The sequence below is a fragment of the Abrus precatorius genome, unplaced genomic scaffold (assembly GCF_003935025.1).
Source record: "Abrus precatorius isolate BTA unplaced genomic scaffold, Abrus_2018 Scaffold6, whole genome shotgun sequence".
NCBI lineage: Eukaryota > Viridiplantae > Streptophyta > Magnoliopsida > Fabales > Fabaceae > Abrus > Abrus precatorius.
The window spans coordinates 1443026-1515114 of NW_020874406.1; the positions used below are offsets into that span (position 1 = coordinate 1443026).

Sequence of the window (72089 nt, forward strand, 5' to 3'; positions counted from 1 at the left end):
GTTACCTTTCCCTGTAAAGAATGGGATATATGCGGGTAATTCCAGCCAAAGTTTGTGGGATTAAACCGCCATTGCTTTTTATGCATCTAAAAGCCAAAGGTGGACCAGGAATTTTACCTGCAGTATTAGCTCAAGAAGATAAGCTCAAAGAACAAGATGCCACTTTTCTGTAAAATATGACAGCTTAAACATCCACAATCCACTTAGTGAAAGATGCTTACAAAATCCTAACCGTTCAGCCCAGTGAGCTCTATATGTTCCATTCAAGTGCAACAATAAACTAACCGTCGACGATACCTGAAATTGGAACAGAATCAGAGGAAGACATCTGAGAGGATATATATGCAAGCGCACGCACACACACTCATAATTGAGCTATAGAAAACCTCAAGGGGTGAAACTGGCTCATTCCAACCAGATAATCCTGCTCCCCAGATCTGAAAGAGGCATATATACAAACAGAATCCAACATTACTGAAGTGTTATAATCAAGGAAAGATAAACTGATAAACAACAAAGTGCAGACAACACACTACCCGAAGCTTTTGTCCTACAAACAATCTTCCAGCAGCTTGTTGCTTTGACAATGGAACATCTAAAATGGCATTGATCGAATACCTGAAAGGGAAAATCATTCTGTATGTCATGTAACCTCATATATATATCTTGCAATCAGACAGCAAGTAAGTCAAAATTCTTACCACCCATCTGTTAGTTCAACTTTTACTGCTTCAGTTTTATGAGCCACTCTCTGTGTCTCCATAAAATTCCCATTTTCCGGGACATAATTGGAGTGAATGCTAGAAATGCAGAGAATCATCATCGAAGAAGGTAATGCATCCCCTTCTAGAATTTTCTTGACGGTAGACCGGTGGCCATGATTCACTTCTCTTTCATATCTAAGCACCAAATGTCGACATAAGTTTTATCACTTTTCTAGACCCAAAATATGTTACTTGAGCAGTTGCATACCTGTACTTCAGTTCCTCAAGCACATTTGATACAGTCAAAAATTTTCCTGCAGACCTAGTTGAATAGTATCTCTCATAGCATGCCAATTTCCAGACAATCCACTTGTAATGATTCATGACCCACCTAGAGAGATGTGCAATAGAAAAGTAAAACTAAGCTAAAAGCAATGTTAAAGTGCACTGAATAATACAATATGAAAAACACCAAAGAGCACTGTAAGTATCAAATTCCCCTACAAGTATTAAATTGAACCATAAAGCAGCTTAAACTCAACAATTTATTCCATGTCATCCAGATAACAATTGAATGTAACAGGTTGCAATGACTTCTGGACATACTTCAACTAGCTAACTGACCTAGCTTAGTACAAATCAACAAATCACATAGCAAAGTTACTCCTCAGCAGGTTCCATGGATACTGGAAGCAAAAGTTCAGGGTAGAGACAATTTACTCTTTAGTCGCAAAATGCATGGAAGCTCCATGGTGAACCAATAGATGAACAAAAGCTTCTGCTCCCATACCATTATCACCAGACCCTTCATGAAACACATACTTTTCTGCATTAAGTGATGTGACCTGACTGTTCAGGTTGGGAAAATGCTGAAACAAAATTCATTTTAGTGCACAAAGTGTTGTCAGCCCCAAGAGAATCAGCTCCTAGCCGAAATATACAGATTGCACTCACCACTATCTTCTCCAACGGAGGCACAGCTAAAAATTCCTTGATGTAAATCCTTGGATACTGAAACGGATATCGGGTAGAAACCTTTCCTTCGGACCCAGAGACATCAGAGGGAAATTGAGACATATCTTAAGATAAAATACCTCAATTAGGTATTGAAAATAACGAAAATGGAAGGAATGTACTAAAGACTCTTAACCTATGCTTACCATTGGCAGAATTTTCAGCAACGTTGTCAGAAGTGACTGAATTTTTGGAACTACGAGGCTTTTTAAAGGGAGAAACAGTTACACGCAATCCTAGTCTCCTTTTTCCACTAGGATGCTGTCTATTGTTAGATTGAACAGTGTTAATGACATTGGAAATATCAACCAATGACCTGCGTAACGACACACTGCATGAATCGACTTTTGAAGAAAAACCATTCAACGAAGAACGACCCACAACTGAATCCGAAGCTTGGTTCCTGTAACACAAGGGTTTCCTTCCACAAGTATTGATACTTTTCCAGCTATAACCGCTCTCATCCCCAACAGCATCAAATTTTGCGATTAAGTTATTCCCATTACCCTCATCAAGAAACTTGCTTGACAAGTCTTTTTGTCTAGAAGACTGCAACGGGTACGTGAAACTCTTGGTCACATAATTGCTCTCAGATGCTACCTGACGACCCAAAGGAGTATTACAACCACTTCTTTCGTTACTACACGAAGCAGAAGCAGAAGCAGCAGTGCTTCCTCTTTTTGATGGAAATGAAAAACTCAAATCGCCAAAACCCCCTCCTTCGAAGAAATCTCCCACGTCCGGGTCACCAAGAAGGCTCCGAGCACGCTGCAGCGCATCATTAGAAATGGATATAGACCTTCCACCTGCAGTGTGGAATTTAATCGGAGCCTGCTTAATCCCAGCATGATATGCATCTTGCTGCAGAACTCTTTCTTCAAAACCATTCTTCAATAGATGACTACCACCAATTGAAGGACTATTGATAACATTATGCTGTTGTTGTTGAGGCTTGCCGTATGTCTCAGCCTCACCAATCACGTGCACTTTATTCGCACACTTAGAACTTTGGATACTGCTATCAACACTGTCTAGTAATGTCTTTGCTCTAATTATACCGTTAGGAGATATAATAACTCTTTTTCCAGAGCCCGTCTTAAAAAGAGATTTCGAGAAGCTGAAACTATCTTCTATTGCGAGCTCTTCACCTGCAATGTAGGGATCACATACATTTAAAAAAAGAATAATATTAATAATAATAACGAGGTTTTTGGATTATTAAATTTGCTATTTTGAATTATTTTAGCAATACCGCGAGCAACAGCGTCGTGGCTAGGAAGAGTTGGAGTACCTGTTCGAAACAAGCTACTTAGAAGAAGGAAATAATCATGTTATTGAAAATAGAAATTGAGATGAAAATATGGAACCTTGGAGAAGGAGATCGAGCATGGAAGGGAGGGGAATGGAAGGAGGCAAAGGTGAAACATTTGAAGCGTCTTGGGTGGCTTCCCAGTGGCCAGTATTTGGGGCGAGGGAGGGAATCTGCCATGAACTCATTGTTTTCTTTTTCTTGGTTTGCATTTGGGGTTTAACATTAGGGGTTTTTATTTTTATTTTGGGGAAGGCGGGAAAGGTTCGTTCGAAACTGAACGGAGGGAAGTAAAATCTCTCGCAGCTGTTTCTCAAATAAATAAAATAAAATATTAAAATATAGAAATATCATTTATTTATAAGTATACGTAGAATAAGTGAAAGATAATTATAATAAAATTTGATTAACGTCCTACAATATTTTGAGGTTGTCATTTGAATTAAAAGTTAAATTGTTATATAAACTAATTACACTTTTTAATTTAAACTAAACATGATTATTTTCCATTCCACACATATTCAATTTAAGATATAATTGCAATATACGATGTTATCATTTCTTTTGCACACGATGTCATCATTTTTTTGCTTTTATCATGTAATCCTGATAAATTCTATCGATTCATGACATATTATTATTATTATTATTATTATAAAAGCTTTGATTTCAATAAAATTTCTATTTTAAATAAAATTATGATTATATTAATTTTAGCTTTATAAATTATTTAATTAAGTTAACTAAATTTTTTATATTTAAAAAAATGACTAAATCTTCACTTTATTTTTTTAAAGAGTTTGAGTCTAATATTTTAGTCACAAAAATATTTAAAATGTCACGTTAGTACTCAACTTTTTTCTCTATCATTCACTTTAGTCCTTAAACTTAAACTCCATTAAGAAACAACAACAGAAAGTTGAGTTGTTACGTTAAATGTTATGTTAGAAGTTCAATTGACAAGAACGATGTTGTTTTTGGAAGTTAACGTGGCACCTTGAATGATTAAACAATGTCATTTTGATTGAAGCTTTTTTTTGCCCTTTCAATATCACCTTGATCTATGGCAACACTTTGCTTAGTCGTTGGCTGAGATTCAACTAGAGGCTCTCCTTCCTCCCTTACAATCTCAAAAGAATCAATCAACTGTTGAACAGTTTCTTGATCCAAAATATGGAATGGCTCACCAACTCCAACCACAACAATAGTGCATATAGAACTACCAGGTTTTTTACCTTACACGTACTCCTTAGTAGCAATAAGTGCATCTTTGATAAAATCTTCTTGTCAGGAGCTCGTGAAGTTCTCAAACTTGTGTTCCAAATATGTCTTTGCAGTTTGGGAGCGAGAGCCAATTACAAAAGCCTGATAGTCAAAATAATTTCTACTCAGACAATTATAATAGAGTTGAGCTCTATATTCATCTAATCCAGCTACCAGAGACCAACCCCATAAGGACGTTTCCATGATCGTTGGGTGCAATCCTGCTATTCAAAATTGCATCACAAATACTAATGAGAAAGAGATATTTTAAGTTCTAATAAATTTTGCAAACACTTTTTTTCTTTATTATGTAATTATGTAAATATAAACACAAGATTTGTCTACCATACCCCACCGATCTAACTTTGGACAACTAAATCACAAGCATGATTCTATACCATAAACATAAGCCCAGGATTCGTTATTTCCAAAATATTGAACACTTATGATTCATCGTCCTTAGAATCCAAAATGACTCACAGTGAATTAAAAAAAAATTATCGAATTCTCCATCGGTTGGCCCTTCTTCCATTATAACAAACTTAAATCCTTAAAAAATTAGTAACTAAATCTCTAAATTTTAAATATTTTTGATTGGGTCTCTTTGTTAAGTTAAGATTCTATTAAGTATAAAGACTTAATTAAAAATATTTAACTAGTTATGTACTAAGTCACAGAATAATTATTCAATAAGTCCATGTTATTAATTAGATCCATGTACTTAACAAAGCATTACCAAAAATGCAATTGAGACCTAATTAGAAATAATTTAAAAGTTCACAAACTTATAAGCTTTTAAAGCATAAGTACTTTTTTAAATTTTTTAAACAATTCAAGGTCCTACAAATTAATATAACTTAAATAATAAATGATGTTATGAGTTAAAAAATTGAAAAATAAAAGATAAACCTTAAGAAAATATTTTCAAAAGTAAGAAGCATGTATTATTTTATGAAAAAAAATTCTTATATTTTATTATAAATGCATTTATATATAATTGTGTATGTTTATATGTAGGAATATGAATGTAGAATATCCATTTTAAATAAATATTATATTTATATTTATATTGCTACTACATATTTATAAAAATGACATTTGAACTTATTTAAAAATGGCATGGCTCCATGTTTACAAACATACTATTTTACATCATTAGAAAAGTATTATTAAATATAAGACAAGATAAATTTAAAATGATCAAAATAGACTAATATACATTGTAACATTCCAAACTTTATAATAATATTTTGATTATTAAAAAGTGTGTATATGTGTATATTATAGTTGAAATGTGAATGTGAACTTGCGATTGTATTTGGAATTGATTGAGAAATAGGCTAAGTGTGTGTTGCAAGTACATTTTCGCTATAGTGAGAGGATTCTCGCAGTAGTGAGAAGGTTCTGGGCAAGTGTCGTGTATCTGTTGCGTTCTTGCTGTAGTGAGAGGACAACAGAGAGAGGGTATTTTCTGGGTGCAATCTCATTGTAGCGAAAGGGGCTCGCTGTAGCGAGATTATGCAAAAATCATGTTGTAGTTTAGCCTGATATTTTTTCTATAGTGAGAATGTCACGACTCTTTGGGTATTTAAGGAATCTAGGATTAGGGAAGACGCATTTTCCACCTTCCCTTTCATTTCTCTCTCGATTCTCTCAATTCCTAGCCCTTTTTCACTAATCAAATTGCCTCTTAAGTTATTTGTGCCCTAAATCGAAGGTTGGAATTGTGTTTGGAGGTAAGTATTGTGAGCTAGTGTTTTCGATTTTCGCCTCTTTCCTTATCCTTTTGATTTCTCATGGAATTTTTCATATATTTAGGGCAAAACTCCGTGTATGGAACATTTCTACCCTTGATTTTGTGGTGGGTCTTCATTCCAAGGTAAGGGGAGTTGATCCCAAACCCTAACTTCTCTTGGGTAGTTTGAATTGAAAAATCCTTACTTACTTTCATAACTATCTAAATGTAACTTGTAGTAAAGGCTCTAAATAAAACTATCTTAGAAGAATATTATGATTTTACTAAGTAAACATTGTTTAGGAATAGTTAAGATTTATTATTTGATGTTTTTGGAATCTTGGACATATTATTAATAATGAATTATGCCAAACTTTAAGATAAACGACCTTATTATTATTGAGAAAATGTGTATGTTAAGTTGTACGATTGGGCTGAGTCCAAAGGTATTTGACTTCTGACATATTGTATTGATCTGTGTGATGTATGGACTTGTTTGAAGATTTTTTGTGTTAAATGTATATTTGTTGATAATTGAAATATGTGAAAATTGATTGAATAAGGTTATTAATGAAGAGTGTTATATTATTCTTGAATGAAGATATAGTTTGATGTATGAAATGAAATGATGTGACATGATGGTGGAATTGTGAGAAAAGTGATTATAATACGGGAGTTAAAATGATTTATGGATGTGATTATAATATAGGTATTGTGGTACACCTAGAGGTTGTATTCATAATACATGTATTGTAATACACCTAGTTATGTGGTCATGACTCACATATTATGACATGTTAAGCTGTGAGAAGGATATGAAAAAGAATGAGAAATGTTGGTGGTGAGTTTAGATAGTACAAAGATACACTAAGGGTATAGAGTCCAGAGAAAATTTAGAAAATTTAGAGAAAATGAGGGTGGTGAATGCTAAGTGTGAATGAGTGTTGTTACTTTTACACCTGCTGTTGCACTGAAAGTAAACTAACTAGCAAGTGTACTAGTGTTGTTGTAGCAAGTTGTAAAAAATCTTAGAATCAAATTGAGTTCCAAGTATCGTCCTCAGGGAATAAAGTTCTCAATTACCACTTCACAAGATCACAATTAGTTGAGCTTTACAAATTTCAGATGGATTTGGTATGAATGTATCAAAAACAAAATTAGAAAGTAAAATAGAACAGTTAGCATAAAAGTATATAGTAAACAGATGTAGAAAGAGTAGTTAGGAAATTGTTTCACCAAAACTTCAACATTGAATCAATAAAGTTCTGAACTTTCAAGCATTTAGATGGAATGACAATCAGTTTCACGTTATATTAATCAAAGGACAATCCCTTGCCTCAATGAATTTAGCATCTAATCAAATCATTCTAATCCCTTAGATCTAATCCAATCAAATGCTGCATTAAGTTTGAGAAACCAAAAGATTGCAAGATTAAGATATTTTATCCCTAAGAAACCAATAACCTTGGCAATTAATTTAGATCTGAGAAACAAATTCAATTCCTATTGATAAGAGTTCCTCTATGATTAGTTGATCAAATTTTCATTCAATCACTACTTTAACAGTAGAATCAATCACTCAATCCAATTCAAAACTCAAAGTTTAGATCCAAAATCAATTCAACATTTCTATTTCAGATTCACAGTTCCTAACCACAAAGAGTTTAAACAAACATTACAAAAAGAGAAGAGAAGAGAAGAAGAGAATGAACAAAGAAGAAACATCTTCAAGCCAATCTCCAATCTAATCCCTCAAGAAATGAAGCTTGGTGTTCGTCCTAAATCTCCCTCTTTGACTCTCTCAACAACAAAAACAAATGGAAAATGAAAAATGAAAAATGAACAAAAAAACTCTTAAATTCCTGAGCTAACTGTCTTTTATAGAATTCCCGCTCTGCTGGCGTGATCACTTTTGCCAGCAATAATAATCACGCAGAGGCTAATTCTTCATTTCCACTTGCGCGTGTTCACTTTTGCTGGTGATAGTAGCCACGCGCACTTTAAACTGTTCACTTTTGTTGAAAATAGTAGCCACGCAGAAGCTTCCCTTACTAATGTCATGCGCGTGTTCACTTCTGCTAGAAATAGTGAACACGCAGAGGCTACCTTCTTGCGCGTGTTCACTTTTGTGGATAATAGTGAACATGCACAACAACTCTTTTTGGAGGACTCTCTGTAACGCTCACTTTTTTCCAAAAAAAGTGATTATGCAGAAGCTCTTCTTCATTTTATGGTTCTGGAGTGATAACTTTCACCAGCGAAAGTGATCACTCAGAGGCTGTTCTTCAATTATCAATTTCTTTCCTCCAATTTTTGCTACATTTCTTCTATTTTTCCTTTAATCATCCAATCCTCATGAACTTAGCTCAGAATTCCCTACAAAAGTATACTTGAATTGTCACTTTTTACATAGAAAATCAATGAATTTTAAAATAACTATGTTTAAAAGTGACATACAACATTTTATTTTTTTTTAAGGATTTTCTACTATTTCTAGCATGTTTTCTTTATTAATTACACTAAAAACTATTGTAAAATACTAGTAAAATATGAATTCATCAAGTGCACAATCATTTGTTGAAATTGAAAGCATTCACATACCATACACTCATTTCCTGACAAGACTCCTAACTATACCTTTGCTAAAAGAGGCTGGGTCAGCACACGTATATCCGTGTTGCTGTGGCTAACCAGCAGCTATCTATACTGTGAAGTCCTTAAGGGATCCTAGGGGCATTGAACATGAAAGGAAAATAAATGTGAAAGTGTGATGTATATGAAGTAGTATAAAAGTTGTATGATTATAATATATGCATTGTAACATATCGGTTGATGTTGTTATGATATATGTGGTGTAATATATCTACAGATGCGATTAGGACACATGTATTGTGACATATTGATTAACATGGTATAATAAATGTATTATGACATACAGATTAGTAGAAAGATGCATGTTATGAAAATTTGAAAAGATGATTGATTGTTTGTTTTGTATATACTCCGTTGTGATAATGAATTATATGATTTGAGTGTCATTGTTAATTTAATCTATGTTAGAAATTAATTTCAATATCATATATACATATATATATATATATATATATATATATTGTTTCTGTCAAACAAGAGATTTAGTGAGACAAAAGATACTCACCCTTACTAATATTTTTCAGGTAACGAAAGTGAAAGAATAAAGGTGGTTGGTCAGTTCTAGTACCATAATCAAGTGATAATAAGAGGAAGGCTGCTATGTAGGAATTAGAATAGTTTGACAAATTGTAATATTTTATCTAATTACATCTCATATTGCCCAAAATTTGTAAATGATTTTAAATGTCAAATCTTAGAATTTATAATGTTTTAGGAAATTTGGTTGTAACAAATAATTTGTCAAATGTAAATTTAAATTTTATTTATTACTTTAAAGTTTTAAAATATTCTTTGAAAATTTTAATTAATTCAAAGTCCTTACAAATTTTAACATTAGGGAAATGTAAGCTTTATTTTTATCCAATTCTTAAATCCATGAAAAATGATTTACTTTTATGAAAATAAGGATGTAACACCTTAAATTTAATTTCAATAAATAAGAATTTTGTAAATTTTTAAAATAATAAAACTTTCATTTTTAATCCAAGTTCATTTAAGCATTTCAAATAAAGAAAGAGTTCACAAATTATATAGAACAGTTGCTACAGAACTTATTCCAAATACAATAGTTTTCAAAGTAATATTTTAAGCCTTATAGCAGTTCCATCCACCCCTTCACTGAGTCTGGTGCTGATTATCTTGATTACCTGAAAAATGAATGTAAGGGTGAGTACTCTACACTACCGAAACATACAATTAAGCATATAGTCTCACCTCTAGCACATTTTCAATACATTAAACAAGAACAGGCACAAGCAACATTATCACGTCCACAAGCATAAATCATGAACTCATGCATACGCACATCAGCCACATTCACATTGACACTGTGATCACAGATTTACACCATGAATGGTCGCCGGTTACCCTAGCCTCACGGATACCATGTGGACAGTCACGGGTTGCTCAGTAAAGGTAATGGTCAGAGGTCTAGTTAGAAAGAGAGTGTGTGGCCTGTGGTGCACCCGTTCCACAGTCAGTGTCACCACCACTCCCTCTTCTCCAAGGTATTTCTATCGTCCTCATCTCTCACACCCCCAGTGTATCGCTGAACCATTCATAGCACATTACAACGGTGTTGTACGTCCTAGTCACGCACATTTCAATATACGACACATAGCCCACATTTAGCAGTTACGGCACCAGGCCTACATTTTATTTTTACAGCACAACAGCACATAGCTCACAATTCATTCAAGATATACGGCCCCTAGCCTATTTTTATTCATATTACGCGGCTCTCGGGCCCACATTTCACACAATATTCATTCAATCATACAACACAAGTGCCTAAGCCCATTCACAACATCCAATACATAATTCACATCATTTCCTTGCATCCAATGGTAACCAACACAAACTCATCACTCAATTTCACACAATATGCCGGAGGTCGGATACCTCCAAACTCAACCCAATTCGTACAATTCATCAATACACATAACCTGATCTCCTATTTCTATCACATTACTATATTCATTCAAATAAACTCCTTCCTAACAAAGATAACTAAAGTAAAGTACTCCTCTTACCTAAAAAACGAAGACCCGACACGAAACGTTGATGGAATCGCTTTCCCACACGGATTTCATCCCTAAAGCACACGGAAATTCCGAGGGAACTTAAGGAAAACCTCAAAAAATGAAAGTAAGGGACAAAAACCAAAACCCTAGCCATAGAACTTACCTCTAAGAGCTCCAAACACTTCTCCAATCCTCAATCTAGCTTCCAATCAGTCTTGGAGGGCTTTTAATCAGTAGGAATGGGTTTGGGTAGAGAGAATCGTGAAGGAGAGAGAGGGAAATCGTGAAAATAACCCTCTTCTCAAACCCTAACCCTTTAAATACCCCTCTGGTCGCGACACTCTCGTTACAACGAGATATTTTCACTGCAGCGAGGTCCCCTCATTGCAGTGACACGCCCCCTCGCTACAGCGAAAAAAACTAGAGAAAACTGCACTCTGGTTTCTATAGGATCTCGCTACAGTTGAGTTCTGGTCCTTCCTCCCAGGGCCTTCTCACTGCAGCGAGAACAGCTCAGTATCTTGCCTTGCACTCAGCCTAACCAGTCCAATCTAATTAATCATACATATATATACATACATACACACATGAATATACATTCATTTTATATAATTATCAATAATTAAGATTACAAAACTCGGGACGTTACAAAGGATGTTACAAATTGAACCACCTAACAATTAAAGTTGAAAAGTTTTTAATATACAAAAAAAGTTCAATAAATTAAACAAAAATTATCTATCCTTAGGTATCTCAGCACCGACAATTCTTCATCCATCTCCACCCCCTTCTGATCACTTCTTCAGTTTAGATGATGAAGACTTAAGCGATACTAGTGCTGCAGTTTAGTTTAGCTTAAATTTAGGATAGAAACAGTTTTTGAGTTTTCTTTTACTTATGTTATTTTTAGGATTTATATTGCCTTTGTCTCTTTACTAATTCTGTTCTTTATTGCATTATTTTGATAATTCTTTCCTTTTGTCATTCTGAACTGAGTAAAATTTTCCTATAAATCAATTTTGATCAGGTTTCCTTTCCAAGTCAAACTCAGATTAGTTTTGCTTCCCAAGATTCTTTGCTTATTTACTTACTTTTTAGGGAAGTTTCAGTTGCACTTTAATTTTTATATTTGATTAAGGACAATGCAAATCTTACAATGTGGGGTGGATAATTATAGATGTTTGAACTGAATTGTTGTTTTATTCTTGAACAATACTGAGTCAATTTTACTGTTGCATAGAAGATGATATTCCTGAAAATAAAAATAAAAACAAAAATAAAGATTCATATGCAATTATTCTAGATATTGGATTTGTGTTTTTGATTGTTTCTCGATTGAAATATCGATAGATTTTTCTGATTTGAGGACCTTGAATCTATGCAAATTTTTTTTTTAAGAATCATTAATATCTGAAAAATTGGGGCTCTGCTCAAAAATAAAAGAGCATGCCATAGAAGCATAACTAGTTGAATGTGGATTGCAAGCAATGTCCGGATACCACATCCTAGAACCCCGAAATTGTTTGAGGTACCGATGTGGAAAGCAAGGGGTGGAATTTTCCATTAATACATTGTGCTAATTGGGATGGAGCATAAAATGCACCCTATTAGCCAATCATGGCTCAAAGTAAAGAAAATTAAATAACACCTTGTGGAAGAATTCAAAGTTTTGAATTAAAATTTTAAGAGCTAATGGTAGAGAGGTCCTTATTTCAGTTCTGTCTGAAGTTACAGAGGTCAAGAGCAAAAGAAAGCACAATTTGATGTTTAAGAATTACTTTCCCTCTAAAAATAAAATAAAATAAAAATAACAATAAGAAAAATTCAGGAATTTGATTCTTTGTTGTCAAAGGTAAAATTGATCCATTATTTTGCTTGGGGACAAGCAAAAGTTCAAGTTCGGGAGAATTTGATAAATGCTCTAAAGACTTAATCCTATATTATGATAATTGAGAGTTTTTAAGCTATTCATTAATAGATATTATAATTAATCTCATTTTATTTATGTTTCAGGAAAAAAGATCAAGGATATGAAAACCTCAAAGATATCGAGAATTGAAGAAAGAATAACCCAGAGATATACACGGGCAGATACACTCCCGTGTATATGGTCGTGTATCTCACTGGAATGCAAAGAACAAGGAAATATTCAGCCAGAGATATACACGGGCAGATACACGCCCGTGTATATGAGCGTGTACATCACTGGTGTTGTCAAGGAATGCATCATTTGGGCCAGAGATATACACGGTCAAGGTGCATGACCATGTATATAAGCGTGTACTTCATATAAAGATTTTGAAGGCCAAGTATCACAGACCAGAAATGTACACGGCCAGATACACGGCCGTGTACATGAGCGTGTACTTGTCAGGAAAGATTTGAAGGACACCTATTAGAAAACAGAGAAGTACACGGCCAAAGTACATGGCCGTATACTTGGGCGTGTACTTTTACGCGCGTCAGAAATTTTACTTTTGCGAGAACCCTAGGACAATTCCTATAAAAGGAGAACTGGTCTTGAATCTGAGGAGGCAGTTTTTGGAGATGAAAGACTCAGAGATGGCAGGAAGATAGGATCAAGCGTTTTAATTCATCTCTTTTATAATTTTAATTTCTAGATGTTTAGGTTCTAACTTTCTTTTGAGTATCTAGATGTAATGAATCTTAATTGACTAAATTTTCTAGAATTCTTCTAATGCTATTTTATTTTCTTTTCTCTTAGGTTTAATTGAGTAGTATCAATTTGCTTCTATCTTATTTTCTTGTTTGAATTTGAGTAAAATTCTTGCATGAAATTAACATTGCTCAATTAAAAAGACTTGAATGTATTTCTAGAGATAGAAAGACATGAGTTTTCTGTATTAGGATTAACCCTAATTATGGAATTCATAATGAACTTAATGCAACCTAGGGGTATTAATTAAAGAAGATATTCTGATTAATCAACTGAGGGTTAGGAATCATTATCCTTGAGAAAGGTATTGATTTAAATTAGAATTTCCTGCAGTGATAAGGTTTTGGAACTAAGTAGTTGAAGAAGAATTTCAGTTATTTGGACACTTAGGGGGATTTACAGTATAAATACTTGCCTTTTTCCTTTGAATATCTTTAGTTATAATTTTCTATAATTTATTTTCATAAGGATATCTGTTTCTTTTAAATTATTATTCTTTTACTTTTAGCAATTTTATTAACAAATTTTATTTTTCATATTTATTAACAATTACGCAATTAAGGAAAATTTTTTTAATAACAGTCCCTGTATATACGACACTTGGTACTTTAATTTTAATAATATTACTCCGACAACGGGTACACTTGCCCAGTAATTCAATTTTTACACATCAGTTGGCCTTGGTCATATTGGTTACTAAGTCTTTTAGAGTTTTATTTTTTATTATAAGCACTCGTGTAAGACTCCTTTTAAAAAACAACTCTAGTTTTGAATAAGAATTGAAGATTTACCTCTTTGATAATTAGTGTACCTCTTATTGTTCTTGGAAAGAATTATTACTTGGATCTTATTAAGAGTTTCTCATATTCTTATGATTGTTATACACCAAGCTCATTATTTTTCATTTTCAATGGAATTGAGTTTTTGACTCTTTCTTCTCTTATTCTCTTTTCCATCTTTTCTTTTGAAAAATAAAAACTTATTTGTGAATTGAAATAATTAGGGTGAAGAATCTATTTATGAATAAAATTGAGGTGAAGAAAACTTATTTGTTATCAGTCTTTATTTTTTCTTTTGTGTAAAGATTCTTGTTTAGATTCTAATATTAAATTTTGATTAATGATGTTTCTATTTTGCAAAAATATAAGGATTTTTTTTTTAAGAAGGTGCCTCATAGTTTACCACCAATGAAGAGGATAGAAAATCAAATAATTTTATTTCTCAGTGCTTCTCTATCCAATAGACCAACATAGAGAAGCAATCCTTAACAGAAAAAAAAAGAGATTAAAAAGTAGAGGAATTGTTACAAAGAAATATGGGTTAAAGAGAGCTTAAGTCCTTGTGTAATACCTATAATTTTGGTGCCAAATGGCAAATGTGCATTGATTGTTGGATCATCAACAATGTCATAGTTAAATATAAACACCCTATCCCTAGACTTGTGGCTTTCTTGATGAATTGTATGCTAACTTGGATGTATTTTGTTTTTCTTAGTTTTGTGGTAAGTTCAAAAGAATTACAAATTTATGGAGAAAAAATTAAGGTCATTAGAGATTGATCAACCCTTAACTTTATGAGTGATAGTAGATATTTTCATTGATTGATAAGTTTTTATAGAAGATTTGTAAATGATGGCTTACCATGCATTGAATTTGCTTAAAATAGGGCACTACATGCTACTATACAATATTTTTCTTTTGAAATTGTTTATAAATTTAACCTTTTAACTTCTTTTTATTTATGGTCATTCCTTAACATTTCTTTTATAAGGCATAAGAATAGAAGCGCTAAGGTTAAATATGCGAAAAAACTCTATAAATAGGTTAAGACTCAAATTAAAAAGAAAATAAAATATTATATCTAACAAACTAATAAGGGGCAAAAGAAATTTGTATTTGAACACAGAGATTGAGTGTAGTTTCACATAAGAAAATAACGATTCTCCATGCAAAGAAAATCAAAATTACAACTATTAGGCAATGGACCATTCCAAGTAGTAGAAATGATTAACGACAATTATTGTAAAATTGACCGTCCCCAATGAATATAGGGTTAGTGCAACCTTTAATATTTTTAACTTGAACTTTGTTTATATAGGTGATGAAAATCCCAATGCAAGAACAAATTTACTTAAACAGGAGGGGATGATGAGAACAAATAACAAACAAAGAAAATGAAACAAAGACAATAATGATGACTATATTTAAGCACTAATGATGTAGAAGAAAAAAAATCTAAAGTTGGTTTCATGTGTTATAATTAAAAATTATAAAGATTATAGTAATCTCAATTTATGTTAACTAAATCATTATTTTTACTTGAATTTTATGTTTTAATAAAATAGTTTTATATGTCTGAAGTTAGTAGGTTAGACCATATTAGTTATTAGGCCTTTTTTAGGGTTTTATATTTTATTATGTTTAGTTGGTTTTGATATATTAATTATTAAAGTCTTTTAAGATTTTTACTTAAATTATTATTATTGAACTTAGTCACATTGGTTACTAAACCTTTTATGGTTTCATTTTTTATCATAAATACTTGTATAAGACTCTTTTAAGAGGTAACTTTAGTTTTAAATAAGAAATAAAGGTTTACCTCTTTGAGAAAACCTGTGTGTCTCTTAGGTTATTGGAATGAACTATTACTTGAATCTTATCAAATGTTTCTCATACTCTTTCTTGTTGCAATTCTACATCAAATTTATCATTCTCTATTTTTCATTGAATTTATCTTGTGGCTCTTTCTTCTCTTTTTCATATTTTCTTTTAGTTTTTTTGTGTTTGGAATTTTAATTTTTGTTCAAATTATCTTATGATCTTAACTTGTATTTTATGAATCATTAATTTATGTTTTGTTCAATGTTAAGTAGTATTAGAGTGCATTTAGAAGTAAGTATAGAAGATTTTTGGAAGGATTCTGGTGCAGGGGGTCTCGTTTAGGCGAGGTAAATCTCACTCAAGCGAGACTGAGCGCCTAGGAATATAATGTTGCAAGACTATCTCGCTCAAGCGAGATGCTTCTAGCTCAAGCGAGATAGGATAAATTCAGCTCAACTGTCATATCGTCCAAGCGAAAGTGGTCTCGCTTAGACGGACTGAGATCTCGCTCAGGCAAGAACTCATAAAAGAAATGTTATGCTCTCTAGACACCATCTCACTCAAGCAAACATATCAGAAAATAGTATACAAGACCACTGTCTCAAGCGAGAGCCAGTGGGACTGAGGGGTATTTAAGAAATTTCAAGCATGAAAATTTCATTTTATTCTATACTCATGTCCCTCTCTCAGTTTTCTCTGAATTCTCTCCTTATTTTTCCTAGATAAAAGCCTCAGAAACTTTAGTTTCTCTTCAAATCCAAGCTTGGATGTTGAGTCTAAACGACTCCAAGTAAGTTTCTTTGAATAAAACATTATTTTTTCCTATCATTTTTCATGTTTTTGTTTCTTATGGATATCTCTTGGTATTCAAGAGAACTTCCATAGTTGATCCTTGATCCTTTTCAATATTTCTTTGTGAAATTGTCCTTCAGGTAAGGAAAGCTTTATTTTACTGTTATTTTATAGTATTTATTTTGTGCTCATAATAGCACTATTACATGAACATTCTATGAGAATATATGATTGAGATATTTATTGCATGAATAATGAATGAAAATAATATTTGTTTGATTGTTTGGATTGATTGGTTGTTTGGACTAAATAGTTGGTATATGCATTATATCAATGAGAAATATTATCAAACTTGCTGAATGATTATGATGTGATTTTATAAAATATGTTTGAATGAAATGATATGATAAAGTATGATATTAATCTTAATGATTTAATAGTTGTAACTACATCAATCAGAATATGAGTGGAATGCATTGGAGTAGAATTAATTTGGAAGTACTTTACTAAGCACAATCTTGTGAATGGGAAAAAGGATAACTCTGAAAATAACTTTAAAAGTTGAATATGAATTGTATCTAGTATGAATAGTTACAGAGATACACTGGGGGGTATAGAGTGGAGACGATGAAAATATGGGGAAAATGTAGGATGGTGTGTACATACTCTTTCTGAGAGCGAATGCGTCTCATGGTCTCACATTCATTTCCTGACTAGACTCTTAACTATGTCTTTGCTAAGGAGCCTGATTATTGTACATGTTGTATCTGTGTACATGGGCTAACCGGCGACTATTTACCTAGTTGAGTAAGACCTCAAGAAATGCTGAAGGCATGGATATTTGTGATCACAGTGCATTGGGATTGCGTATTAGAATGAGAGAACGGATAATAGATAATAAATTATGAATGATGTGTCTGTGAATATGTTTGCAATGCAAATTTAGTGTAAAAATAGATATATTGCATTTATATTATAAACTATGATTTTATGATATAATGTTTGAAAAAGGATAAAATAAATATTTATCCTTACTTATATTTTTAGAAAAACAGGATGACGAAGCCTCAGGGAAGAGTTAGATTAATAGATAGTTCAGTACATAATAGGCTAAATTATGTATTTAATGAATATCAAAGAGTATGTTATTTTAAATTTGTTGTTCTTTTGGAAGATGAACCTAGAACTTTTATTATGATAGAAATAGATTTCTTTTGTAGTATCTCGTTTGATTTTCTTAGAAGTAAGATAGATCAGACTCTATGTATTTATATGTATAGTGGTACGGTTAGGACTCCGGTAACCCTCACCTATCTATTTTCCTACCACAATCATGACCCTCTTAGAAGACCGACCAAATAGACTTTTAAGCAAGTGACTGACACAGAGGTTATAGTTGATTTAGACGATTGTTATCTGGGATCAAATGATGATCTAAATTTAGAAGATTTGACCGAGATAGAGAGTTAGTATGTAGGTTAGGAATAGGACTGATCTTTAGTACCTGGTTATCTGAGAGACTGCTTGTGACTTGAATTTGCATATATGATATAATTATTTTGGTTATGTAAATATTGTTTTAAGTCCTATATATTTTGACAAATAGTTTGTAAATTTTTATATCTGATATAAGTAATGTATATTCAGGTTTCCTACTGCAAATACTAAATTTTAGTTGTGATATTTATTTATTCTCTCTGTAATTTATTATTGTTGTTCTATTAGCATTGTAAAGTTCAAAATTCTCATCTACATATGTATTTAAAAGAAAACTTCACTAATTTGCTATACTAAATTCATTACATCCAAGATGTTTTATTTCAAATGATTAAGAATAAGATGTACATTATATGAAATTAAAAGTTTAAAGTATTACATAACCTAATTGAGCTAACTCAAAAAAAGATCATATTATTTCAATTATATTTAATATTTTTTATATTTTTTTATATAACCATTTTGTGTTTCTATGTGTTGATTGTAGGAAAAACAAGACTTTTTTTTTTATTTTTTATATTAAATTCATCATCCATTTTTTGGAATTTGAGTTAACAAGGTAAACCCTAAATTTCTATTATTTTCAATCTTATTTTTATGAATCCAAAATATTAAATTTGGGGTGAATTATTGTATTGAAATAAAAAAATTTATATGAAATAAACACTATTAAAATTTGAAAAATAAAATCATTTGAACTATATATTTATTAATTCTTATATTTACATAGTTATTAATATCTAAAACTAGTTATCTATAACATATCAGTTAAAATTATAAAACAAGTTAAATAAATTTTAAAATAAACTTATGCATATATTATTAAATTTTAAATAATTTATGAGTATTACATTATAAAATTTAATCATGTACGATCAATAAGAAAAATTAATTTTAATAGTTGCATTTAATGTGTGTTTAGGATATAAAATTGAAACAATTTTATCTATGATATAAGTAAAAGTTTCCTAAATTTTATCTATAACAAAACAAAAATTATAGATTGTGTTATTAATTTTTAGGTTAAAACTTAAAAGATGAGATAAAATATTGATTCTAAAGTAATTATAAATTTTTACTTAATTAAATTTTTTGTTTTTATACTTAAATGAATGTGCAATTTTAGTTCTCTTAATTTTAATTACTTACATTTAATCTATAGATTTTTAAATGTTTAAATTAAGTTCATAACTCTAAAATTAAGAAATTTATTATATTTTATTTTATATTTTGATTTAAATTTTTATATACTTTTCTTTATTTATTGGTATAAATTAACATAAATTCACACCTTCATTATGTTTTTATTAATTATTGAATAAAATTTAAAAATAAAAATTTAATTTAAATATTTAAAAATTAAAATAATAAAATGTAAACAATTAAAATTGAAAAAATAAAAATCACACATATATTAAAGCATACTAACAAAAAGTGTAATTAAATATAATTTTTTTATTAATTGTATTATTATAAATAAGACTTTTATATTGTATCTTAATAGTTATTTTTTTAATAGATAAATATTTCCTCATTATAAATGCATTTTTATCTTATTTTTTATTAGATTTTTTATGATAATATATTTTTAATTAACTTTTAAAGTGTAATTTAATATATTTTATATTTTAATATTTTTTAACATGTGTTACATAACATAAGAATATATATATATATATATATATATATATATATAAAATTTTATTAAAAATTGCCATATTTATTAGCATTAATGCATTTAGTTAAATTGAATTTTGTAATCTTTATTAAAAAAATTACTATATATAATTTTTTTATCATATACAATGTTGTACATATTAAAAAATATTTTTAATTTAGTTTTATTATACAATTCATGAATAATGCATTAGTATTCATAAAATTGATATATGATTTGAATTTTTTAAAAAAGATAAATATTCATTTAAAGGAAAAAAAATCAATGAACATAAAAATGATTAGAGTATTCTCAAGTAAAATAAAACATTAAGAGAATGTTCCTTAACCTTGCAACAATACTTAAATAAAAAAGATACATTAACCAAGGTATCCATCAAGATATTCTTAGATTTTTTAATATGAGTTATTGAATAAAAGTGAAAAGCGTTAACCAAAAAAAATATGAAATTACTTTTGATACTTTGTATTTTATTGAAATTTTTTGTATTCTTTTTTCTACTTTGCCAAAACAAAAAAAATTGTAGTGTTTTTTTTTTTTATTAATGAATATTACATATATGTTTTGCAGATTTGGAATGTAGAAAAACATTGATTTCTTTCTAGGTCACAATGATTCATTATCCATGATATGTTCATTCTACATTCTAGTGTTGAAGTTCCAAGAGGATAAGTATTTTGCATCATTTAATTCTTAGTATATAACATATATAACTTACTCATAAGTTTGGAAGTGTTTAGTTGTGTTCTAGTTTTGACGCTCATGTCTTGCACTTAGCATTTTCTTTAAAATAATGGGCCCTATTATCATTTTCTTTTTGCCATTTTTCTTTTAATTTTATACACTTTATGCTTGATCTGTCACTCAAATTTAAGATTGCATTTTTTCTGGAAAGTTGATTATGAATTTTATGGCCACAATAATCCAGTGTGCTCTTGTTGCCATTGTGATCTATGCTGTGATAAGTCTGGTAAGAATTCTCCTTTATGTTGAGGGAGTGTATCCCAATATGGATAAGTGGCAGATCCTGGTGCAAGTGCTGATCTAGTTGTCGTGCATGGCTTAATATTTTAAAAAAATATATGACTACTGGTAGGATCAACCATGTAACATCTATTCATGACTCTTGCACGTGATGAAAGCTTTACTTTAACTAACTAACAAGTAAATTAAGCACTAAGTCATGTGTCAATTGATTCAACTGAAAGGTTAAGGGAGACAACAGTACACTAGCCCACGTTCATTACATGCACTACATCTAAGAGAATAATATATACATGTGCATCACAAACTCACAATAAATGTAGCAATACAAACCTAATATAACACATGCATTGTTTTGATATTTTTCAACAAGAGGAACATTGTCTTGCCTTTGATTCATATAATAAGTAAAATAACATTAAAAGTAGTGATATTTCACTTCACTATTTTCAGCTTCTACTTATCAACCTTTGAAGTCATTTTATAATGTCGAGGTCAAAAAAATCTTCTCTTTCAATTGATTCTGCCAAACATGTTCCTTGATTTTGCTTGATCGTTGATAGCACCTTTTTAATCATTAGCTATTATTGTTGCAGTAAAGAAGCAACCAAAGTACATTCTTCACTAACGCAATTGTTTAGAGCAATAACCCTAACATTCAATAATTTAATAGAGAAAACACACCCACACATGCTCATAGAATCTTTTCTCCTTGAGATATCAAGAAAATAAGAGAGAGAGAGTAATAATATATATATTATTTATTTATTAATAAAAATATATATTTTTTATTTTTTTTCATATTTCTCCCATAGTAAATAATTTTAAAATATATTTATTTTTTACCAATTTTTTTCCGCTCATTCTTTCTTACTCAAATAAAAGAAAATATAAGACTATTTCTTTTACAAATATTAATGTTTTTTTAGTAAGAGAGTAAAAGACACACGTTTAAACATAAATTATAATTAACATATTCTGTAATTATCATAAATAATTTAAAATTAAATTTATTAAAATTAATTTCACTAAACTTTATAACAAATGATGCTTTATGTTTTAGTAATAAAACATACTTGATTCGGTGATTGGGCTTTTTTGTCTTTAAGAAAAGGAAAAAATAATTAATGGGGCAGGCTATATTATTTGGATACTTTTGCTCAACTTACTTTGGGAGGTGTGAAAAGAAGAAATGCAGAAGGCGCTGAGAGCCTACGCGGAGGTTCTGAGACTTGTGAGACTTTTACCGAAGGACAGCAGGCCTTATTATGCTAAGTACGTCCGCGAAAACTTCGTCAATTATCGTGAGATCGACGCTTCTGATTCCCACGACCTCTTTCAACACACCTATAATCATTCTCTATGGGTTCTTCATAAGGTTTGTTTCCCTTTTCCCTCCTCTTTTCTCTTTTGGCTTACCAAACAGCATTGTTACTATTCTTAAATTTGCTTCCAAAATTATGCCATTGCAGTATTCGGTTGATAAATCTGCCGCTGATAAGCTCAAGGACATATGCCGTGGTTGATGCGATGCCTACCAAATGTTTGTTCTTATTTCTCACTCGAGCCTTTTGCTTTAAGCGCACATAATAACTTTTATTTCCCAGTTATTAGTAGTTTTGTAAAAGCTTCTTGACGATTTATTTTCAAGATGAGCTCTTTATAAATAAGACTCTCGATCAGTAACATACATTCAAGTGTGAATCATTTAGAATGAGAACTGCACATCGAGCAATCGCGCTAGGATTAAATCGACCACACGCTGACGGGAGTTTAATTGAAAATTGCCGTATAGCAAACTTCTCAGAAATAACCAAATCTTCACCGATTAAATTTATCAAAATGTTATTCAATTCTTTTCCTTTGTTTTCATCCTATAAACTTTATGTATAACATAACAGCATGTGTCCTTAATTGCATCAATCTCCTAATTTTTTATCCAGTTATATGAATTAGAAGAATTAAAGTAATGTAAAACATGGATATCAAGTAAATTTTGTTAAATCTAAAGAAGTATAAATATTTGTTTTTTTTTTTATGTGCATGGAGATATAAAATAATTTTAGATATATTTCATTAAATGTTTCAAAATATTTAAATATTGTTAATATATAAATTTTTTTTTATCATACTCCGTGCTAGTATATAAATAAGTAAAACTGATTGCTTGAAATTTAGTATTTGGTAATAAAAAAGGTTATTTAGATTTAGTTCATTTGAATGAGTTAGATTTAAAATCAAATTTGATTTGGCTAGAATTTTGATGAATAGATTTGACTTCTTAATTTGTTTATGACTTGATTATACCTTTTCTTTATATCAATTTTTTCAAATAAAATGTTATTTATTATTTTAATATTTATAAAATACTTTCAAGTTAACAAAAATTTAATCAATTTTTTAATATATATAAAGATTTTTAAGATTAAATATAATTTTTTAAATTGAAAAATATATGCAGAAAAAAAAACACAAAAATTATCTTTAAAATAAATAAATTTGACATTAAATCTTCATATTTTTAAATTGATATTGCAGTAATTTATTTTCTTAATATAAAAATATAATAAAAAATAAAAAACACATGCGTGTATATATATATATACTACAAAAAGAATTAGTGAATGACTGAGAATTAAAGTAGATAACTAGTTATGTTTTTACATCTTGTTTGAACAAGAATTTTCCTCCTAATTATAATTTTTTTTGTAAATTATTTATAAAAATCTAAAGATAATAGTGATAAAAAATATTAATATAAAATATAAAGAAATAAACATACCTGCATTACCTTTATCTTAAAAAGGCAGACTCTCTTTGTCATTCATTTTGGACATAAAAACAATTTGAATTCTTTCCAATGTTATTTTTCGATCTTTATCTTAAAAGACAATGTTTTTATAAGAAAATTGTCCAATACTACCATTTAGAGAAAAAAAAAATATTAGTTTAACTCAAAATTAGATTTGCAATGTATTCTCAGTTTTTGTAATAAGTAATAAGAATTAACTTTCAACATAGTATTTCTATGCAATCAATATGATGACAAACATGTCTAATATAAATTTTATTTAAATATACTAAAAAATTGATAAATTACAATAAGTAATACTTGACTACACCTTCAATCACACAACTTTCATATTTATAAATGCCACCTAATTCACACAATGAATTATTTATTTGATCTAGTAACTAAAGAACCAATCTATGTTCTACTTTTCATTAAAGTCGATATGCATTAAGAGTTTTAAAATCAAAATGATGAACCATTTAATTATTGACCAAAGATAAAGTAGAAATTTTTTCTCCCACAATTATTGTCATAGCCACCATTAAACACATCCTTTACTATGTGTTATGTCTCTAATAAGACATCTGTTAGAAAAAAAAAAACAACTTAAAATCCAAATTATCCAAGTTAATTTACTATAAACTGGTGAAATAACTCTAAAAAGTATGTTTATCAAATTGTATAAAATAATTCATAGGATAAAACTAACAACAACACTAATTAAATAATATATTGTCATATCATTTCACACCACAGTAGTGAAAGATATACACTAAGTTATTATAAAAAACTATCCCTCAAAGAAATAATAATAATAATAATAATAATAATATCAAACAATTAGTAATGATTTGAAATGTTGTACTATATGAAGTGCGCAAACATCGATAACACATTAATCTTGTGTTTTATGATTGCATGTATTATAAACTATGCCCTTAATATGAATAGTATTATAAACTATTCTCTAGTAGTTTTGTGTTTGTCATGTTCTGTGTTATTTTTTCTCAAAATGTTTCACTACGAGAAATTCATGAAATACAAACAAGTTTACAAACAAATTTCAATAATAAAGATGGATTTATAGATAGATAACTGCTAGTTCTCGGGGTCCTATAGTACCAAGTTTTAATAGATAACCTAGAAATATACCTGCAACCAAGTCTTTGCTAGGAGAAAAATCTGTTGATCTTGTTGTAACTGGCAAAGATGTTTCTAAATTATCACCTACAACAGGAAAAACATTTACTCTAGCATACATGGCTAAAAGTATATCTAAAGGACTTTGTTACTTTTGTGATGAACCTTCTACACCAACTCATAGCGTGACACATAAGAAATTACAATTACATGTATTAAACTCTTTGAATGTAGTAGTTGTAGATGGTACAAAGCTAAAAATTTCATCTGTGGTTAAGAATTTTACATGGACTATTCAACAAATCTCTTTTACTTCAGATATGTTGCTTATTCCTTTAGGATGTTGTGATGTGGTGTTAGATATTGAATGGTTGGTTATTCTAGGAAATATTATTTGGAATTTTGAAAATTTGACTATGGAATTTGTAGTCCAATGCAGAAGACATGTTCTTGGAGGTGCTATAGAAAATGGAGTTCAAAAAGTGAAAAAATAGCAACTACAAAGAACTTTTAATGAGGGTATCCATCTTACTATGTTGCAGTTATGTTATGAAAAAAATTCATTACTTCATTCCTTGACCACACATGCTAATTAGCTTGACATTCTACAAGTGATTTTACAACTCTTATATGCTTCTGTAGATATATTTTAGGAGTCTACTCAACTACCTTCCACTAGACTTCACCATGACCATAAAATTTCACTTATCCACAATATTAATCCGACAAATAAGAGACCTTATAGATATTCCAAACAGCAGAAAGATATCATTGATAGCTTAATCCAGGAATACTTAAAAACTGGAGTTATTCAGCCTAGCAATAGCCCTTGTGCCAGCCTTGTTATGTTAATAGGCAAGAAGGATGGATCTTGGAGGTTATGTGTTGACTACATGGATTTAAATAAAGCTACTATTAAGAATAAGCTCCCTATTCCTTTGGTAGATGATTTGCTGGATGAGTTAAATGGTTCTACTATATTCTCTAGAGTGGATTTAAGGGCAAGATATAATCAAGTTAGAATGGCAAGTGAGGATGTAATTAAGACAACATTTAGGACACATGGTGGACACTATGAATATTTGGTTATGCCATTTTGTATCACAAATGCACTTGTAACTTTTCAAGGACTCATGAATGACATCTTTAAACAGTTTTTAAGGAAATTCTTACTATTTTTTTTTATGATATACTCATTATAGCAAGACATTAGATGAGCATATGCACCACTTGTAGTAAGTATTGACAACCATGAGGACCAATTTCTTATTTGGTATGAGGTCCAAATGCTATTTTACTATCAATAAAAGTAAAATATCTTGGTCATTTTATTAGTGGTGAAGGGGTTGCAACTAATCCTACTAAGATAGAAGCAATGGTTTCTTGGTCATGACCTTAGTCAATAAAATAACTCAAAGGATTTTTGGGATTAGCTAGCTATTACAGACTATTTATTCATAGATATTTAGTTATCACTGTCTCTAACATATAAACACTTGCTCTATTTTACACTTGTCTTATCCCTTCTAAATTTTAATAAATAATTTGTAATTGAAGTAGATGCTTTAGGTTTTGACATTAGAGCTATTTTGATGCAAGTTAAGCATCCCATTGCTCACATTAGTAGATATTTGAATAAGCAATAACATTCTCTCTCAATTTATGTAAAGGAGCTCCTGGCTATGGTATTTGCTATCCAAAAGTGGAGACATTACTTGTTGAATAAGCATTTCATCATTAGAACATATCACAGTAGCCTGAAGTTTATATTGGAGTAGAAGTTATCTACTGTTTTCCAACAGAAATGATTGGTCAAGTTAATAGAATTTGACTTCTCTATTGAATACAAGCAACACAGAGAAAATGTGGTGGCTGATGCTCTTTCACGACTGGATTTGGTTGAATGTCACACATTAACTACTTAGGAATTACAATTAGATTTGTTGACTAGGATTCAACACTTGTGGTCCACTGATCCTGATTTGCAGAAGTTGATTTATGATGTTACAAAGGATCCTTCATTCCTTAACTAGCATAGTTGGTTGAATAGAGAATGAAGAAGAAAAAGCAGATTGGTTGTAGATAATGATCCAACCTTAAAACAGGCAGGGATACTACTTTACAGAGTTAAATTGATGATTTATTGGAAAGGATTACACAAAGATATCTAGTGTTTATTCAAAAATGTACTACTTATTAGCAATGTAAATATGAGACAACAACTACTCCTGATCTTCTTCAGCCACTCCCAATTCCTAAACATGCTTGGCAACACATCACAATGGACTTCATTGAGGGACTATCCCTTTCTTATGGCAAGCAAGTCATTTTTGTGATTGTGGACAGATTGAGCAAAACAGTTCATTTCATGGTCTTGCTCATTCTTATACAGCTTGTGAAGTAGCTCAATCATTCCTTGGCAATGTCTTTAAATTACATGGTTTTCATGACACTATCTGTAACATCATTCCTCTTTATATAAATAATTTACTGCAACAACTTATATTATTAAAAACATGATTAAGAAAATTTATAGAAAATTATACAACTTTGAATAAATGATAGATATAAAAATACAAATTAATAAAATTTGACGAATTTACTAAATCTTTCAAATTAATCTTTCGCTATCAATGAAATAAAAATACATAAATAGAATTGTATATCTATTATATTAAATTAATTTTATCTGAATAGTTCTTTTCCTATAATCCTTGACAAGTATGATCCTAGAACTTATTATCCATCTCCATTTATTTTCCTTCATTACCTAAAAATTTCAGTAAGGGTGGGTATTTCTCGCCCACTAAATCTCTTTTATTATAAATTATTTTAAAAGAAACTAAAATTATTGCCTAATATCCTATTCTAATTCATTATCAATAGTGCACAATTCATATTTATACTCATCATATTCAAGCACATATAATAAGACAACCAGTAATGAAAGCATATACAACAATTCACTCATTATACAAACATTTCTATATTTACTTATACGTTATTATACATGTATCATATCATCTCAATTAATATGTCACAGTCACACCCATTAATGTACTACAATACACATATCATGACAACATAAATTAATATGTTACGATACATATATTATAGTCATACAAATTCTATACCATTTCACATATATAACAATTTCATAATAATTGCCCTTGGTATCCCTTAAGGACTTCCTAGCATAGATAACTGCTGGTTGGCCGCAACATCACGGATACACATGTGCCGCTCTGACCCTTTTTAGCAAAGGTATAGTCAGGAGCTTCGTCAGGAAACGAGGATGTGGCCTGTGAATGTCTATTTTTCAATAAATTATTGTGCACCCTTTTATCGTTAGCATTCACCATCCTCATTTTTTCAAGATTTTTCAAATTTTCTTTGGACTCTATACCCCCAGTGTATCTTTGTACTATCTATATTTATTCTCTTTCTATTTTTCAGCAATTCTCATTTTCATATTCTTTTTATCGATCAGCATGTCATAGTACATGAGTTACGATTTATATAAATTCGTAAATCACTATATATATATATTAATACACCCTTCAGTAATATATGTCATAATCACCCTTTTCAAGTTATTTTGACCCACGCATCATAATCATGCATCTCTTTCTTTCTCTTTCATGCATCATATACTTTCAAAACCAATCAACACTTTATTATTCACATGAATTTACTCAATTTGGGTACATTTCAGCTGTCAAATCATATTTGTACTTATTACATCATGCTAGTCTAACATATAAAGTTATCATACAACATCATACCATATAATCAGTACAATATATCAATCTTAGCACAGAAATTATCACACAATATCACACCATTTTTCCTGATATTCTTGCCTGGGCGAGACTACCTATTTTTCCTGATATTCTTGCCTGAGCGAGCTATACTTTGCCTGAGCGAGATTGAGTCCAGAGATCACCTATCTTTCCTGCGACTCCTCGTCTAAGCGAGATTTATCTCGCTTGGGAGAGCTGCTCCTATCCTAAGCGAGATTCCTTTCTCGCCTGGGCGAGAGGACAGTTGGAGCAACATTATCTTATTCTTGCTTGAGCGAGACTCATCTCGCTTGAATGAGGGGTTCTAAAACGTTCTATTTAGGAAATCATACGTCGCTTGAGCGAGATTTATCTCGCTCAAGTGAGATATCAATTATCTAAATTCCTATTTTTCTATCCAAGAGTAATAAAATTGAGGGTCGCACTATCATTAATGATAGGGATGTTGTTTTCCTCAATTAATTTTGGTAGGATTTCATGAGTTTGCAGGGTGTTCATGTCCACTCATCAACATCTTATCACCTTCAAATAGATGGCCAAACACTACTAAAAAGTCTGTATATACAGACGGATTTACAGATGGATTTGTAAACCATTACAGACGATTTTTGAAATTCCAGACAGATTTAGAGACAGACATAAACCGTCTGTGATATCGTAGTTGGTAAAGAATTATAGACGGGTTGATAAAGAATTACAGACGAATTTCACAATCCGTTTGTAAAGTACAGATGGAAAAAATCGTCTGTAAGTTACAGACGAAAAATCTGTCTATAACTCAGATGGAAAAATCCGTCTGTACTTTACAAATGAAAAAATCTGTCTGTAATATATTTTACTATTATTAGTATTTTTTGTTTATATAGATAGTTATTTTTTAATGTTCCTAATTATCACAATTTATAAACATAATAATAACTATAAATTGGGCATCTAAACATTTAAAAATGATTTATAAAATACAAAATTTAAATGTTATTACAAAGGAAGACAAAAGCATCCAAATAAATACATTTAAAAATAAAATATAAGTCTTCATCATGAATAATCTGTATGATCATATCCGAAGGAGCATCATCATCAGTAGACGAGAAGTCGGAAGAGGAATGATGCATGGAGGTGAAAACTGGTGGTGCTGGAGCTGGTGGAAGAGGAGGAAGAGGTGTGGAGCTGCTTGCTCTCATGAGCTCAAAATAAGCATGCATCCTGTTGCATCTACGTATGTTGTTGCTTCATCTGCTGCTGGACCTCCCTTTTGCATTCTTGATGCCACCTTCTTCTCTATGTTCTTCTCCATTTTCTTTGCCCACTTCTTCTTCCATGCACTTTCCTTGCTCTTCCACATCTTCTCATTCTGCTTCTGGAGTTCTTCATTGAGGGCATGGACCTGAGTGCGGACCATGTTTTCCACTTCCTCAGGTGCAAGAGAAGGGGCATCTCCAGTGACAGATGCAGCGAACATGGAGTCTGCAAAGCGGCCTCCCATGCCATAAATCCGACCTTTATAAAGGCCACCCACTGTCTGAGACCACATAGCGTCCTCATCTACTGACTCTGGATCCTGAGAAGATGCCTCCTCAAGTTCAGTTCAGATAATTAGATATTTGTTTGGAGAACTATTTAATAAATCACTAATAATAACATATAGTATCAATATATTAATGACTTACATATGTGGCTTGAGATCGTGTATCAACCCATAGGTTTTTGTTCTGCCTGCGAGTGTGTGTTTCCTTAAACAATTCTCGAGTCGTAGGTGGCCTCTTCAACAACTTCTCCTACAATTCGAAATAAATCACAATCTCAAATATGAAATTATAGATAGAGTAAACTGAATTTTAAAATCACATAACAAGTTCGCCTTAGTGCCAGCCGAAGTCGTAGACCCACCAGTATGCAGTGACCCCCTTATTAGATGCCCTATTTATCTTGTTCTTTACGGAGAGGTTTTTAAACTCATCCGTACCCCAATACTCTTGCAAGGCATGAAGAAAGTTGGGTGCTATCCAATTAGCAATAGAAGGGTCCTGACGAGCCTTAGTGTACATCTGTCTTAGTCGCTTTGCAGTGTGACTCTTCCAGGCCTTGAAAATCTTTTCATCCTGGGGAATGGAGAATTTGCTCTACAAAAACATAATTTCATTAGAGAAGGTACAAACAGTCATATGTAATTACACTTAGTTAAAATTAATACACTATTATTACCTTCCAATCTTTGAACCATTCCATCTTTGTATCCTTCGGCACCTTTGGCTTTGACCATCGACTATCTGCAAGTTGTTCTAACCTCAATTCTGAACGCCTACAATATTCTTCTAAATCTTGCCTTGTCTTTACATTATCTTTTGTTCGATCAGTGTCCATTACTGTATTCATGATATTGTCAAATACATTTTTTTCTACATGCATCACATCTAAACAATGATGAACTAAGTTATCCTTCCAATATGGGAGCTCCCAGAATATACTTTGTTTGGTCCAATTATGTGTCATCTCATAACCAGGAAACCTAATGAATTTTCCTACTTTTATTATTTTTGGCAAGTGTCTAACTCTATCCATACTTGATGACCATTTAAATGGACGGGAGGGTCCTCATTCTCAACAGTTGCTTTCTTAAATTTGTAGGCTTGACGCTTATAAAGATGTTCCATATCTAAAAATCTCCTATGACAATCAAACCATGAATTTTTTCCTCCATGTTTTAAAGTAAATGCCTTTGTATCCTCCATACCAATTGGGCATGCTAACTTCCCTTGAGTCATTCATCCAGACAACATTCTATAAGCAGGAAAATCATTTAATCGTCCACATCAGTGCTACCTTCATGATAAAATTTTGCTTCCTTGATAAGTCATAAGTTACTACACCCTCACACCATAAATCTTTCAACTCATCAATCAAAGGTTGAAGGTATACATCAATTTTAGCTTTTGGATTTTCTGGACCAGGAATAATACAACTCAAGAATAAATATGGATTTTTCATGCTCATTTCAGGAGGAAGATTAAAAGGTGTAACCACAATAGGCCAATAAGAATATGGTTTATTGAATTGATTATTTAGAGCGAACCCATCAGCACATAACCCTAACCTTACATTTCTAGGATCGGATGCAAACTAAGGATACACTTGATCAAAATGTTGCCAAGCCTCACCATGAGACGGATGAGTCATTATCCCATCACTCCTTTTATTTTCAGCATGTCACGTCATGTAAGGAGCTGAATTCATAGACGCATACAACCTTTTTAGTCTAGAATTCAAAGGCAAATAATGCATTCTAGTTTGCGGTACATCTTTATGTTTACCACTTCTACCACATCTTCTTGGTTTAAACCTAGGCTCTCCACAAAATTTAATAATAATTGGTCAAAAGCAGCATCATCTTTGTAATACAACATGCAACCTTTCAAACAACAATCAATTTTGACTTCTTTTAATCCAAGTTTGGAAACTAATTTTTTTACTTGGTAAAAGTCTTTTGGGATGGAGTCAGGTTGGGGACTAAGCTCACTAATTAATGTAGCCCATTGATCAGATGAACTCTAACTTTGATTTCCTTCTGACTTTATGCTTAACATTCTTACTGCTAAAGATAAATTTGAATGCACACACCCATCTCATAAAGGCTTGTTTGCTACTTCTAAAACATTATAAAACTTTGCAGCCTCTCCATTAGGTTCTTGTTTAGCTTCAAAATCACGAAAAATTTCAAATTGAGGACCAACAACATCATAAACCATTTCTTGATAACGACTATTGCTTTCTTCCCAACTTACATTACCTATATTCTCACCTGATTGCAATATATTTGAATTACCTACTTGATTTTTCAAATTAACTACTTCCCCATGCTCAGTCCATATCCAATAATTATGTTTAAATCCAAACTTATACAAATCATATCTAATTGAATCAATATCCAAAAACTTTCTACACTTACACTTAGAACATGAACACCTTACTTTTTGGTTGGTGATGAATTACTGTGAATTACAACAGACACGTATGAATTTCTCTATACCCTCAAAGAATTCAGGTTTTATTCCCCCTCACTTGGGTGCAACCTATCATACATCCACTGACGATTTCTGAGAAACATCTTCCTCAAGAACTATATAAACCTAATACAAATATACAATGTGGTATCAACCTTCTATTATACATTATACAAATTTTTAATATAAATTTTGGCAGAATCTCCCCTAATACATGTCAATTTCCTTACATTTGTTTACTACTTTTTTTTATAAAAATCAAAATTTCACCACACAACTAATATATTATATAACAATATATTAATCGATACATCAAATACAAACACATCACAATCCTAAACTGTTCTAGAGCACATCCCCTTGTAACTCCACAACATGCATATTCTACAGACTCCACAAACACAAACAATCCCACAACACACAATAATTAGGTTCGGAGAAGGACCTCTACGCCCTTCCCCCCAGTCATACAATCTCCAATCCTACAACTCTATCTTAGAAATTTTAAGTCTCTAAAAAATATAAAAAATTAAAAACCTAAATCGATTAAAAGTTTGAGTATCGTACCAGGAATACAATGATGCAAAAAATCTTTCAAATGGATGTTCCAATCACTCGCAAAGGTCAGAACACTGAGCTCCTAGAGACAGAGAGAGAGGGGCGAGAGAGAGAGAGTTATGAAAAAATGAGGAAGGGGAAGGGGGAGGCGCCGTTTTATGGGTTTCAGTCATTACAGACAGATTTTTTCGTCTGTAAATTCATCAACTCCATTTACAGACAGAAAAATCCATCTATTATTTGCCATCTAAAAGGTCGGTTAAAAACGACTATATTTAAAGACGGATAAATCCGTCTATAACTCCCATTATAAAATTCCCTCCTATTTTCAAATTACAGACGAAAAAATCCGTCTGTAATTCCTGTCTATACGATTTCGTGCCAAATGACAGACAACCTACAGACAAATTTTACAGACAAATTTTACAGAAAAAAAAAATCCACAAATCCATTTGTAAATCGTCTGTAAATAGCGCTTTTCTAGTAGTGAAATAGAAGTGGTCAACAGATGCCTTGAGACTTATTTGAGATGCATGTGTTCTAATACTCCACAGCAATGGCTTAAGTGATTGCCTTTGGCTGAATTGTGGTACAACACAGCCTCTTCTTGCACAATTGTTTTATCTTCTAAGTGAATCTAAGCTAAAATTGGTGGACAAAAGTTTAGTCAAGAAAGAGGAAATGTTAAAAGTTTCAAAGTTTCATTTAAAGCATACTTAAGATAGAATGAAATAGTTGACAAACCAACACAGAACTGAGAGATAATTTGGCATAAGAGACATGGTTTATGTGAAGTTACATTCCTATAGGCAAGTTTCTATTGCACACAGAAGCAATGCCAAGTTGGCACCCAAGTATTTTGGTTCTTTTAAAATCCTTGATAATATTGGAATTGTTGCTTATAAGCTGCAGCTTCCTGCTTCTTTAAAAATTCACAATATTTTTCATGTTTCTCAACTAAAAAAATATGTTAGTGACACAATTCAAGTTTTATTATTCCGTTTCATTCTTCTTCTGATGCACTTGTTGATAAAGAACTTGAAGCTATTTTGAATAGGACTGCTGTCAAGAAAAGAGGCCAAACTGTCACTAAAGTTTTGGTTAAATGAAAACATCATCTTTTTAAGGATTCTACATGGGAGTTCTACCATGAACTAAAGAAAAAGTTTTCCTTTTTCAATCCTTGAGAACAAGGATGGTTCAAAAGGGAGGGGATTGATATGTGATTTATATACGAGTTAGATTAGTTGGAATAAGAGCTTAGAAGGATGATAGTTTTACAAAGTTAGTTAAGACTTTTCATTAGGTTGGTTGTAAATTACAACTATAAATAGAAATTCTTCATTTTTTTAATATATCATATCACAATCATTATAACTCTTCTTTCTATTTTCTTCTTAGATTTAATAAATTATTCAGAGTATTTTTTCTTTTCCAAAATTCCCTCTTCGTTTTCTTGCATTCTGTTTCTTCCTTATCATAATTGAAAGTTACAAGATTTATTTTTGTTATTTGACAATCATTGGTAGAAAAATAGGAAAAGATTTGTATGAAAAGTAAGTCTTACTCACATTTCATGCAAATCATTTTAGAATAATGGAAGACCAGTGTGCCTGTCTCACTGCGTCGATAGATTTAATTTCTTAAATATCTTTAATTAGATTTAGATTTGCTTCTATCGTAAAGTTATCTGAGATTTAGTTCTCTTAAATTTAAATTTGTAATTACAATTTATAAAATTTGATTTTTAAAATTTCTAAGAAGAAAAACGAAAAAAAAATTGTAAAAGGAAGTGAAAGACACATTTCATTCAAAATCATTTTTAAAAATTAGAAAAGTGGTTGAAATAATATTGAGACAGAGTAAATGCACGGATCATTAACTTGCTCAAAAAATAATCAATAATTATATTATAAGGATTGAGTGTTTATTAAAAAGTAAAAATTAAAATACAATTGAAAAAAATTTTAAAATAAAGTATTTAAATAAAAAAATTTAAGTTTTAAGTGAGATAAAATAAACAATTAAAAATAATTTACAAAAGAATAAAATTTTAAGCGGTTAGCCATTTTTTTTCATTTTTATTTAATTTATTTCGTTCCTTCTTCTGCAAACAACGTCCCTCCAAAAGATTCAGGAAGAAGCCATTGTATCGGTGGATACTCTTCTGCTCCAGTGCTCTCCGTTTCTCAGAATGAGTTCGGACTCGTTTCGTTCAGGGAGTTCCTTAGCTCCTAATTCTAAACGAAGTTTCTCTAATGCTACATCTTCCAACCACTCCAACGATAACAGGAACAGGAACAACAACAAGAGGAAGACAACCACCAACCAGAAAACCCTAGGCGTCTCTTGGGGCTCAAATTCTCGGTCCTCTTCTCGAAAATCCGCCTTCTCCGATTTTGGCAGGTTTTTTTTTTATTTCTCAATTATTGTTATCTTCATTTCTTATCCGATCTCATTTGTTGAAGAGCAATGGACGATGCCAATTTTATTCAGCTTAATTGGTAACTATATTACGCCAGTGTTTCTAGTTTTTTAAATCTTTTATTGACACTGTAAATGCAGTTATATGATAGAGAAGAACCGGAAACTACACAACCAGTTTGATGCTGAGGCTTCCACGTCTTCGGTTAGTGGCTCTTGTTCTGGGAAGCCTATATTCAGAGGAGTTTCAATTTTTGTTGATGGTTTCACGGTTCCTTCCAGCCAGGTTAATCGTATTTCCTGTTTCGTTTTTACGACTCTATTTATTTCTCCTTGATTGCTTAAATTTGAATAAGGGGAAGTGGGTGGGCGGAGTGGTAGGTTTATCAAATTTTATTGACAACTTGGTCGCTTAAATTTGAGGTTAATCGTTTTTTCCTGTTTTGTTTTGAGTTAGTCACATATACTCTCCGCTTTGGGTAAAAAAAAAAAAATCTGTTTTAGGGAGTACATGACGTTAATGGCAAACATGTTTCAGGAACTGCGGAACTACATGGTAAAGTATGGTGGAAGATTTGAGAACTATTTCTCAAGGCATCGTGTAACACATATCATCTGCAGTAATCTTCCTGATAGTAAAGTTAAGAACCTGAGGTTTGACTTCATGTCCTTCTTTAAATTTTGAGGTTTGAGTCCTACTCTTTTGCATTACTTAAATTCAACTATTGGATGGTCCAATACAGAGCCTTCAGTGCAGGGTTGCCAGTGGTGAAACCCACTTGGATTTTAGATTCGGTTGCTGCTAGTAGACTCTTGAGCTGTAAGTTTTTGTAGTTTTCTTGAACTTGTATTGATTTTGACTTCTTTGGAAAAAATGCCTACTTTGTCTTTTGTGGGGAAGGAAAAGGATGAGGGGCGCTGATGGAGTGAAAATGATAAAACCTCTTTAAGAAGTCAAACTTTACTATCTGGTCCTGCTTTTTCATTAATTTACTTATTTACTTCATTTTTTTCTGGGGATATGATAATATTTTATTTGTCTTTCTAAGTCATCATGTCTCAAGTGATTTAAATTTTGCTTTGGTAGGGATGCCTTATCAACTTGACCAGCTTCCTAGTAACCAACCAAAACTGTCAGCCTTCTTTGCATTGAAAAGCAGCAAAGTATCAGAGGATGCTTTTACAAGTGCCCTTTGTGACATACAGTCAGACATTGAAGATTCATCTGTGAGAGTTGGCCGATCAGATTCAGAGGATAGACACTCATTCAAAGTTGGGGAGATGGTTGAACTTAGTGTGCAAAGCAGTACTGAATCTGATCATATTGTCCCTGAGAATGCTAACGCAATTATGATAGAAGAGCTGACTAGTGTTGGAGTTAAGTGTGATGAAGAAGAGCATGCAGGAGGAAGCGATACTCATACTAGATATGAGAGAAATGTTGAAAGTGAACTTGAACCTAATCATCAAGAACCTTCTACATCAGTTAGTAATCCTTGTTCTGATGAGCAGAAAGTAAAAGAATTTTCAAGTTCTTTGGCCACTAGGCCTTCTAAACAGTGTCATTCAACTCTTGAAGACCCAAATTTTGTGGAGAATTATTTCAAGGTAGCGAAGTTGGATTTTGGATTTTCATATTGCTTGGTGAATTTCTGACTTTCTTGTTGGCAGTTATTTTCTTTTTTTTGTTGTTGCTGTACTAGTCGTCTGAATCTTATGTATTACTTCCTTATACTGGCAATCAAACATAAGAGTCAATGATTATTATTTATTGCTTCACAAGATAACATCTATTACAATTCAATAGATAAGGTGGATGTACTGATTACCCCTGTGCATTATGTTTTGTGTTTGCCATATCAGTTAAAAAAGAAAATAAAGATTGAGAAGGAAACTTATGTTGGTGGGAGGGAGGAATGGTGGTGGAGAGTATGACTTTAAGTATGTAATGCTATCTGTGATACCCCGGTATGATATTGACTTGCTACTCGCTTTAATATGGCATGATTTTCCTGTCTCACATTATCATAACTTTTCTTGCATTTATACTGTTACCAATCCTTTAATCTACACTGGGGAAGGCATTATTTTGCAATATCCTGACTGAAGTCTGGTATATGCAGAACTCCCGGCTACACTTTATAGGAACCTGGAGAAATCGATATCGAAAGCGTTTTTCCACCTTGTCTACTGGGTTTAACAATGAAAATTCTAATATTAGTGCCTCTGATATTTCTCGTAACTCAGTCATTATCCATGTTGACATGGTAAGCTGTAGATACAAAGATGTTAGAAAAATTAACTGTTGTCACTTAATTTTCCTTTAGATTTTCGATAGATATATTATGTGACTGTATGCTGTCCCAGGATTGCTTTTTTGTCTCAGTTGTAATTAGGAACCACCCTGAATTGTTGGACCAGCCTGTAGCTGTGTGTCACTCAAATAATTCAAATGGAACTGCTGAAATTTCCTCTGCAAACTACCCAGCTCGTAGTTATGGTTGGTTATATGCCAAGTTGTATTTGATAATATGACTCAGTCAACTATATTACTGGTTTGTCCTTTTCAGTATGTCACTTGTGTTTTTTTATCATTGCTAGGTATTCGGGCTGGTATGTTTGTTCGAGATGCCAAGGCTCTTTGTCCTCATCTTGTTATCTTTCCATACAATTTTGAAGCTTATGAGGAAGTAAGAAGCAGTAGGGTGTCCATAGTCAAAAGACTTTGAAAGCAAAAATCCTGAATGTTTTATTTTATGTCATGTTATCATACCTTTATCTTTTTTCCTGTTTGATTGATTTTTATGAAGATATCTTTGACAATTTGCAGGTAGCTGATCAATTTTATAGTATACTGCATCAGCATTGCAACAGAGTGCAGGTCTTCTATGGTTTTACAATCTATAAATGCATTGATAGGGTGGCAAATATGGAAAATACTATAAGGAAGGGTGATGGGCCTGTGTTTGGTGAAGGGACAGTTTTACAAAAGCCCAATGTGTGGAGAGTCTATATTAGGAGACAAAAAATGGAGCCAGGGAATAATGATTAGTTAGTTAGAGGGAGGTGACGTGGAAGGAATCCAGGAAATAGGAGAATTCTGGTATATGGGGAGAGAAGGGAGTGGGAGTGAGGTAGGTAAGAATATTGTGGGTTTTGCTAAGGAGAGTTTACTCTCTGGAGGAGTCAATTGCTGACTCTGGGAAATCTACCTTAGCATTGTAGAGTTTGAGCTCTTTTACTCAGTTTTACTGCATAATTTGATTAATAACAGCATATATAATTTGTTTTTATCATTGGTCTGACGTGCCGAATCTCGAGTGAGGAGCTAGCTGTGTGTTTCATTCCATGCCCTCAAAAATGTCAGATCGTTTGGAACTGTTGGAGGAGAGATTGACGGGGCTGGAGAGTTCGGTGCGCCAATCATTGGTCGAATTCTGCCAATCAATATTGGAGGAATTTGCCAAATTAAGTACTAGCTATTCTGAAATCCATCATGAGTCTTTTTCTGAGACGGACTCATTGATTAAGTATAGATGGCGGTGAAGAAGGTGAAATTACCCATGTTTGATGGCATTGATCCAGTAGGATGGATCACCCGAGCATAGAAATATTTTGAAGTACAAGGGTCAACGGAGGACGTGAAAGTACGATTGGCCAAGTTAAGTATGGGATAAATTAAAAAGGGAGCTGATCGGATGTTATGGAGGTTGCTGGAGTGATAATCCATTTGAAGAATTGAAAAATTTATCTCAGAATAGGAATGTTGAGGATTACTTGCTGGAATTCAAATTCATATCCTCACAGGTTCCGAGGTTACCAAAGGAGTAATATCTGGGGTATTTTATGGAAGGCTTGCAACCGTAGATTTAACGACGAGTTCAAACCTTTAGCCCGGGGAATCGTTTACAGGCTATGCATTTGGCTAGGGACGTGGAGGCAGAGTTGTATGGGGATGAGCTATTGCGAGGAGGAGGGTCACGCTAGTGGAAAGGTAGAGAATTGGGCTTAGGTCAGATTGACCGAAATGGACCTAGATCAGGTCAGAATTCATACGCGGGCAAGATGAGTGTTGGGCGTGGCCCAATTTCGGGAAACCAGTCCAGGGCGTATTCCGTAGGGAGTTCGAACCCCAACGAGGGGCGTACCACCGTCCCGCCAAGAAGTTGCGGCTGGAGCGCGAGCCCTAGTGAGTCGCGCACCACCGTCCAACAAGGAAGTCACGACTATAGCGACTGTATCTCCACCGTAGAGCGAAACCGAGGTACGCGACACCTTCCATATTCAAAATTGATGAACGGCAAGGCACAGGGGTTGCATTTCTGTCGTGGTGAGAAGTATCATCCGCTTCATCATTGTGCCGAACGACAATTATGTTTGGTGGTCCTGGGAGACGATGAAACCATTAACGAAGCTGGGGAGGTAATTGCCATCGAAGTTCGCGAAGAGGATGAGGAGCCTACCTTAGATTGTGGATCCATGGGTTTTTTTGGCAAAGTTAAGACTGACCGGAGGGGACGAACTCCTCCCTCCTCTTTGCGTTTGGGTGGGAGTATCAATGGCGTTTCAATGGTGGTTTTCACGAGCCACAATTTTATCTTGCCAAAGGTAGTTGCTGCTTTGGAGCTTGAAGTTGAGTTAGGGAAGCCAATGAGGGTGTGTTTGGGAGATGGCCATCGAGCTGTTATAGTGGGACAGTGTAAAGGAATGGAAATTCAGCTTGGAGATTTTTCCACAGTAGTGGCACCTTATGTTATGGAACTTGAAAATTTAGATATGATTTTAGGAGCTGCTTGGTTACAGCAGTTTGGCAAAGTCACTTTTGACTGGGAGGACATGACCCTTAGTTTCTGTTGGTAGGATAAAAAAATTGAAGTGTCACTACAGAGTTTGATGGACAGTGATGTTCGAGGGGGTGAGTCAGTGAAACACTAGGGGCTGTCCAGTGAAGAAAAAAAATGATATTCAGTAAATTTGAGTATCGTTTTCTGCAGTATTTCGGGAACCACAAGGGTTGTCACCCCCCAGACAAGTTTCTCATTCCATTGCATTGCACCAGAAGGCGAGACCTGTGAGCGTGCGGCCCTATCGCTATCCTTATCATCGTAAGGAAGAGATTGAGAAACAAGTAAATGAGATGCTGCAACAGGGTATTATTCGACACATTTCAAGTGCTTTCTCTAGTTCAGTAATATTGGTCAAGAAGAAAGATGCTTCTTGGTGCATGTGTGTGGACTATAGAGAGTTAAATAAGGTCACGGTACCGGATAAGTATCCCATTCCAGTAGTGGAAGAATTGTTAGATGAGCTACATGGAGCCATTTATTTCTCTAAATTGGATTTGAAATCTGGCTATCATCAGATAAGAATAAAGGAGGAAGATGTTCACAAGATGGCGTTTCGAACTCATGAAGGCCACCACGAGTACTTGGTAATGCCGTTTGAATTAACAAATGTCCTAGCAACTTTTCAGTCTACAATGAACCAAGTGTTTAAGCCTTTCTTAAGGAAATTTGTCTTAGTTTTCTTTGACAATATATTGATTTACAGCAAAAGTTGGACAAAACATGTAGAGCATTTAACTGCTGTTTTGGAGTTGTTACAGAGTCAGCACTTTGTGGTGAATCAAAAGAAGTGTGTTTTTGGGAGTAGACAAGTAGAATATTTAGGCCATTTGATTTCTGAACATAGGGTAGTAGTGGACCCTGCAAAAATTCAGTGTGTAGTTGATTGGCCAATTCCTTAGAATGTTAAAGGAGTAAGGGGATTTTTGGGTTTCATCGGGTATTACGGGAAATTTATTCCTGGATATGGTAAGATAGCAAAGCTTGTTACAGAGTTGACCAAGAAAGAATGGTTTAATTGGAGTCCCAAAGCATTAGCAGTTTTTGAATAATTAAAAATGGTCATGACTAAAATTCCTCTTTTAGCTTTACCCAATTTTTCTTTACCTTTTGAAATTGAATGTGATGCGTCCGGAGTGGGCATTGGGGCAGTATTGATGCAGAATAGATAACAATATTAGCAAATTAGCCTATGAAAAAAGGTTAATGACACTTGTGCTAGCTGTGCAGCATTGGAGGTCTTATTTGTTGGGTAGAAGTTTCAAAGTGTATTTAGATCAAAAGAGTTTGGGGCATCTTTTACAGCAGCGAATCACCACTAGGGCCCAACAGAATTGGTTGGCAAAGCTCTTGGGGTATCAGTTTGAGATTATATACAAGCCTGGTCCTGAGAATGAAGCTGCGGACTCCTTGTTTAGAATGTTTGAAGATGGCGAGTTAAGGCAGATTGCCTCTTTTCCCATCTGGTTCTAGGGCCAGCACATAGCAAGGAAAAAGAATATGACCCTTTCTTGTCCTGGGTTCAGTTTACAACGAGGAATATTGTTATACAAGGGCAGGTTGGTGCTACCAGCAAATTCGACTTTGATACCTATGATTTTAGTTGAATTTCACTCCTCTCCAGCAAGGGAGCATTTGCGATTTTTGAGGACATATAAAAGAATTGTTGCCAACTTATATTGGGTAGGTATGAAGAAGATGGTGCAGGACTTTGTCAAGCAGTGTGATGTGTATCAATGCCAAAAATATGTTGCAACCTTTCCAGCCGGTTTATTACAGCCGTTGCCAATCCGAAATAGAATTTGGGAGGATATTTCTCGACTTTATTATAGGATTGCTGAAATCAAAAGGGTTTGAAGTTATATTGGTGGTGGTGGACAGATTGTCTAAATATGGGCATTTTATTCTCCTTAAGCATCCTTATACAGCAAGGAAGGTAGCAGAAGTTTTTTGCTAAAGAGGTGGTGCGGCTTCATAGTATACCGCAATCTATTATTAGTGACAAGGACCTTTTGTTCATGAGTTTGTTTTGGCAGGACTTATTTCGTTTACAAGGGACCAAGATAAAGATGAGCTCTTCATATCATCCGGAGACCGGTGGCCAAACGGAGTAGTGAATAGGTGCTTGGAAGTCTATCTCAAATGTTTTGTCTCAAACCAGCCTAAAACTTGGTCTCATTGGGTTCCATGGGCAGAATTATGGTATAATACCACATTCCATGTATCCACTGGTATGACCCCTTTTGAAGTGATTTACGGGAGCAAACCACCTACATTGGTGCGGTTTTCACAAGGGGAGACACGTGTTGAGGCCGTGGCAGCAGAATTGGTGGATAGAGATGAGGCTTTGTGACAGTATCATTTATTGTGTGCACAGTAGCACATGAAAAAAAATTTTGCTGATAAAAAGTGCAGATTTCTTGAGTTTGATGTGGGTGAGTGGGTATTCATTAAGCTGTGCCCTCAGAGACAGCAAACAGTAGCGCCGGATTAATCCCAAACTCGCTCCACGCTATTATGGTCCTTTTCCTATAATAGCTAAGTTAGGAGCTGTCTCTTATAAAGTGAAGTTGCCTGATATAGCTAAAGTACACCCTGTGTTACAGATTTCACAATTAAAAAAAGCTGTGGGAAATTATGATGTTGAATCATCTCTACCAGCGCATTGAGGAACTAGAAACTGTTTTGGCATCAAGGAAAAATTGTTCAAGGAGACCAGCGAAGTAAGCAATGGTTGGTGAAGTGGAAAGCTCAAACTGGGAATGAGACAATGTGGGAGGATGAAGCACTACTCCAAAGTCAGTTTCCTTCATTCTGCCTTGAGGACAAGGCTGTTGCTGAAGGGGGGTGGGGGGACAATGATAGGGTGCCAAATATGGCAAATACTATAAGGAAGGGTGATGGGCTTGTGTCTGGTGAAGGGACAGTTTTACAAAAGCCTAGTGTGTAGAGAGTCTATACTAGGAGACAAAATATGGGGCTAGGGAATAATGATTAGTTAGTTAGAGGGGAGATGACGTGGAAGGAATCCATAAAATAGGGGAATTTTGGTATATGGGGAGAGAAGGGAGTGGGAGTGAGGTAGGCAAGAATATTGTGGGTTTTGCTAAGGAGAGTTTACTCCAATTACTGACTCTGGGAAATCTACCTTAGCATTGTAGAGCTTGAGCTCTTTTACTCAGTTTTATTGCATAATCTGAATAATAACACAGCATATATAATTTGTTTTTATCATCATAAAGGCTTTTTTTAACTTAATGCTGTAGCTGCTAATTGATGCAGGCTGTAAGCTGTGATGAAGCATTTTTAGATGTCACTGATTCAGAGGTTAAAGATCCCGAAATTTTAGCTTCATCAATTAGAGAAGAGATCTATAAGACCACTGGATGTACAGCAAGTGCTGGTATAGCTAGAAATATGCTTATGGCTCGAATTGCTACTAGAACTGCAAAACCAAATGATCAATATCACATAACTACAGAACGGGTATATTCTGGAGTTTGTTATTCAGAAATTGTTTTATTTTCATATTTTTCAATTTTTATTTGTGGTGTGATGAAGGTATCTTGTAAGTCATATTTCAAGTCCTACATACATTTCCTTTGTGAGTAAATCTCCTATATTTTATGCAGTCGTACGAGTGTTGGTTCCATTGATTTTGTGCTGAAAGCTTTTGCTTATGTTAGGATATTTACAGATTGAAGTATTTCTGCCAATTGTTGCTTTTACAATTCTGTATTTACAATTGTGGATTATTCTGTATTTTATGAAATTTTCGATGAGAAAAATCTACTGAGATACTGGTGTGCTAGATATGGAAGTTATTTCTATGTTTAAGTCCCTTTAGGTCTTTTGTTGACCAAGAAATTCTATTACTCTAGACCATGATGCTTTGGACTTTCCTCAAAGGTGCTAATTCTAGCTTTGACATGGATTGTGGGTGTATTGAAATTGGCTGTTAAAACTTAACCAAGAAGAGTTTATGATAATTTATACTACATGTTTTCAAGTTATACTCTGACTTTGATAACATCTTAAAGATCAACTTATTCCTTTTATTATCCTGACATTAATAAATAATTGGGACACTGAACGCATTTTGGTACTTATGATTTCTAGCTGTTGTAGTTCACATGGACAAGTAAATATATTACTATTCTGTACAGCTTATGTATTTTCATATTATGGGTGTTAGAGTTGATGTGTGGAATGTGTCAATATTTACCTAGTCTTTAAATTAGTTTTACTTTTTCCAGGTTGAAGATCATTTATTTCAACTTCCAATTAAAGCACTTCCTGGAATAGGGTATGTTTTACAGGAGAAGTTAAAGAAACAGAATGTTCACACATGTGGACAATTGCGCATGATTTCCAAGGTCCTTTCTTAATCTATATTTTCCCCTATTTTTCCTGATGTTTGGAAAGTTCAGTTGCTGTTCCTTGGCTTCCTTCCGAAGGTCAAGTTGTAATGCTTGCTTTTTCAGTCTGTTATATTATAAGTGTCCATTGTGGAAGGACTTACAAAGAAGAATGCCTGAGTATTTTATCTTTTATGTCATGTTATCATATTCATATCTTTCTGTATCATCTTTCCCATTAGAAAATGAAAAGTTTATTTAAGGAAGAAGCACACTTGAATTTGAGGAAGATCCTTCAAGAACTACAGCCAAATCTTCTTCAATGATCTAATATTTAGCACAAACTCATTTTTATGTTGATACTTGGTTAATTTACTTGCATACCCTGTATGTAGTCATGTTCCACTTCCCTTATGGGTCTGTAGTTGAAGAGTATATGTAATATTTTATGTTGTGTTCCTTTTTTACTTTCTTTCTGCAGTCCTTACTGCAGAAGGACTATGGAATCAAAACAGGAGAAATGCTTTGGAATTATAGCAGAGGAATTGATAACCGGTTAGTTGGGGACTTTCAGGTCAGGAATATTTATCTTCAAAATCCAGAGTTGATTTCTAATCTTGATTTGAGATACTTTTAAAATACTTTGGATGCACACAGTGTGGTGTTTATCCCTGTTTTTCACCTGTGAGTATCACTGTTTCAAATAAGCTTGTGTTAAAGATGATATTATCTACACTTCTGCAGGAGAGTAAGTCTATTGGTGCTGATGTAAATTGGGGTGTGAGATTCAAAGATATGAAAGATGTTGGTAGTCTTTTACACTATGTATCTTATTTTATATTTCTTGTACCTTGCAATCTTGTAAAATGGAATCAATCAAAATGTTGACATAAATGTTATTCAGTGTGAACACTTCCTAATAAACCTTTGCAAGGAAGTCTCCTTGCGATTGCAATGTGGTGGAGTGCAGGGGCGCTCTTTCACTCTCAAGGTATTGGTTTGCATTCAGCTGGATAGATTTATTTTTGTAGATTATTCAGATATCACCTTTCTGTTGACTGTTGAACTTCTACTCATGTCCCCTTTTATTTCTGAAACTGTTGTGTACTACAACCTATCATAATATGTTTCTGTTGTGTACTACAATCTATCATAATATGTTTCTTATATCTTGAGTCTACAAAATTGAAATTTGTTAATATTTTTGGATAAATGATTTAGATAAAAAAAAGAAGAAAAGATGCTGATGAACCTGCGAAGTTTATGGGTTGTGGGGATTGTGAAAATTTGAGTCACTCAGTTACGGTACATATTGAAACGTCAAGCACGTGTTGTTGAACTTTCTTGTCTTCAACAAGTTTTTTTTTTTTTTTAATTGTTAAGGTCTGATTTTGTCTCAATGTAGATTCCTCTTGCTACTGATAATGTGGAAGTACTCCAAAGAATAGTAAAACAGTTATTTGGAAGCTTTTACATAGGTAATTTAACTCTAGCCTGATTATTCTTTTGATGTGTAGCATGTTTGGGAAAGCTTGTCTCCTGCGAAATATTTTTATTTTTTCAAAATTCTATCTGGAAACTTAAAAAATAAAAGCAATGGTTTTTTTTTTCTTCCAAAATAAGCTAATTAAATATGCATCATTTCTACCATTTTAATGAATCTATAACTAAACAGTCTGAAACATGTTGGTCAATATTTAGACATGGGAATCTTTTACTGCATTTGGTTTTATGCATAATAGGATTAGCCTCTGTTTGGTTCAAAGGAGGGTAGTGAATGGGAGGGACATTTGTTTGATTTGCAGAGGGAGGGAATGGAAAATAATTTTTATCATTATATCCTTACAATAGACAAATGGAACCATTAAGCTTTAGAATTCAAGTTAAGGATAATTTAGTCATCACATTTTAAAAACTTAAAGTACCTTTGCTCCCCTCCAAATCCCCTCAAAATTGGAGGGGAGGCAAGATTGAGGAGGTAGGGATTTTGGCTCCTTCCCCTCTCTTCCAAATAATAGAACCAAACAAGCTATTAAAGAAACAACAACCTCCTTTGGTGTAGTTTGCTACATGGATAATTTATTGCATTTCACTTTATCAAATGGTTTCTCCAGAAGTGTTCTTCTTTGGCCTTTCTTATTCCTTCTCCCCAACAAGGAGCTAGAAGAAAACAAAAATATTGCTTCAACAAAATATAGAAAGTGATATATTGAATTGTAGATGTGGAGTAAACAAGTTAGAAAAATGGAGAGATATAGTAAATATAATCTATTTCAGTTCAATTTTTTTATTTTTTTTTCCATTTAGACCTAGCCAACATTATTCATTAACTCAGCCAACAATCAGATGATATGGAATATCTTTAGCAATATTGGGGACAAAATGAAAAGGAAAATTACATCTGTAAACTTTAATAATAGTGGAGATAGTTGTTATGCAATAGACTAATATACAAAATTCTGCTTCTCTAGGTTGTCTTTGTAGAATGTAATGGGGATGAGTTTTTCCGGAGATACAAAACCATTCATGTGTCGTCACTTATAATTTAACTTATAAGAATGTTGATCCTAGAGTTTACATGACCAAGTGGTTAGGATTCAATCCTTCTCACTTCCATTCTTCATAACTAAATTATAATTTAAGTAGAAGGTGTCGTGGGCCTGCACTTCATCCAATGTTCAAGTCTGAAGTGTTGGTTTTGTACAAGCGGCTGTGGTAGAGATTAACGACCATTCTTTTGTTTCCACTTCCCCAGCTTAAACTTTTAGATGATTGGTTCTTGACAAGTTTGATTTTGAGGAACTGCTTGTAGTTGTTAAAACTTAAAATTGATCTTGGTAAATTTTGGTATTGCAAATGGCTATACTAAAGCAAACTGTCATTTTAATATGACTATAGTGCTGTCATAGGTATGGTGGTTAGGGAAGTTACACAATTTTATGTGCATTGATGATAATAGACCTGAGTAGGTATTGACCTTGTATTTATGCTGAAAGTTTCAGTAGACACTTACTGCAAATGGCTTCAGATTGTAAGTTGTTTATCATATTCTAAATTAAATGTTTGCATGTGAAGCTGGTAGTTCAGCACTTGTTGCTGTTAGTAACACTTAATAAACTTAAGTTTTAAAGTGCAGATACTGGGTTATCTACAACCAAAATTAAATGATTGCATGATGAAGAAAAGAAACTCATGTCTTTGAACTTTATATTTTAGTTTTATGATGGTATTTTCCTCCCTTAACATTTTCTATAGTGTTTCATCCCATGACTTCTAGCAGCTGATTTATATATGTTCAGTGAAGATTTAATTGGAACATCTTCGTCTTCTCTGTTTGTTGATTTCACATAGATGTCAAGGAGATTCGAGGTGTTGGCTTGCAAGTTTCCAGACTTGAAAATGCAGAGACTTCTAAGCAAGGTACCTACCTGTATTATTCTAAGTCGAGCTTAACCCAGATGGGCTGTAATAATGTATTATTTGATCATACATGGAGTTACATTTATTGGCAATGCCGGTTGCTTATATATATGTGTGGGTTGGGGGGGGGGGGGGGTTATGCTAATGTAAATCCACCCACTTTTTAGCATGATTACTTCAGCAAACTAGACATTTGGATGTATTTTAAAAACTATTATATATATATATATATATTTTTTTTTTTTTAATTTTTTTTTTTCTCTCAATAGTTGTCTAATGTTATTTATTTCATGAAGGTACATCAAAATATAATTTGAAATCGTGGCCCACATTAGGATCGGCAGGTATGGAAAATCAGAAATATCCTATGGGTAATGGAAAATGCTGTCAGACATTGGTTACTTGTGCTATTTCTAGGAGATGATTTTCAATAATGCTAATACAAATTTTCATTTTTTTTCTGTTCATTATGGGATTTTGTTAATGATGGAATTAAAAAGAATAACTTCGCTGGTTTCTCTTTCTTCAGGTCATGACCAGCCGAATACGAATGGCACTTCCGGTTGTGGAGGTAGAGATTTGCCAGTGTCTTCAGTTCAAAGGGACAATAAAATATCAAATAATCAAGCAAGTATTAATCCAATTTCCACACCTCCTTTATGTAATCTTGATGTGGATGTTATAAGGAATCTTCCTCCAGAAGTATTTTCAGAATTAAACGAAATTTATGGTGGGAGGTTAATTGATTATGTTGCTAATGGCAAAGGCATGAGTGAGAGTTCTAGCCCTTCAGGAAACTCATTTTTAGAGCAAGAAAGTAAGATTTTCTCTATTTTCTTATTGTAGCTACTTCGGACTAATACTCAACTCATATTGCCCACTTGCTTTCGAATTGTTTTTGTTGGCAGACAAGGAAGAGGAACTTTTGTATTCCGAGTCAATTACTAAAAACAAGCTATTATCAGAAAATATGGTAATTGTTTTTCCCCATTTTATTGTATTTAGACTATCTTAGGAGTGATTTTCATATTTTGTTACATTTGATTAAGATTTCAGTAGTAGTAGTAGTAGTATTAATAGGGGTTGGAACTGTTTGTTACACACAAGAATTTTATTCAGTGCTGCTATTCTCTCCTTTTCTTCTTCCTACCTGAATCTCTACGATTTCAATTTCCATGTGGTTTAATCAAATTATAAGGTTGAATTGAACCCATCCTCCTTATTTGTATTATCAGTTTATGTATCTGCTTTTTATTTTTGGTGGCTTATTACAACTGATACTGCAATTATTGTCATTAAAATGGCACAAATATTAATCTTGTTTGCTTTTATTCATATTTATTGTTTTATTTTTCCTAAAAATGTTTTATTTAGCTGCATTCATCATGTTTTATTGCCAGGGAATGCAGCATGAGGCAGAGAGAAGTGAAGCAGTACCAGGCTCAGGGCATGGACCCTATTTCAAGGTTACTCACCATTCAGGTCTTGAAAAAGATGATTTATTTCCGTCTTCTTTGAGCCAAGTCGATGGTTCAGTGTTTCTACAGTTGCCTGAGGATTTGAAAGCTGTCCTTGCTGAGCAGCTTCCTGCACACAGGATGCCAGAGATTTGCTCCATTGTTTCTGGAGTCCCTCCTAGTGAAAACCATCAGATGTCATTAGGTGTCGAACCATCTGAGAATTATCCTGGATCAAGTTACAATGAGTGTCTTTGGGCTGGGAATCCTCCATATTGGGTTGGAAAGTTTAAAGTTAGCAGTTGCGTAATATTAAAGAAACTTGCAGAAATGTATTACAAATCAGGGTTGACTGGCAAATTATCTTCAGTTTTGCACCAAACTATATCTGAATTCTATGAACTAAATCTAGTGCATCAGATTTCTGACGACAATGTTAACATTATGTGTGAGCTACTGAAGCAGTATATAAAAGTGAAAATAGAAAGGGATATTGAAGAGATTTATATTTGTTTTCGGCTTCTGCAAAGGTATGTAATGTTGCAAGTTTGTATTAAGGTTTATCTTGCCTTTTTCCCTATTATCTCACTGATAGGTTCACAAGGGTGTGCAGTAGAAAGAAGGGAATAGGCGAGAAATTCAATAACTAGCCGTTTAATTGGTTGACAACTGTAATTTTGTATTAGTTACTGTTATAAATAGTCATATGAGGGATTGGAGAGTGGGGTTCCGTCAAATAACTCCGGGATTTAGGGTTTTCTTAATAAAATTCAGAAGTTCTTTTCAGTAATTCTGTACCAGTTCTATCACTCACTATCTCCCTATAGAAATTTTATTCGTATCTGATTTGCTTGCTTTTGGATTAAGTACAATTCCTTACTGATTATGGGGATTGTGATAAGGTAGATCTAGAGGCTTCAATGGTTTAAAAATGATGTGAGTTTGTTGGTAATATACATTACTGTCTTCAGTGTGTCTGCGTCTTTAGGCTAATCCAGTGAAGCTCAAATGAGTTTGTTTTGGAAATTTGTTCAGAGTTTGTGTGATATTTGAATTTCTATTAATAACAGTTACACAAATACTTGAAAATAATGTGAAAGCCGTGGTTGTGTAGTCAGTCAGTCATTTTACTTTATTTTTTGGAATTTTATGTTTTTTGGAGTAACTCAGAACTTGCTTTCAGGTTTGCAGCCAAGTCCCAATTTTTCCTACAAGTGTATAATAATGTATTTCCTTACCTCCAGGTATATTTTCAGCCACTCTCTCTTTCATTGCTGTATCAATCAAATAACACATTCTTGAGGGACATCTGAAATATTTTAACAAGATACAAGTTTAATGATGACCCGGTTTGTACTTAACATGATGTTTATTTTAAGGGAACTGGTTTTTGTCAGTCCTTGTTCAAATCTTTGTAAATACAGAAATTACCCTTTTAAACAAATTTTAACTGTTGATTAGAAAATCAACAAATAAATTGTGATAAGATATATGCACATGTAACTAACAACACTGAAAAAACCTCAGTTAAGAGGACTGAACCATATGTTATAACCTGTTGGGGTGGGAGTTGATCACCTTGCTGGTCCAGTCTAAGTCTGAAATATAAAAAAAGCAGAAACCTGGTGAATTGCCCAACAAAATTGGCTGACCAGTTCATACATGACAATATTTTAACTCCATTTTTCTTTTGAACTAATGCAAGAGGCTCATGTCATTATTACACAGGCCATTACAGCAAAAGGACAAGAATGACATTCTTTTGAAGGGCCTCATTTTTGGCTTTTTTTAATAACTACTTTTAATTGGAGGCTTTATAAGGTTCTTTGATGTGGGACTTCAACTTGATCTGTACAAGTATATGTATGCTGAATACATATATATATATAAATACAAATTTATTGTTAGAAACATGTATTGTTATGTCTGTATAGAATGTCTAGGTTCAGTGTATCATGTAAATATCATAATTTAGAAAAGTGTATCTTTGCATGCATTGCACCATATTACATAAATATTGACTTTATGTAGTGGAAACATGGTTTTCAGCACATGCTTCGCTTTTTTCTCTCTATTAATGTAAATATATTACTCTTACTCAAATTTTGTAGGCAGCTGTTGATGACAATTATGGAGGGATTTTGTTTATACCATCATTGTAGCACATGAAATATTCAAAGTCTTACCTCTTACTGTGGGAAACTTGAGCAAAATTTACTGGTTCAACTGTGGGAGCCAATGAGGTCCGATCTAATTCAGCAGTCGCTATCGACCATTGATGTCCTGCTGTGTATGTTCAAGTTCAACAATACTGTGCCAGCTAAATATTTTCTGCACTGTACGTGCTAATTTTATGAATGTAAAACTTGGTTAATTAAAACATTTATGTTATTGGTAAATTTACAATTTATCACTTTGCTGCATTTTACTTTCTGTTCAAAATATATAAATCCCTTGTCATTCATTGATTTTACCAGACCTTTGTTGTGATGTTAAACTTCTCATATCGACCTTCTCATTAACATTTGTAATTAGTCGTTTCTTGTATGTCTCTGCGGCTCTGCAATATGAATTGTATAACTCCTTTATTGTCCATTTAATCCTTTTTCTTGTCTTGTTCCAAGTATCCTATCTTGGTTATTTATCATGTTTTAGATCTCAGCTATATCAAAGCCTGTTGGCATTGCCACATCTCTTCTACCAAGCCTGTTGGCATTGCCACATTGTTTAATGTGCAGTTATTCTTTTGTAATGATATGTATAGGTTTATTATATCCATTGCACCACAACCCGACAGCTTGCCACTTCATTCTTTGTATTTTTATAACTGACAGGTGTTTTCATGTGCCGTAATTTAATTTAATTTATAATCATTTCTATGGTAAAATTGATGGTTGCTTCTGCTTTTTTGTTTTATCCCTCTTTTACTAGTATATGCTCCTGATATTTATTAGTAGATCTATTCTAGCATTATGAATACCTGATGCCGCTGTAAGCAATATATAACATTTTTATCATTAATTTTCTCAAACCATTTCTTTAAAATGCACTCGCCTCTTCTGCCCCATTCTTTCCTTTGTATTGAACTATTGATGAGTCTTGGTAGGGTTAAACTTTACAGACGCATAAGAGAACTTCAGACTTTGTATTGCCCTGTTTTCTTACGATAACAGAATTGAGATTTTTTTGCTTGTGAGCATAACTATTGAATCAGGCGTCATTGTTGCAATTGCAGCTGGGAAGAGTAGATTTGGTCATCTACGAGAACCATAATTTGACAAAATTAACAAGAAGCTGCTTGTATAGATTTGTTCGTCTGTATTAGCTGCATATAACTAGGGCTTGAGGGAGAGATGGTGCATTTAGCTGGATGCTTACCGGGATAGTATTTTCTAAAGATGCACTCATCTTTTCCAGAAATTGTACATCTAGCGCTCTCATTCTTCCATGTGCATTTAAGCTACATGGTTGGTCTTGGGTTTATAACCTGCAGTCACTGAAAATCACATAATGGGAAATATTTTTGTATTACTTGATCTTCGTTTAGTTTATGGTAATATGAATTTTGGTAGATATATCTATATAAGTATCTAGCCTGATTTGTTTTGAAGCCTATCTGTTGCATCCGATTATGTCCTTGTGCTGCACTGTACAACGGTTCAGTAACGAAAAATCATTTTTATGTATTTAATTATCAATAATCAATAATTTTTAACAGCTTTGGGTTATCTTTGGACATGGACAGGATGTATCAGTGAATGGAAGGACTGCAGCTCAGCTGATTTCCTAAAGACAAGGTCAATTAATTTTCTGCAAGTAAGGCATATGGGGATTGTGGACTTCTTAAGTCAAACTAGACGTCACTTGGTGGCAACCACCAGGCATTAACACCTAATTTCAGACTCCTTGGAAGAGTAGCTTTTTCGCCACTATCTATTGTAGATGTGTAAGTCACTAATCCTATATCCGTCGCATCAGGTTGGAAGCACCGTGAAGCCAAGAGATTTGACCCAAAATTTCATTCTTCCAAGGGCGGCTGGTTTAATTCGGCTTGGTCTTTAGCCAATTAATCGGTGGTAGATACGACTTTGCTTACTAGTTTTTTCCTTCAAAGAGTTGTTTTAAGACTATTGAGAGATACTTAACTTGTGAATAGGAACCCATCCATGATTGACTTCCGAAACCTAAATGTACTGCGTACTTTCGGCTCGAGTATTTTGCTTTGACAAGTTTACCGAACAGAGATACGATGATTATGATGTTGATGATGAACAAACAATAAGAAATTTTAAAAAATTAAATTAAAGCATATGTATTATATTTAAAATGCAAGAGTCATTAAATGCTTGCCTTTTAAAATAATTCAAAACATTTAATAAAATATATTAGTATTTTCACACCATCCCATCTGAAAACACAATAGAAACCTAATAATAATAATAATAACGAATTATTTATCTTATGCACTAGGTGCATGTTAAGTATACGAGGCCAAGAAAAGAAAAATACTATTGATTTCAAGAATGCTCAACCAGAAAGTGTACATTGTCAATTTTCTGTTCAAGAACTATTTAATATTCAATTTGGCTTTCCATTTCTAGACCTGACCAATTTTAATGCACTTTTTTTTATTTGAATTTTATCCCAGAAAATTGTTTTTTATCATGCAATTATTTAGTTAGTTATTTTCACCTTTTAAGGAAAATAATAACGTGGGCATTTTATATTTTAGTTTAAATATGCTTTTAGACTTCTTTTAATATTTTAAATTTTTTTTTATTTTAATCTTTATATTTTCATAAATAGTTAGTTTTGATTTACCGAGTTCAATAGCGTAACGGAGTTGACTTTACTGAGTGAGACAAGGTCCGATGATTGTTATTATTGTTAATTTTAAATTTTTAATCTATTTTATTGATGTGTTTTCACGAAAATTTAGAGCAATTTGAGTCAATTATATTATCATTTAATAATCATTAGGAATTAAAAGTTTTGAACTTAGAATAATTAAAAATTAAAATATCAAAAAGAAATAAAAATAAAAATACAAAGATTAAATCATATTTTAATCAATATTAAACAATTTTAAATCTTTTTACTGATTATCTTATTCATTAGATAAAATATATTAAAAAATTTATATTTTAAGATACTAAATATATTAAGAGGATTAATATATGTATATATATATATATATATATATATAAATATAGCATTATTTATTATCTATAAGATATAATATTACCTTTCGATTAATCAAATTTTTGAAAATTTAGTTTTTTCATGCTTAATGTTATTTATATAGTCAACTTCATCTAATAGTTATTAATATAGTATAATATTACTCATTGTAATATTGACTAATTCTAAAGAAATAATTAATAAAATATATTATTGAATATTTATTATATTTAAAATATATAAACTTGATACTTATTACTATTTTTTAATCTCTCACTCAGAAATTTAATACATAAATTAAGAAATATAATTAAAATTCTCGTTTATATTCAGATTAACTTTTATATTCTTAATTGGATTTCTATTATCATTTCTCTCATTTGGGACAAGTGCACAAAGTAATTAAGAAATATGTGAAATAATTAATAATATAATTGAAAAGAAAATAATATTATTGTAAATTTTTAAACAGAGAATAAATATAGAAAAGCAAATAGATTATTTTTTAAGTTATTAGAATACTTAATAAAAATATTTAATATTTCTATATCAACGTTCTAAGAAAAATTAGTAAGACCCAGTATTCTATGCATCAAAAACATACTCCTTCCATATTAAGTTACTCATCTCTTTACGAGTTTCAACTTGTTTTAAAATATTTATTAATTTAAAAAATTAAGAAAGTACTGATTATTTCTTTTTTAATAAGAATCCTTATTATTAATATCTCACTTAAATATTTGATTAAATTATAATTATATTTTTTTAACTCTTTTAATTAGGGTATATTATTTAAAGACTATATAATTTTGTATAATATTAATTGCAATAGAGGGAGTAGTTTAGAGGTTTGGAATGCGTCAAAACAACTAACATAGCTTATTGTTGAAAATACTTTATATGTGCACTTCTTATTTTAAAAATGTAAAAAGTATAAGATACATGTTAACTTAATTGTAAATTGAATTTCAGAGGCAATTTCGAAAAATTAATTCTAATCCTACTTATTGTCGTAGCAGTTTTGATTTATTAATTTCTAAAAAACCAATACCGGTGATTGTGATTCTTAAGTAAATAAACACTTACGATAAGGATAAATGGAAGCCATCAAGAAAAGGAACTCGAAATTAAGTCCTAATTACTGAGTAAGCTCTCTTCATTTATATAGCACCTAAAAATTTTACATGCATTAGGTGTGGACGGAAAAGTAATGGCAGCTTTTAAATTTAATTAGTCAAATACATGACGGGTTTGATTTCTAATGCTCGTACAAGATGGCATTTAACATAACATAACACGATTTTTATAAATGTATTGTATTAGGTTAAATTTAACAATAACAAAATAAAGCATTAGTTCAAATTGTTAAGAGTGAATAGTGTATCGTTCACAAAAAAGTGTGAACTCATTTTCTTTACTGAATCGCACTCATTTAGGATTATATATAGCTACACGTGAAAAAAGGAATAGTAAGAAATAAAGAATAATATATTATAATTTGGTCGGAGATACAGCTGTCAGGTTGGTAACCTTTTCTAAGATTTGGTGCAAATGTTGGAAGTCAAAATGGATAATTAAGGTAAACAATTTCTGCATTCTATCTTTGTGATAAATTGCTTGCCACTGACATCATGTGTGGGTTGGTGCTCTGTGTGAATGGGGGGAGCAAACCGCGCAACGCTAAAAGCGAGACTTTGAGTCTTTGACCATATTGAAAGTCCTCATATGGAAAACGGGCTTGAGCATTTAGTATTTTGTTTTATAACTAATTACAGACTTTCATATTTTGAATATAAGATACGTATTCTAAAGAAAATATGTAATTCTAATTAATTTTTATATAATTTTAAAAAATTCAACAATTTAAAATTAATTCTATTCAACTTTAAATTGAATAAATACTTAGTTTGAGTTAAAGAGAGAGACACCTCCTCTCCCCTTACAACACATGTTTTCGAATATATAGTATTACTTATTTTCGTAATATCAACTCTTATAAATAGTTTTAAACAAATCGACAGAATATTAAATCTGCCAAAAGCGTTGATTTCTTATAGATTCAAATCTTGATTGAAATCGACATTTATATTTAGGATTTGATTATTATATATTAATTCACATCATTCTAACTGACTAGTTTTATGCGTGAAATCTTCATTTTTACGAAAAATAATAAAAATACAGAAAACCCACTTTTGAAATAAGTCTTTCTATAATTGAGGTAAGCAACATAATAAAAATGTCGTTAAAGCTAGCCTAATATCCATTAATGGAGAAGAAAAATAGGTTTTAAAAATAAGATGAAAACAACAAAATCAAAGTAACTAAACAGTTAGTAAAACTAAATAAAATAATTAAGTAATATCAAAGAAAGAATTCGCTAGCTTACGTCTCAATAGTAAACTTAAAAATAAACCAAATTCAAAGCTCACATCCATCAACCTCTATAGTTTATACACAGTAATATTCTTGTACGATTAATTGACTCGTTCCTAATATTTTATTCGTTTACAAAACATAAATCCCAATCCTCAACAGTCAAAGCCCGTGTTCTTTACGTTTGAAGATACATTTATCTACTTTTCCTAATGTTTTTTCTTTCATTCATTTTGCCAGAGTCTGATCTCAAGACACGAGACTAAACAAAAGTATTAATATTTGGTTACTCAAACTTCAAATTCAAAGCACAGAAAGAATAACCTTCCGACTCCGCCGCCAGCCACAACAAAAGTCAAAGAAAAAAAAAGAAAAGAAAAGAAGACTACACACATGCACAGTTTATATATAACATTGCTCACAATGCTTTATACTACACACCATTCCGAACTATTCTTTATTTTGGTGCATCGATCTCGTTGGATTCTGAAGCCATTAGATACTAAGAGAAACAAAATGAAGAAGGGTTTATCTCTTGCAGTGGCATTTAGTGCCATTTATCTTATCATATTAACCTTCTTGCTCTCGAACTCCATCAAGGTTGAGGGAGTGAGACCGCTCAAAGATGAATCTACTCCATCCTTCATAAGCTTAATAGTCAATCAGGCTTATTCTGGGCCAAGCCACAAAGGACGCGGTCATTGAAGAAACTTTCTAACGTTGTTTCAACCATTTTATATTTATGTTCTTTCTTGTCTATAGGGATAGTCTTGCAGAACAACGTACATTTGACTACTGTATTCAATACTTAAGCAAATTAGTGCAGGATAAAGGTTTTAGGGTTGAAGGAAAGGCTGTACTTAGAACACATGTAACAACATGGTTCGCATGTGGGAATTGTTTGAATTTTGTTCAATGTAGCAGATCGAAATCAATACGTTATACAGTGTAATTTATTTTTTTACTTTAGTTTTCTGCGTTCCTGTAAGAAAATGCCGTTTTTCCATGATAGTATGATGTAAAAAGAAGAAAAAATGGTTCAACGATCGAGGTTATCGAAATTGTATTGGCCTTACTGAATCAAGTTTTGTCTTTTTAATTTTATTTTCGGTGTATGCTCTCTCTCTCTCTCTCTCTCTCTATATATATATATATATATATATAGCATTAATATGCAATTAACATATTTAACGTTTTTCATAACTTTCTCTTTTTTTTCTTAATATACATTACCCTTTGTACTACGTTAGATATTCTCTTATTCCTTTTTTCTTGCTAAAATAATAAAAGAAGTTTTAAAAAAAAAGTTTGACAAGCAATTTTAATAAAAGTAAATTATTCTAATTTGTTAAGGTGATGTGAAATTTTTATACAAGTTAATATTTGATGTCAATTTACATAGATATTATTTTAATGTTAATAATTTATTTTAAATTTTATTATTAGAAACTGATAATTAGTAATTGATTACTGAGGAATAATAGAATGAATAAAAATTAATATAAGTTTATATATTTAAAAAGTTATATACATAAAATATTTAATAAAAAGAAAAATTATATTTTATTTAGTAAGCAGGAAAAGGTACAAATTGTTAGTTCAAAATAATATTAATTAATCACACATTCTTATTTTTTATTCTTTTGTAATTCTTGTTATTCTCTAATTTGTTTGGGTAATATTTCATCAAAATAGCATATAAGATTTTAATACTTTTTGAAATACGACTGGGTAAGATGGATTAGAGAATAATGATTTGAATCCTTCATTTGTGGTTTTCTTATGATTTTAAGAATAAAAGTCAAGTTAGTAGCATGAGTATGATTTTGTTTTATGAAAATGTGAAGCTCTTAAATTTCATTTGATTCCTTTAGTTGAAGTGCATAATAAAGTTCTTATTATTTAATTTCTCCATTTCTCTCATTAATATTATTTTAGGCTTCAATGATTCATTGTATTGTTAGGAAGGGTATTATAACATGTTATGAAAAATTACTGCATGAAGATAATATGTATATCATATAAAATTTTATGGTAATTACTTAGAAAAGAAGTTGCCAGTGACTAAACACAAATGTAAGTTAAATTTGATGGCAATTACCAAAGTTTTAGAGGTCAAATGTAATAATATCTCTTTTAATTGATTTTATTCGGTTCCATTCTCAAAAAAATTTTAATTAAGTGGGTTGGATGAACTTTATCTAATTGGTGAGTTCTATTTTTTTCTTCTAATTTTATTTCCTTTTATATTTTTAAAGAATCTTTGACGCTTGTTCAATTAGATGTCATTAGTTATGTAATTGAGAAAGATAATATCAAAGACACACAGAAAAATGGAAAGAAAAGAGCAAAGATATTAATTTAGTTTCAAGGACTTGGATTGAGTAATATTTTAAAATATATTTTAAAGGCTAAAATATTTATTATTTATTTTTCTCTTTCATTCTATTATACAAATTAAAGGTGTATGTACTTGGGGGGAGTTTCTCGATCAAATGGTTAATTTTTTAAATAGTGAAGATTTTAATATTTTATCTATTATGGTTATTCAATTATATAACATGAAAATATTTGATGGTATGAAAGTTATCTATATTGAATAATTGCTTTTAATTTTGTGTAACAATTATTGTTATCAACAAAATATATTTCATTTTTCAATAACTTTAGACATATTAAACGTTTATAACGAGACATAGTTGTATATTAATCCTGGCATAAAAGAGACTATTGATTACAAGAATAAGAATGTTTTTTATTTATAGAGGCATCTTTATATATTGTACAATGTTTACTATTTTTGTTTACTAATAAGTTATCAAATTTGTGGTATAGGATGAATGTGGGTGATGTAAGCATAAGTCAAGTAAGATGTTAGGATACTTTTCCATTTCAATGGAAGATTATTTGCTCCAAACTCAAAGAATGAATATATATGAAATAATTGAGACAACTTATGTATATTTTGTATTTAAACTTAGATTTTATTAATATAATAGTATTATTAATTGGCAGTCAACTGAAATGTAGATAATTTTTTTTTAAATATATAAAAATCATAATTTAAAGTTTCATTTTGAAAAGGTTGGATTTGTTGTTGTTCTTGCCTAACTTATTGAAATTGAGTATGAGAAGGGATGACAATAACTAATGTAACAAGTGTTTCAAGAAGTTGAAAGAAAATTGACTTTAAATTTTTGTGAAAATTGTTAGAGATATGTCATTCTTACTCTTAAGTACAAACATTACTACTTATAAACTATTTCATTTAAAACTAATTCTATCAAATTTTTAGTGAATTTATCATCAATTATTTTTTCTCAGTTTAAGCTACATGTTAATGTTATCGATTTCAATGGATCTGATTCTTTTACAATATTTGAAAATTTGCTATCACATTCCATTGGAAAGTCTGCAAAACAATTGAAAACAAAGATGACTGAGATGAATTGTGTTAATATTGGTTTCATTTAATTTCTTATATATTTTTTAATTATAATATTTTTAAAGTAGTTTTCTACTCTTATGGACAATGTGAGTAATAGATTTTCTCCTGAGATTGATGCAATGTTGCACAAGTTCTTTATATTCAAAGTTAAAATTAATCAAAGAAATTCAAATGCTAATTGGGTTTCATACAATGTTGTACAAGTTCTAATTGATTGGGGTGTCAATTTTATGTTGAAAATAGAACAACTAAATCTATCATTTTAGTGGAATGATGATGGCAATAACATTTAAGAAGATTCAGAGGACACTTTGTCAACTCAAATTGTTAACAATTTGAAAGTTATAATTTGTTTTGAATAAATTTAATCATTTACAAATTAAAATTCCATTTCAATTTATAAATTTACGTACTATCAAATCTCTAATTAATTTTTTTTGTTGCATTATGTTTGATGGATGGAGACTTTGAATGATGGTGTTGACTTAACCATTAGCAATATTAAAGATGAGCAAATAATTGATATTACGAAAGTAGTAAATGAATTAACCTTCAAATCTATAATTTTTTTTTTGTTGCATTATATTTGATGGATGGAGACTTTGAATGATGGTATTGACTTAACCATTACCAATATTAAAGATGAACAAATAATTGATATTATGAAGGTAGTAAATGAATTAACTTTAAATGAGTAACAATGTTTTAGAAAGTATGTTTAAATGATTATTATTTAAATTATATTAGGATTTTTAAACAGTTTATGTTAAAGTAACTCTTTCTACCAAGCAACTCTACAAGATGCTAATGAATGAGGATGAAATGACTCCATCAACTAAAGGAAGAGACAAGAGTAGGAATAGGGTCACTGGCAATGCATCAATCCTTGAAGAGTTACAAACATAAGGTTCAAGGACTAAGACTTTGAAGAAAGTCATCATTAAGAAGGAGTTTAATGTTTAATTTTCATGGATTTGATCTATTAAGATATTATTTGAAAACAAGTTTTTTTCCTTTTTCGTTATATGTTTATGTTACTTTTTCTTTATTTTGAAGTTTAGTTGTAAAGTTATTTTCCTATAATAGTTCTTATTTGTCGTAACACTGTGAAGTGTTGGAACTTAAAAAATATGAGACTTCAAACTCGAAGTTATAATTTAGAGGTTGTTGATTTTAAAAAAAAATTAGATTGTATTTTGGATATAGGTAATGAAATAATTGGTAAACAATTAAATAAAGAAATTATGATTAAAATATGAAATAATCTACTCATAAAGGAAATCAATAATTTAATTGCTTTTATTGTGTAGTCAATATATCCATCTTTTTCTTGGAAAACATAATCATCCTTCATTTTTTCAATATCATGTTACATTATCACCAACTAATGAGATTGTTGACATGATAAATGATTACATGTTGTCGATAATGCTATCGAAACCAAAAACATATCTCAGTTTTGATTCTATATGTAAGAGTGATGCATATTTTGACAGGCCTGATAATGTTCATACTCTATAGTTCCTCAGTACTATTAAATCATTTGATCATCCAAATCATACTTGAAGTTGAAGATTGGTGTTCCTATTATGTTATTAAAAATCATAGATCAATCTTTTGGTTTGTGCAATTGAACTCGATTAGTAAATACTCAGATAAAAAGATATATTATATCTTTGAAGCAAAGGTTATTTCTAGAAATAATGCTAGTCAAAACGTATCCATACCAAAATCATCTCTAACTCCTTCTAATAGTAGGATGCCTTTGAAGTTTTAAAGAAAACAATTTTTAATTACTCTTTCTTTTACAATGACAATCAACAAAAGTCAAGATGAATCTCTTAAGCATATTAGAATTTTTCTTTCAAAACCAACTTTTTTTTTTATGGTTAGTTATATATAATAGTCTCTAGGATAACCAATACAAATTTAAATTAAGTTTATAATAAAAAAAATTCATTTTTAGTTGATGTAAATATAAATGAAAAGTAATTTAATGAAGTTATATATTGTATTTCTTTTATCCAAATAACTAATATTTTTTATTATTAATAATTCATATTTGGTTTCAAACTTTAAAATTGTTTAAACATTATCAAGCAAAGTTAATAAAATTGTTATTTTTTTTACTTTGTTATTAATAATTATAATATTATATTATGACTTAATAATTTATTTGTGTATCGCACAAATCAATCACACACATATAGAATGTTGGAGCCCTATAACAAAAAAGTAGAGCCAAAAAATTATATTTTAACGTATAAATTAAATATATAATATTAAATTATGTATATAAAATTTAAACAATATATCAATATAAAGTTGATCATAAAATAAAATTAAAGAAAATGATTGTAAAGTACCTTAAATCAAAATAATATTTTTTGCACTAAATGGCTTGAAACTATTAATAACAAATCATAATTAAAAATTGTCAGCCCTGAAGTATATTATTAAGAAAAATCTATAGTACTTTGTAAACAGTAAAATCGCGTATATACAGTAATCCTGATGTCATCAGTGACATCACGCAGACTTTGACACCTTTAAAAATTTTTCTATAAAAAGGGAGCTTCCTATTAAATTTTCATATCTTCTCTTTATCCAAGGTTCTCAAAGGTTCCAAGGCTATATACTACCATTTTCTCTCATATTAAACCTCCTAAACTTAGATTTCTCTCCAGATCTGTAATTATGCATTCGTTCTAAGGAATTTGAAGTAAATTTCTTTAAGTTTGAAGTTAGATTCACTGTTCGTTTCTTTTCTCCTTCTTTTTCTCATAGATGTTTCATGGTATTCTTAGGAGAAACTTCGTTCTAAAGCTACATCTTCAGTGAATCTTGCGTTAAAACAAGTAATATTCGGTAGATCTAGTGTGAATCATCATTCAAAGGTAAGAGGAGCTTATTTTAGTCTATGAATTATATTTTGAACGGTTTGATATGCTATTACAATAAGTTTTGATGTGATTTTGTTAGATCTATTGAATAAAAGCTATTTTCTAAGCTGTAGCTGCTGTTAATTGATTTAAAATGCTAAGATTTTGGCTGATCTATTATAAACTTGTCTTAGCTGAGCTGTTAAAATAATTTCAGTGGTGTTGCATCAAGTTGAGATATATGTTTTGCATCATTATAGAGCCGAGTTACATGTTTAGGTGGGTAGATGTGTAACGGTAAGTTCATGCTGAGCTGTTGTACTGTGTTGTGCGGTTTGGATCCAGATACTGGAATGAGTCGCTCTCGGATCGACTCGGTTCCTTCTGGATTACTTAGGCTGTGAAACCAGTTGGAAACCGTTTTTCATGTTGTGCATTAGATGGGCTGGTAATGCATGGGACTGTTGCTGTGAGTAATATTTTGCTCTATATATACGATTTTTTTTTGTAAGCTTACCCTTGTATTTTTATCTATGTCGTTGTGTGCGTGTGCACTGCGATGATTGTACGGTGGTACGTGAGCAGATGTAGCAGGTGTTGCATGTACTTCACAGGCTGAGGGGCCAGTGGAGAAATGTTAAAAGCTGGGGTCGAGTAATTTTGCATCAAAGTCCTTTTTTCTTATATTTTGAGAACTCATGTAGAGGGAGCTATGTAGTATAATTTTGTGTATTTTGAATATTATAAACTAAATGTAATATTATGTTATTTTATTGGATATTTATTGTAAGAAACTTTGTTTTATTTTGAATGAGAAGTGAATTTTATACTTATATTCTTTATTATTTATCTATCTTAAATAAGTATGTGGTGTAGAAACAATGTTCTCGGTTCCTTATAAAAATGGTCGTGACAAAAATTGCTATAATTTTCATTTAATATAGATTATTATATTATTTGTTAGAAATTTAGCTCCCATCTTATTTTTAGTTGTCTTGATGATTTTAATGACTAAACTTGTATTTTTAGAAACTCATGGTAATATAAAATGTAAATCAAATAATATTTTACAAGTTTTAGTAAATCTTTGAAGGCTTAATTATGTTTTTGGTCCTTATAAATATAGGCATTTTTGTGATTAGTCCCTACAAATATTTTTGTTAGTAAGTGGTCTTTCTAAAGTTGATAATTAGAATTTAGTCCCTGTCGTTAACCTCTCCTCTGTTAAGTGCTGAGTTGGCTAACGGAGAGCTAGCTCAACACTCCACGTAGTGCCATGTTATATACCATGTCATTTGAATTTTTTATTAATTAAAATAAATATTTACTAAAAAGTCCATAAACATGTTTTATATATTTGCAAAAAAAGCTTCTATTTCCTCTCCAAACTTCTCTCCTGCAATACGGCAACCCACCCCAACCTCCACTCTCATCCCCTCCTCCAAACCTCCCCACTCTCACTCTAAACCTCCACCTTCCTCACTCTACCCCTCCTCCACCCCCACTCCAAACCTCCACCTTCCTCACCCCAACCCCAATCTCCATTCTCACCCATTCCTCCAACCCCTCCCCCACCCCTACTTTCCCCTTTCCGGCACCATTTCTCTTTTACACATTCCTACTTCTTCCATCATTTATTTCTCATTCTCACCGTTCTCTTACCTCCACCTACTCCCCCCTCTCTCACCACTTTCTGGCACCCTTTCTACTTCCCACATGTGATAGTTGCCATTGCTAAATGTCGATCTCGGAGTTCTAGGACTCTTCTTGAAACTATTTTTCTCCATAATTTTTTATTCAATGTTGGACGAGAGCAAGTTCGACGTCCACTTCAAACTCTGGGCTCTTCGAATACCTTGCCAATTTTGCAAGGTCGGCACAAGAATCCTCAACGGGTGTCTCTCTCTTGTCATTCTCCATTTTTGCACATGGCGATTCATCTTCTCTAATTTTAATTTTCGTTTTCATTGATTGAATGTGTAGTTACTTGCTTGACAAGCCCCGAGTTAAACCCATCTCCAATATCTAGTTCGAACTTTAATGTGTAGTTACTTGTTTGGCTAATTCCAACTTGATTTCCTTTTGGATTGCGTGTTGAGTTTGTGTGGTGGGGTCTCATTTTGGAAAGGAACATTATTCACATCTTTTGTTTGTGTCACTGGTCAATAAATCACTAAGGGGTTTTCATTGTTCATAACCATTGAAAGTGGCTATTCATGGGACAGTGAAAGTGCTAAAGTCAAGACCCAGTTGCTGATCTGGTAGTACACAATGCCCAAAGAGAAACAATAATTGATAAAATAAATTTTTTTTTCTAAATGATAGAACCTAACAGAAATTAGCAATTCTCACTTATAATATCGACCAATGGGCATTCCAAAATCAACTCCATAGTTGTTATTCCTCACATCAAGTAGGGAATCTCCAAATACAAAAGACGCTAGAATATTCATTGTGAAGCTAATCCTGAACAAGTGTTTGTGGACAATAAGGATCGCTTGTTGAAGCTGGGAAGGGTATGGATCCGGGTTATGGGAGAGGAGAAGAAAAGGACTGACAAGAAGAAAGAAACAAAATTAAAAGACTTTTATGCAATTATGAAAAATTGTGTTTAGGACTTATTTACAATGATATAATTTTAAATAAAATAAATAAATAAAATAACGACGTGGCATGCCACGTAAGCGACTTGAACAGGCCACGTGGAATGTTGAGCTGACTCTCCGTTAGCCAGCTCAACATTTAACAGAGGAGAGGTTAACGGCAGGGACTAAATCCTAATTATCAACTTTAGAAAGACCACTTCTTAACAAAAAAATTTGTAGGGACTAATCACAAAAAGGCCTATATTTATAAGGACCAAAAACATAATAAAGCCATCTTTGAATAGATAAAATTATCCTTCATTAAAATATGTTATTCTAATAAAGGAGTAAACATTCCTTCTTGAACAGTTAACACATTCATTTTGTTGCATGTTGTTGAAGTTGATACATTGAACTTTGTAGAAAGTTGGGCGCTCTCATCAGGTCTCAAGAGTTTCGAGTTACACACCCTTGTGATATATGCCTTGATTACATCTTACCTTTTGAGAATACACAACTTGGCTTCTAGTGCTTCAAACCTACAGTATGCCTACTGCACATTTTTTTCTTCTTTAAGGGAATGTATTTTTTGTCGTTTCTATATTGTTCTTTATTTGGACTTTTCTTGTAGTTTGCTTTGGTTTGAGAATTGAAACAATCACCTCATTTTTAGGTCGAGTCATAATCTTAGTTTAGATTAATGATTGGGCTATCATCCCACACGGTAACATCCTCAATTTATATCAAAATAAACAAAACTTTATAGCGAATAAAATTTTGTATATATATTTTTTTGCTTAGAGATTTGAATACAGAGAGAAAAAAAAAACTTCTTTATCTTATCCTATAAAAATCCAAAAATAATTAACAATTTAAAAGGAATAATTTCAAAATGTTGAGATTGAAAATTTAAATTAGAATATGCATTTCCATGATTTATCTTCAAAATATGTACATATAGATTCAAAACATAAACTATACTGCTTTTCTGCAAAGTAAATTTTCTATCAAATTTAATGTAACTAAAATCAAATGGCCAACTACCAATATTACAAATACTCCAAAACAATGATTACAAGATTAATAGGTATTATAAATTTTACAATTGGTATCAAAATATTTACATATCTTTATTAATTTAAAATTGAAGCCGACTAAAAATATTACAATCTTCAAAATAATTAAATTCTAACAGAACAATCTTTCCTACAACTTCATCAAGAATATGATCATAGAATGGGTCAACCTTCCTTTATTCTTCAATTCATTTTATGGAAAATAATTTGTAAGTGTGAGCATTCTCGCCTCACTAATTCCTTTATTTATAAATCATTCAAAATAAAATAAGAAATGTAATTTAGTATCAAAAATAGTAAATAATATTAGTTCCAACATTACATAAATAAAACACAGTAACAACAATTATATTATTCATACTTTAAATCACATAATATGCACACTGAGATATTATTGATTCACATATCATATTAGCGAATGTTACAGCAGATCAAATAGATTATCAATTATATCATCATTACTTTCAAATACAGACTAGGTTCAAATCATTTCATGCATTTTCACACCGAGCAGTGCATCATAATACATGCATTATAACCATATTAATTAATGTATTACAATACATGCATTATAATTACACCTATCGATGTATTACAATACCTGTTGTTAGACTTGTATATTTTTATATGTATTATTCTTTCTGAATTGTGTTGTGTATGCTTGAATTATATGAAATTTTCATATGTAGGAATATAAATATGAGAGTTGTATTGCTGTTGAATAAAGAGTTGGGCATTTGTAGTATTGTATGATGGTTTTCATTGATGTAATTAGCAGTGAGAGGGGGTCTGCAATTAATTGTTAAATGTGTTATGTGTGTAATAACGTAGGGATTATAGTTAAGGACTTATATTGCCTCATTTTGAGAATTCTGGATGCAGGATGTCTCGCTCAGGCGAGGTAAATTCCCGTTCAAGCGAGAATGAGTCGTGTTGAATTGGGTATTTTGGAGTGGTCTCACTCAAGTGAGATCAGTTTCGTCTCACTCAAGTGAGACGAGATAAGACCGCCCTAACTGTCATCTCGTCTAAGCGAAAATCTTCATTTCTCACCAAACAATTCTTCCTTCTCATTTTCTTTCTGTTCTCTCACCTTCTCCCCTTAGAGAAAACCTTTTCAAAGCTGAACTTCTTCCCGATCTAAGTGGGAACATCTATTCAGTGCAGATCTAGGTGAGTTTCAGGGACTTAGTCCTCTTATTCTACTCCTTGTTTCTTGATTTTCCTTCTCAAAAATTTTCTATTTTGTGATGATAAGGAGATTTGAGATCCTTGGGCCTTGTTTCTCTATTTAGAACTCATGAGGACTTTGACCTAAGAAAACATATTCTAGGTAAATGAAGCTTATCCTAGAAAGTCTTTATTACTCACTTATGGTGTTGTGATATTATACATAATTCAACTCTATTGTCCTGTGAATGGTGTGAAATTGTCCAAGTTTGAGATGAATGTTTGGAATGTTGTGGTAAGACATAACATGTTGAGAAGCTGTGATATATGTGTTGAGAATGTTTAATATATGCTGAAATTTAACTGTTAATTATCTGTAATTGTATTCTTCTGGATCTGGACTTTAAATTCCTTTATGAAATTTCTGTAACCATGGTTTATTGGCTGGACAGCTGACAGGCCCTTCGGGTGAGATCAGTAATGATCGTCCCTGTCTGTAACAACGCTACGAACTAATGGTTCTGAAATATTGCTTTTGTATAGTTTCATGTTTTTAAGAAAATCCTTTACTGGAAGTACAGCAGTCCTTCGTTCTTTTGAATAGGGCTGTAGCAGCAAGTCCCGTATGGTTGAAAGGGCAGTAAGGCTAATTTGACGATGCTGTATTCAAAAGGAACAAAGAACATAAGAAGCTGGTGGCTATAGTAAAAGAATTTTCAGAATAAAAAAAAAAAAAAAGTCCACAAATAACCAGATCCAGTTAAATAAGTTATAAATAATTAACAGATGAATTGTTACGGAACCAAATGAGGGTGATGAGCCAGATATTTTTATATCATGTCTAGACTCTTACGCTCTTTCTCTCGCATTTCCTTTCGTTCTGGCTCCAGTTCCTCCTCCTCCTCTCCAACTAAAACTAATCTCTTTGATGACCAGGAGAAACATTCTCCTGAAATCACACCCAAACACAATCTCTTTGACGAAGAAGTTCGTTTTGAAGAGATAAATCAAAGTATGGATGACTGGACTATTCCAGTCATTCCTCAGGACACATTATATGTTCCTGAAGACCAACCTAAGAAAAACAGTTCGGATTATATTATCAAGACTGTTGAAAATAATATTCCTTTAGGGAAAGGTATAGGAGAAGAATTTCATCTCCTGTCCAAATCCTCTCTTAATGACCATAAAAGAAAGTACAAGTACCTTCACATAGGATGTGTTCAGGTAGCAATCAAACCATTAATAGACATAGGCATAGATGCTGCTGTCTTAATCTGTTTAAGAGATATTCGTCATAATAAGTTTGATGATTCTCTTATAGGAACAGTTGAAACCAGTCTCGGTCAAGGTCCGATTTATTTTAACTGTTTTCCCAACAAAACTGTGAGTCTTATGGATGAACACATCCTAGACTCCTTGTTTCTCAATATTTGCTTTCATGGGTTAGACATGAAAGAGGGATCTATTCCCGCAGCCTTGATCTATAGGATTCAGTATAAGGTCATGAATTCTTGTGCTTCTAGAGTCCTTCTCAAGCCTCAAAAGGGAGAAACTACTTTGTTTATCACTGATATGACAAAGGCTAATGTTTCTCTACCTAGAATTATTAAATGGGATGAGGTTACTCTCCCAGAAAAATGGGTGATGGATAAAGCCTCACCCAGTGTTCCTCGTCCTGCTCCTCAAATACAGGACATCTCACAGGACAATTCTGGAAAGGTTGAAATAACCTTTGATAGGAGAAACTCTTTCTCCTCAAGGATCGATGCTTATAGCAATCGATCTGATTTTGTCTCTGCTAGAAGATCTTTCTCTTCTAGACCTTATATTAGACCTGACATTCCTAGGTCTGTTAATCATGACCCCTCTCTAAATCTTCAAGGTTTAGACACTTCTTCTAGGATTCCTAGAAATGTTTATCAGACATCTGAAAAAGAAGACGAAAATCAGAGTATCCAATCTCCAACCTACTCTTCCCTTAATGAGTCTTATGATGTTATCTCATAAATTCATTATAGATAAGGAAACCCTTAGGAAAGATTTCTACTCTGAGGAATGGAAACCTCAAAGAGAGTGGTTCTTTCAAAATTATAGGGGAAAAGATAGGTCTGCCATCCAAGAGAAATTCTATCAATTTCTCGAAAAAGTCAAACAAAATATTCCATTCTTTGATTGGTATCATGCTTATACCATTCGTAATAATATTGATTATCCTTGGCAAGAGGATGTTTTTAGTACCTCTTCTGCTAATGTTATATCCTGGAAAATCAAAGACGGACAAATTGTCCAAAGTGATTTACCACCCACATCTCAATACCAATTACCCAATTTGAAAGACAAAGGCGGTAACCCTGTTACTGCTACTCCTTTTAAGTCTAAAAATCCTGATGAGTCTATCACTCCTCATGATATCCAAGGCCTTATGGAACAGGCCAATTATACTAATAAATACCTTCAGGTTTTGGGAGAAAAAATCTCTGTTAGTCCTATCAAACCCAAACTTGAAGAAGTATCTTCTTCATCCTCCCAACCACAATTAGAAAAACCTCTGTTTAAACCTTTTAAGATTAGTGCCAAAGCTAAGCAGAAAATCTTAGAACTCAGGCAAAGAGAAAAAGCCAAGGTGAATGAGGAAAACCAGAATGAGTTGCTTAGTAAAATTACTAGCCTCCTTACCACTATTCCCGACACTCCTCAACCCTCTGAAGAATCTAGTGCTAAACCCAGGACTAGGTCTCTTGCCAAGACTATCAATGCCATTTCCAAGACTGATTCAGAACATTGTTCTGAAACAGATTCTATCTTAGCTATCAATCCAATCAATAATTGGAAAAATTCCTCCAAGCTTTATTATAATAGAGCTACTGCTCCTGATCTTATTTTAGAAGAAAAACATGATTTTATTCAAAGTTTTAATTCTAATGATATTTATATTTGGAATATCGATGGATTATCTGAATATAATATCATTGCCAAACTTCAAAACATGTCGGTTGTCGCTATGGGCTATTTTACTAATCAAAATATGCCTGAAGACACCATTGTCTATATTCTTGTTGCCGGTTTTACTGGCCAACTCGAAGGTTGGTGGGATAATTATCTCACTGAAGCTGATAAAGATAATATCCTCTCTGCAGTTAAAATTGATGATAAGGGAAAAACCATTGTTAATGACAATGAGCGTCTCCCTGATGCTGTGTATACATTATTATACACAATATCTTAACATTTCCTAGGTGATCCTTCTCTTTGGAGGGAAAGATCAGGTGAGTTACTTTCAAAACTCAAATGTGATTCCTTGGAACATTTCAAGTGGTATAAAGATACCTTTATGTCTAGGGTCCTTACCAGATAACCCTAGTGGATCAAGGGAATAGAAATTGACAGATTAAAAGACTGAAAGGAAAGTAGGCAGTAGCAGGACTACTAACAGATATGCAGAAATTAAAAGTGCAGTATGTAAAACAGTTAACACATAGAGAAACTAGAACGGTGGTATAACCAACACAGATCTAGTAGAGGGAGAAGAGAAGAAAGCCGGAGCGACGGTAGTCCGAACAGGACCGGCTAAGAAGAAGAAGAGAAGAAAATAATTTGAAACAGCAAATTTTATTGAAAGATCTCAAAGAAGAAGAAGGCT

General features: G+C 32.1%; 3 protein-coding genes across 6 annotated transcripts in view; 2 read left to right on the plus strand and 1 right to left on the minus strand.

Moving 5' to 3' along the window:
* LOC113869250 (protein BREAST CANCER SUSCEPTIBILITY 2 homolog B-like) overlaps window positions 1-3215 on the minus strand; it is a 6392-nt gene extending 3177 nt beyond the window's left edge. Inside the window, exons 1-11 of the mRNA XM_027505491.1 lie at window positions 3086-3215; window positions 2971-3009; window positions 1865-2866; window positions 1659-1783; window positions 1425-1573; window positions 973-1095; window positions 702-899; window positions 537-618; window positions 387-437; window positions 222-297; window positions 6-117 (exon numbers count right to left, since the gene is read on the minus strand). Of these exons, the coding sequence (XP_027361292.1) occupies window positions 6-117; window positions 222-297; window positions 387-437; window positions 537-618; window positions 702-899; window positions 973-1095; window positions 1425-1573; window positions 1659-1783; window positions 1865-2866; window positions 2971-3009; window positions 3086-3215 (2087 nt within the window). The remainder of the gene's footprint in view (window positions 1-5; window positions 118-221; window positions 298-386; window positions 438-536; window positions 619-701; window positions 900-972; window positions 1096-1424; window positions 1574-1658; window positions 1784-1864; window positions 2867-2970; window positions 3010-3085) is intronic.
* An 18862-nt stretch (window positions 3216-22077) lies between these two features.
* On the plus strand, window positions 22078-22507 carry LOC113869950 (LYR motif-containing protein At3g19508). The gene is made up of 2 exons (XM_027506506.1): window positions 22078-22307; window positions 22402-22507. Exons 1-2 carry the CDS (start codon window positions 22122-22124, stop codon window positions 22453-22455), a joined length of 240 nt encoding a protein of 79 aa, XP_027362307.1. The 5' UTR covers window positions 22078-22121; the 3' UTR covers window positions 22456-22507.
* A 12808-nt stretch (window positions 22508-35315) lies between these two features.
* LOC113869119 (DNA repair protein REV1) lies at window positions 35316-52146 on the plus strand. 4 transcript variants are annotated; one of them, XM_027505277.1, is made up of 23 exons: window positions 35316-35631; window positions 35791-35935; window positions 36188-36303; window positions 36393-36469; window positions 36737-37257; window positions 37773-37916; window positions 38017-38149; window positions 38251-38339; window positions 38480-38530; window positions 43776-43979; window positions 44750-44869; window positions 45333-45425; window positions 45596-45655; window positions 45756-45842; window positions 46073-46156; window positions 46257-46329; window positions 48203-48271; window positions 48568-48642; window positions 48801-49088; window positions 49180-49244; window positions 49672-50258; window positions 50912-50972; window positions 51840-52146. In XM_027505277.1, exons 1-23 carry the CDS (start codon window positions 35420-35422, stop codon window positions 51888-51890), a joined length of 3405 nt encoding a protein of 1134 aa, XP_027361078.1. In that variant the 5' UTR covers window positions 35316-35419; the 3' UTR covers window positions 51891-52146. The 4 variants fall into 4 exon arrangements, with proteins under 4 accessions (XP_027361078.1, XP_027361075.1, XP_027361076.1 ...); XM_027505274.1 differs by having other exon boundaries at window positions 50912-52146; XM_027505275.1 differs by having other exon boundaries at window positions 45786-45842; window positions 50912-52146.
* The last annotated feature ends 19943 nt before the right edge of the window (window positions 52147-72089 follow it).

Coding starts and splice junctions, on each gene's coding strand:
- LOC113869119 (XM_027505274.1), top strand. CDS start 35,420: ATGAGTTCGGACTCGTTTCGTTCAGGGAGTTCCTTAGCTCCTAATTCT. Junction 35,936..36,187: donor TCACGGTTCCTTCCAGCCAG/GTTAATCGTATT, acceptor AACATGTTTCAG/GAACTGCGGAACTACATGGT. Junction 37,258..37,772: donor TTGTGGAGAATTATTTCAAG/GTAGCGAAGTTG, acceptor TGGTATATGCAG/AACTCCCGGCTACACTTTAT.
- LOC113869950 (XM_027506506.1), top strand. CDS start 22,122: ATGCAGAAGGCGCTGAGAGCCTACGCGGAGGTTCTGAGACTTGTGAGA. Junction 22,308..22,401: donor CTCTATGGGTTCTTCATAAG/GTTTGTTTCCCT, acceptor ATGCCATTGCAG/TATTCGGTTGATAAATCTGC.